The sequence below is a fragment of the Cibotium barometz genome, chromosome 43 (assembly GCF_041138505.1).
Source record: "Cibotium barometz isolate CiBa-2024 chromosome 43, ASM4113850v1, whole genome shotgun sequence".
NCBI lineage: Eukaryota > Viridiplantae > Streptophyta > Polypodiopsida > Cyatheales > Cibotiaceae > Cibotium > Cibotium barometz.
This window is the reverse complement of record NC_141088.1, coordinates 5,439,688-5,511,776: the sequence shown is the minus strand read 5'-3', so window position 1 is coordinate 5,511,776 and position 72,089 is coordinate 5,439,688. Positions and strand designations below refer to the sequence as shown.

The 72,089-nt window shown below is 39.0% G+C and overlaps 1 protein-coding gene across 1 annotated transcript; it reads left to right on the top strand.

Annotated features, from left to right (window-relative positions):
- The first annotated feature begins 39,909 nt into the window (after positions 1-39,909).
- Positions 39,910-49,171, top strand: LOC147613456 (octanoyltransferase). The gene is made up of 8 exons (XM_086781397.1): positions 39,910-40,065; positions 40,275-40,337; positions 40,475-40,553; positions 48,154-48,194; positions 48,306-48,365; positions 48,480-48,563; positions 48,699-48,746; positions 48,860-49,171. The coding sequence occupies exons 1-6, from the start codon at positions 40,000-40,002 to the stop codon at positions 48,549-48,551; spliced, it is 381 nt and encodes a 126-aa protein (XP_086637523.1). The 5' UTR covers positions 39,910-39,999; the 3' UTR covers positions 48,552-48,563; positions 48,699-48,746; positions 48,860-49,171.
- The last annotated feature ends 22,918 nt before the right edge of the window (positions 49,172-72,089 follow it).

Sequence of the window (72,089 nt, the reverse complement as noted above, 5' to 3'; positions counted from 1 at the left end):
ACTATTTTACTGAATTTCATTCATTGAATATTAATACACTTAACTGATTTCTAAATTAATCATAAATTCCGATGAGGAATAAATTAATCATTTATCTAAAATTTTGACTTCGATAGAATTTCTAAATTTTCTCTTTACGATCCGAGTGAATATGAAACGATAGAAATTTTCCTCTCAGAGTATTTACTTATTCATTTATCAAATATTCATGGAAATTAAACATAAAATTAAAGAGAATCTAATTTTGATATAAAAATTTCTTTATGCATCTATTTATGCAGAAAATCCAACTCCAATGGAAATAACACTTTTATATAAAAGAAAATCCTTTTATGCATCTATTTATGCATAAAATCAATTTAATAGGAATAACACTTTTAAAATAAAAAGAATTTTACTATGCATAAAAATTAAATTCAATGAAAATAACACTTTTATAATTAAAAAAAATCCAATATGCATCTTCTATGCATAGAAATTAAATTCAATGAAAATAACACTTTTATAATTAAAAAAATTCCATTATGCATCTTTCCATGTATAGAAATTAAATTCAATGAAAATAACACTTTTATAATTAAAAAAAATTCATTATGCATCTTTTCATGTATAGAAATTAAATTCAATGAAAATAACACTTTTATAATGAAAAATTTCTATTATGCATCTTTCCATACATAGAAATTGAATTCAATGAAAATAACACTTTTATAATAAAAAAATTCTATTATGCATCTTTCCATGCATAGAAATCGAATTCAATGAAAATAACACTTTTATAATTTAAAAAATTCTATTATGCATCTTTCCATGCATAGAAGTTAAATTCAATGAAAACAACACTTTTATAATAAAAAGACTTCCAATATGCATCTTTCTATGCATAGAAAATAAATTTCAATAATTAATATCAATGATATCCATGCATATTCATAGGTGAATATGTACATGGAGTAAATAAAAATATTTCTTTTAGAATGCACAAACGTGGAGATTACTCTTTTAGAATAACATAAGAATAAACTTTATTTTCCACAAAATTCAAGAAAATTTTGCCATAACCTCCTTTGTATGGCTAACCATTTCTCAATTTTTACATTCTAATATCACTTTAAAATTAATCCCAATTTGAAGTAAAGTACTCTAATCTACTCAATTTTCACTTTCTAGTTGAGTAAACAATAAGAAAAGGTTAATCAATTTATTTATTACTCATTCTAGGATAAAGAAAGGATAAAGAAACACTGAATTCTTAAGGAAAAGAAGGGGGTAGCCTTTTCATCAAGGCATAACATCAAGATTCACTTTAATCAACAAAAGAAAAAAGCAAAGAAATCAGAAAACCATAGATTTGAAATTAACAAGTAGAATTTTTAGCTTACATGGAGTTTTGTGAGCTTTCCTTTGGATTTAGGGATTGAGGGTTCTACTCTTGTTTGGATCAAGAGTGGCCACTAATTCTTTTGGAGAGGATTTAGTCAAAAACATTTGAATTATAAAGTGAATTCAATGTATTTGGCTCTAGGAAGGAGTAGAGTAATAGTGCATAAACACTATTAAGCTTTTACAAAGGGGGAGGCTTCTATTTATAGGAAAAAGTGAGTCTCAAACCAAGCAAACTGATTCTATAATTTTCTAGATCAGTTTGATCAATTTTTGACCATTTTTTGGTCAGTTCAGCTTACTTTTTGGAACTAGACTTGAAATAGGAGAGAGAAGAGATGAAATATCTCATTTTATTGATTTAAAATGGAGAGCAATGATGAGAAAAAAGGTGCCTCCTTCATGAGGGGGAATCCCCACTCTGAGGTGTCAAAAATTCATTTTTTTAATGTTTTCTTTGGTCCTTAGTCCACTCTTCATCTTATGTGAGTATTTACTCATTTTTTGAGGTTTTTCTTTATTTCTTCAATTTATCTCCTCCTCCCTACATTTGGATTAATCTTATTGGTCCCTCATAACCTTAATCCAAAATTTTTAGAAAATCTGGACCCTTACGCTAAGGTCTTTTGAGCAGATTATAATTTATTTCTAATGCACCTTAGAAAATTCTTTTTAAACTTCTGTTTCGAGGGAATTTACTTTTATAAGAAAGGATATTTTCCCATCCAAAGATATCTAAAATTTGAGTTATCTCTCTCTAGAATATTTTCTCTCTCTAGGACAAAATGGGTAGAAACAAGATCTTTTATTATTATGAAAAGGGGATTGATTACAGGGGAAGAAAAGGGGATTGATTACAGGGGAAGAAACAAACTGGGAGAAACCTAATCTTTAAAAAAGTAGATTTAATCATTAAAATGGCTTATGGAATATCTTCAAGACCCATTGGGCTCTTGAAAAATGTTAAATTCGGACTTTTTATGTTTCGCTATCATCATACATGTGTGGTCATGGACTTCCTGCAGCCAACCTGATACATATGACATAATATTGGGGAGACCCTTCATGAGGGAGTCCAAATTGGTGCATGATTGGGCCTTGGATCACGTGCATGTACGTAGGGATTTGCAAATCTTGAAGATTGATCTGAGAGCATGGAAAGCACACCCCATGGAAGGGTAGTTGTTTGGTAACGATTCGATCACAACGGAATGAACCACATCCATACAAATATGCCAACCCGCAGAGGGGGAATCCAAGGATGAGGAGGAAATGAAAATGTATGCGTCACTACCTCCCTAGAACTTCAGTGAAAACTGGATGCATGTGTTGCTACCATTGATGTAATATAGCCCAGGGGAACCCAGTATTTGGAATCAAGTTCCGTCCCTACGACCTCTATCTGCATGGTTAATTGGCAGACCATGGATGAGGAATCAGGAGGGGAAACATCAAGTACAGAAGATACTATGGCACGAAGCCGTACTAGTGCTCAACGCCTCAAACGATGGCGGTGAAATGATATATAGCCCGACGAAGTGCCCTGTTATTTTTACGAAGAACACCCACAGACACCCAGTGGCTAAGATACCTTGAGTCTACTAAGGTACACGATGAATTCTCAAAGGATTGGGGCGAGGAGTTGAGTAAGATATCGTTGGAGGGGAGGCATAAAGAGAAAGTCATCCTTCAAGTGCCATACGCACCCAAGCTTGCAAAAGCAGGATGTTGAAAACACAATAAAGACCTAGCAGAGGCAGAACATGAGGCAAAAAAGATCATGGGGTTAAAGCCAAAAGTGACAATGAGGACAAGCTAGACTTGCTTTCTGTACACCCAACCATTTTAAGAACTACACTATTGTGATGAACGGGGTCCGACAGCTACTACTACTACTAGGGTGAAAAAGGATGGGCTATCTACATCATACGATGGCCCGGTAGAAGTCGAGGAGGTGGATATTGCGGGACCGGGGGAAGAAGCTCGGCTTGTATACATTGCTAAAGATTTGACTTCGGTTAAAGAGGAAGAGCTCATTGCTCTCCTTAAGGAATTTAAAGATTGTTTCACCTGGAATTACAATGAGATGAAGGCATACCTCCTGAGGTGGTACATCATATGATTCCAATCATGGAAGGTTCAAGACCAACCACGAAGAAACCATACCAAATGAATCCTAAGTATGCGGCAATTGCAAAGGAGGAACTTGATAAGCTTATTACTACGGATTTCATCTTTGAAATCGAACATACGGATTGGTTGTCACCAATCGTAATAGTGCCTAGAAAGAATGGAAAACTTAGGGTATATGTTGATCTTACAAAGGTTAATGCAGCCACTAGGAAGGACCATTACCTGTTACCTTATACAGAACACATTTTGGAAAGAGTGGCCCGGGAGAGAAGCATACAACTTCTTGGATGCTTTCTCCAGCTACAATCAGGTGTCCATAGCACCAGAGGACCAACACAATGTGGGGGACATATACATATAAGGTTATGCCGTTTGGTCTCACAAATGCCCCAGCAACCTTTTCAACAGCTGATGTGCACAGCTTTCAACAAGGACTACTTACAAAAGTGGTTGGAAGTATTCATTGATGATCTATGTGCACACTCTCGATGGGTAGACCATCTGACTTGCTTAAGGAAAGTGTTCGAGCGATGTCAATTATATCGTATTTCACTGAACCCCTTGAAGTGTCAATTTTGGGTCAAGCATGGTGTGATATTGGGACACATTGTCTCAAAGAATGGTATATCCACTGATGATAGTAAGGTCAAACTAATATTGGAGCTACCTTCACCTACCAATTACAAAGGAGTGCAAAGGTTTATGGGTCGTGTGGGGTATTATCGACACTTCATAATTTTTATGCTGAGATAGCCAGACCTTTATACAAGCTTCTCATTGTCTTTGAGTGGACTGAGGAGTGTCAGGAAGCATATGATCATCTAAAGCAAGCATTGGCAACAAGTGCACCAATACTACAACCCCCCAATTGGGATCTCATATTTCACGTGCACATTGATGCATCAAATTTTACTATTGGTTACATGCTGGCTCAGCTTGGTGAGTTTAAATTGGACTATCTAGTTTGCTTCGCTTGTCGTCGCTCATCAGTTAAATGATGTAAAGGTGAATTACACCACCACACAGAGAGAGAGAGAGAAGGATTGGCCATGGTTTATGTCATCAAGAAATACCGACATTACCTCTTGGCCAACAAATTTATATTTTTTGTGGACCATCAAGCCTTACTATACCTGGTAAATAAACCTTACACCATGGGGAGAATCACGCGTTGGTTACTATTATTGTTGGAATTCGACTTTACAGTCATGGCGGTGAGGAAAGAAACACAGCATGTGTTGGCCGACCACTTGTCTAGAATTCCAAATGGGGAACTAGCAACTAGTGTTGATGATGACCTTCCTGATGTTTGTTTATTTAAATTGGACATGGTACCCAAATGGAGCGCAGAAATCTCGGAGTATCTAGCTTATGGGTTTTCACAGGAAATACATTTGAACAAAGACAAAATGTGGTGGCTTATCAAGCTTGCTGCACCTTATACTGATTGTTGCAGGAGAGCTATATAAGCTAGGAAAAGATAATGTACTCAGAAGATGCGTTAGAGAGGATGAGTTCGTCACACCATATTGGAAGAAGCTCATTCAAGGATAGCTGGCGGGCATTTTGCTAGAGAAATCACAGCTCAAGTTCTTCAAGCAGGACTATGGTGGCCTACATTATTCAAAGATGTCATAGAATTTGTCAAAAGATGCGAAGAATGTCAACGCTTTGCTATCCCACAACAAAGGGACAAGATGCCGCTAACCCCCATCATTGTAAGACAATGATGCCGCTAACCCTCATCATTGTAAGACAACCATTCGAGAAATGGGGGATAGATTTTGTGGGACCTATTAGTCCAGTGGCACATCCATCCCAAGCCCAATATGTGATCGTACCACCACTGACTATTTCACAAAATGGGTAGAAGCCAAAGCCTCAAAGAGAGCTAATACACGAACAACAACAAGATTTATATACGAGCAAATCATATCAAGGTTCGGATGTCCGTTAGAATTAGTCAGTGAGATCACGGCTCATATTTTATCAATGAGGTGATTGATCATTTACTTTTGCAAGGTTCCTAGTAATCCATCGAAAATCATCACCTTATTACCCACAGGCCAATGGTCAAGCAGAGAGTACAAACAAGATTTTGTGTACTATCTTGACAAAAACATTGGAAGCAAATCAAACAGACTGGGAGCATAAATTGACAGCAGCCCTCTAGGCCTATCGCACATCATATAAGGTAGCGAGACGGGATATACTCCCTTTCATCTAGCTTATGGGATTGAAGCAATTATGCCCATGGAATACCTAGTCCCAAGCTTAAGGATTTCCATACAAGAGCATCTAACGGAGAATGCATTAGCTGAAAGACTAATTGACTTGGAAACACTGGATGAGACCAGGTTGATGGCATCACATGGGCTCATGGTTGAAAAACTATGTAAGAAACATTGGTTCGACAAAAACCTTAAGCAAAAAGAACTAGAAACAAGGGACCTTGTCCTCATGTATGGTGTCGATAGCACCAAGAAAAAGAAACTTAAATATCGAGGCCTGGGATTGTTTTGTGTAGAAATCACACCTCAAGGGTCTTTCTGAATTGAAACAATTGATGGCATCCAAATGGAGGGTTATGTCAGTGGAAGTAAAGTAAAAAACATTTTGGACCACTGACCTAAGAGATGCTCTTAAAATAACAAAAACAGCTTGCAAAATAAAAAAATCCAGTAGCGCAAGAAGAGGCTAAGGCTAGGGAGGCCAAGGCCAAACAATTAACGCACAGAAGACTAATACATGTCAACATGGCATCTGTGACCCTTTTGGATGAAGGGGAACTGAATATTGAGCCAGCGCGTGACTCAAGGTGGGACTGACTGTAGCTAAGAGCCATGCAACAAGTATTATAGTAATCGATACCGGGTCAAGTCATAAATTGATTTCCTATGAGACTTGGGTAGCATTAGATAAACCACATCTTGAACCCACTACCCACTGATGCACAAGTTCGTAGCATTCATTTGATAACCACAAAAGCCGAGGGGTATTTAAATGTTAATATTTCCATCAGAAATAATTCCTTGGTCGAAAAGGTGTTTGTCATGCCTTCAGGTTCCATGGAAGAAGTGATTATTCTAGGACGATCTTGGATCTATTCCAATAAATGCAATATCCAATGGGAAGAGAGAACACCATTGCTAAGCACAAGCGAGAAGGTCATGTCCATACCCTTATGGAACTCGACAAACAAAGGGAAACACATCATATCTGATAAATGAACAACGAGTAGAGAGGTAACACCTCAGAAAATAGCACCAGTACCTGTTCCGAGAAGCTCGCCCACACAATACCCAACATCTAAGGATATGTAGAAGTGGGTGCCTAAGAACCTACTTAGGGATCAGCCAGTCAAGAAGGATAAGGATATGTAGAAGTGGGTGCCTAAGAACCTACTTAGGGATCAGCCAGTCAAGAGAAGGATACCATGAATAGTATAAAAACCCAAAGAAGAACCTGCACACAATTCAAAAGTCTGACCTTGCGACATGACCCAAGTGGAAGAACTCCAAGCATCTGAAGATAATCCAAGGATTCCATATAAGCAATGGGTCCGGAAGGACTTATTGTGCGAGCACAAGGCTACTATCGAGGCAATGCAGCAATATGGGTAGCTCCAAGCTAGCACCACGCCAACTCTTGTGTGAAGGAAGAAGAAAGATCAGCCAATTAGGATGAGGAGGGCCAAATCAACAGAAGAACCCACCCTAGCTACAAAGCCAAACAAGGAATCCAAAGATAAAGGCAAGGAAGTTCAGGGGAGATGCAGATAGAAGCCCAGAAGTTTAGCAGGGAGATGCAAACAGAAGCCCTCCATAACTAGAAACAGTGAGACAACATTGTTCAATTGGGTGGAAGGAACAATAAAAAACTCCCACATGGAACTAAAACGACTACATCAACAAATTCCCAAAAGAGCCCAAGTGACCCCTTGGTTCTCATGGCAAAAACAAACAGGTATCAATGATTGCACAAATGGGTATGAGGTAAGCTATGTATCATTCACTCATCATGTGCAAGATTCATTTCTTGAGCATAACAAAAAAATGAGAAAATTTCGATCTTATGCACTTCCATGAACGTGAAATTGCAAAAAATGGTTTCACGCCGTGAAAAAGTCTGAAATAATTTACGCCATGAAACGATAATTTTCACAAAGCCACTCATGCGGCGCCATGTGGCTTTCTTTCATTAAGGTAGCCGCCTTGTCTAACGGCTATGTGCAATTAGCACTACTACTACAGGACGAGCCCCCCAAGTAACAACTGGAACTGAAGAAGAAGGGCAAGCCATCTTGATGGAGACACGGGACATCATCAAGCAGATCAAGAAATACCACAAAAAGAAAACAGATAAAAAGATGTGGGGGGTACTCACTGATGTTGCAGCAGAGTCACAAAGACTAGAGGAGGAAGTAGCCACCAAGATCTGGACTTACCATGAGGCACTGAAGGAAAATCTCTTCACTCAGATAACATAGGAACCCTAGCAACAGCTTACTCCCCCAGCAAGCCCTGCCCAACTTATATTTACTGCCTTATTTTCTCTCAAGGATTCAACACTGGCAGACACACCAATTGAAACAGCTTTAGGACCAGCAACACTCATACAAGCTGAAGCAACAAGAATTGAAGAGGCAGCCATATCCCAAGCACCGAAATCTGAGGTACCCATGGAAGCAAGCAAACGACAAAGAACTCCAGAGCCATCAAGTCTAAGAAAGAGGAGACGATTTGAAGAGGAGGACGGGCTACCATAGCTTGCCTCCTTGCACAACATCGATTACCAACAATTCTTGCAAGAGACTGTCGAGGGACTCGACGAGCTACTCAATCAACCACTAACTGGGCTAGAGACAGAATCAAGAATCGATACACTAAGGGAGTAGGAGCAGAAATTTTGGCGATGCCATCTCCTAACAACCCATATGCTCCATGATCGCAAACAATGCACTTTGGAAGCAAGTCAAAGATACATCAACACAAGTGCAAAAGTTAAAGGCAAACCTAGAAGCAACAGATCAACACACAAGGAAGTCATGAAGATTTTGAATGCTACCGAAAAGCAGGAAAAAAGGTACAACTCCCTAGAGAATAATAACCTTGTGTTAAGCCAGACAATAGTCCAAAAGATCAAAGAGAATGTTGATCTCAACGCCAAGCTAGAACAAGGAAAGGAACAACTCCAGAAAGAAATAAACTACACAAAAGAAATCACAACACTACATGAGCAACAAACAGAGGTCTTCCAGGACAATGCCAGGGCCAAAGAAGAAGTGCTACAAAACCAAATCATGCAATTAACAGCACAGCTTTCAAAGCATAGGAGGAGAGGGCAAATCATCTACAACAAGAAAGGGAATAAACCGATAAGGCTCATGCAGAGAAGATTCAAGCCCTTAATGAAACCATAAGTGCAAGCCAGGCAGAAGCACACACAAAAGAGTTGGCACACCAAGAGACACTGACGCTGCTCACTCAACAACTCCAAGACACTCAGAGGTTGGTAGCCCAAAGACTCCAAGAGATTACCGAAGCTCATGAAAGGGAAGCAACCACCCGGCGGGCCCAGGAAGCTACCACAAAATGATTCGAAGACTTAGATGCTACAAGGATGGTCAGAGAAACGGCCATTTCAAACCTTCTTAGCAACACGTACTCCCGCTTGCAAGAGCTTGAGCGCCGGCTAGCAATCCAAGAAAGAAGTCAAAGGCTGGAGCCGAGTGATGATCTTCGTCTCCTCCTTGAGCGTGCCTTCAAGTTGGGTTAGCTGCTCTGCCAGTAACTCCTCAGGCCCCTCCTTAGACTCTTTCTTTGTTTTTGTCTACACTAACCCTCTCTTTGCTTCAATATGATATAAATCTCACTGAAGATATAGGCCTGGGTGAACTAACATTAATCAAACAAAATACTGAAAGGGATGCTAACCCCATCGTAATCATGGGAGTTTTGCGAGGTGACTTAGTATTGACTAACCCTCAAGATATCTTTTTTTATCCCCTCCACCCTATCGTCTTATTGAACCTTCGTAGTTGGTGTTGTGTGCTCCAAAACTCGAAAATTCTAGATAGCAGTGTCAAAAAATTAGACCTATTTGTCCTAGATGACATCCCAGAGACGCCCGCCAACTACGAAGTCGTAACATAAAGTTACCAGTGGGCCATAAGTCACGATTGGTTAGAGGTCTGTAATACTCACTAGCATCTAAACCTCTGTGAGTCCGCTCTATATCACCCTTATGGCATTCTAAAACTCTACAGTAATATTTACAAACATTTAGAAGCCATGATGACAACTGTACAGTACCATTTTGATGATACCCATGTAGAGTATCCAACTATAAACGAAGAGGAAATTCCAGACTTAAGGGAATTTATTAAGTCTCATAAGCCTAGTCACCCACCACCTAGCACAGAATAGGGTGGGTCAAAAAGAAACCTCTTCATTCTTGAAACCCACTTACCCTGTCTACACTAATGCCGCTAGTAAACTACTTAACCCCTATCCTACCTCGTAACCTACTAATACCTCTAAGGTAGAATGCATCTTCTCATCTTTTTATCCTCCTGAGATTGATTTTCCCACTAACACTCTCGCCCCCGAGGAGGTACGGGCAACTACCCCATCTCCAACATGGCAAGCTCAAGAGGTAAGACAAACTACACCACAAGATAATCTTCAGCCATTTATTGATGAAACAATCTTGGATGATGCTGTAGAATACAAGGGACTTATAAGAGCACGCAATCCGATTTTAAAGCCCAAACTGGTGTTCAAAGCACTAATGCAAATTATTCCCTTTGAGCCTACTCGACGGATCATGCTAGAAGCAATCAGCAGTCACTCAACAAAGCAACATAATGTACCATACCCTCTCCGTGCACCACAACCTGATCTCAACGGGAGAGGGTAATTTATGGGTAAATGTGGCCAAGCACACAAAGCTCACCAACCCACACTTAGCTGACTTAATGATGAGATTTTAGGCGCCTCCTTCATGAGCTCTTGGGGTGTCAAAATTCTATTTTTTTACTAATAAATCCTCATTTTTTACTATTAAGTACCTTTACTAGTCAACTCTTCATCTTATGTGAGAATTTACTCTTTTTTGGGAGATTTTCTTTTATTCTTGCATTTTTCTCATCCCAACACTTGGATTAACCCCATTGGCCCTTTAGAACACTCTTTGGACCTTAATCAATAATTTTTTGAAAATGTGGACCCTTAGGCTAAGGTGTCTAATGCAAATATTCATTTAATTTCTAATGCATATTAGAAAACTCTTTTTGAACTTCTATTTCAGGGGAATTCATTTTTTTTTTAAGGGATAACTTTATATCCAAAAATATCTCAAAACTATATTATCTCTCTCTAAAATGTTTTCTCTCTCTAGACCAAAAACAAAGGAAAACAATGTTTTCTTGCATTCTAAAATAGGGGATGATTATAAGGGACTGAGAGGAGAACTTATACATTTTTTAGGGGCTGAGGAGGAACCTTACATCCTCTCCCACTTGAAAAATGTGAGATGTCCTCATCTCACAAAGTGAGGGTAATCCTTCACCAGTTCTTCTTCTTTCTCCCAAGTGGCGTCCTCTAAAGTATAAAACTTCCACTTGACCAAAAACTCTCTAAGGACTCTGTTCTTGAGAGTCTTCTCCCAAACATCTAGGATTTCTTCGAGGTGGAGTTCGATCTGGCCTCCTTGGGTCCGGAGAAGTCAATTGTTCATCATCCAGCACATGACTCTGGCTGGGTACATACTTTTTAAGTAAACTCACATGGAACACATTATGTGCCTTGAGATGGGGAGGTAGAAGAAGTTCATAAGCTAGATCTCCTACTTTCTTTGGAATGGCGTACGGCCCACGGTATCTTGGAGACAGCTTTTTGTACTTCCCTAGAGATAAAGAACTTCTCTTAGGTTGTACACGAATGAAGACCATATCTGATTCTTCAAACACTCTCTCCGTTCTTTTTTTGTCAAAGCATACTGCTTTTGTCTGTCCTAGGAAACCTTAATATCTTTGCAGATTGCCTGCATTTGCTACTTCATATCATCAAGCATCTATCTGGACATCTCGACCCAAATCAATGGGTGTGACCAAGTTAATGGTGTGAGGCAATCTTGTTCGTACAGAGCTTTGAATGGGGACTTATCCTAATACTTCGGTGATAAGAGGTGTTATAAGCAAACTCAACTAGATATAAGTAGCTTAACCACTTTTTCTGGGTTCTCTGCCATACAGCATAATCGAAGAATATCTTCAATTACTTGGTTACTCTTTCAGTCTGGCCATCTGTTTCTGGATGATAAGTTGTACTGAGATCTAAAGAAGTTCCCACTACTTCGAAGAACACAGTCGAGAACCTTTATGTGAACTTAGAATCTCTGTCGCTCACTATTCTTCTGGGGGTAAGCCATGCAGCCTGAAAATCTCCTTGAGGAAGACTCTGGCAACATCCACTACAGTGTAGGTTTCTTTTACTGGAATTAGATGGGCAACCTTGGTTAATCTATCAACTACCACAAAAATGGAGTTGTAACCTGATTGCACTGATGATAATCCAGTAACAAAATCCATACTGATACATTCCCACTTCATCTATGGAATGTCTAAGGGATGCAGCTTTCCTAGCATCTTAACCCTTTCTGCCTAGACTCTTTGGCATATTAAGCACTGACGCACATGATTGAGTACATCCCTCTTGAGTCCTGACCAAAAGAAGCTCTTCTTTACAGACATGTAGGTCTTTATGAACCCTGGATGTCTACCTATCGGGCTATCATGGGCTTGTATCATAATTTTTCCCTTTGTTTCCTCATCATTAGGAATGCATAGCCGATTGTTGTAATACATGCATCCTTCGTCCAATTTGTACCCAAGAACTCGACTCATTTCCTGAGGAGTCTTGCTTTCCTGCATCAGTAGGGTAGCAATAGGGGCAAAGAATCTATCCTGCATGATCTTCTCTCTTGCTTCACTGATCAATGGATTTGAAACCAATGTTATTGCAAGCAAGGAGGCTTTCCTACTGAGCACATCAGCTACCACATTTTCTTTCCCTGGCTGGTACTTTATCTCAAAATCAAATTCTTGCATGGTCTACATCCACCTTCTTTGACGCATGTTGAGATCCCTTTGGGTGAAGATCCACTTCAAACTTTGATGATCTATCATCAAGGTGAATCTGTGTCCCAAGAGATAATGTCTCCACAACTTTAGAGCATAAACTACTGAAAGTAGTCATGGATGGCATAATTTCTCTTATACATTCTGAGTTTTTTGGATTCATAGGCTACTGCATGACCCTCTTGCATGACCTTCTTGCATAAGCGCACCTCCTAGGGCAAAACCATTGGCATATATCACTACCTTAAAGGGTATGGAAAAATCTAGTAATTTTAGAACAGGGTTGGTTACTAAGGCTATCTTTAGCTTATCAAAATAATTCTAACACACAGCGGTCCAATGAAATAGGGTACTCTTTTTGAGAAGGTTAGTCAAAGGAGATGCTATTTGAGCATACCTGGGTAAAAAGATTCTATACCACCCAGTTAATCCTAGGAATCCTCTGACTTCTTTCAATGTTTCTAGTCTGGCAGTTTTTCCGAAATTGGGACCAGAAAAACTTTCCTCACCGCCCAGAAAGCACGGGTGATTCCTCCAAGAAAATCTTCTAACAGAAATTTATCTAACATGGTCAAGAGCCTTAGCTATCCTATCTATTCCGACCTAGCCCGTAGATTACATGGCCGAATCAAGGAGGGAACTTGTACTTGGTTTATAGAGATCATTGCCTTTTTCCCCTCAAAAACGAGGCACGGCCATTGATTCTTTCCCATAGAACAAGAATCTCCCTCACTTACTTTAACTATCGTAACTTAAACCTAGCTGAATTTTGTTATAGGAATCCACCAATCCAGCCTAACTGGCCCATGGGTTAGCCAACCGCCAACCATTGTGTTAGTGGGATCCCTTTTAATAGAAATTAGGTTATGTTTGTCCGAGGTACCAGGGAAAAGAGTTCCCATGCCCCCTAGCCGGCACTCAAGCAAATTTATTAAACAGACACACCACTTACACACCAATATGAAATTGTCTTTTTCTCATATTCAAGTATCTTCAAGACAGAATTAGAATAAAACCATACTGTTTCCATCATAATCCTCAATATTCAAGTTCCATTGTTTTACAAACTCATCCGGACTCTCCGTTGAAGACCAGCTAGTCAACCAATGAGATCCAATTTCATAGTTTTACAGTTCACTTAAATAATTATCTTGTCAATCCATGAATATCTTCCTCAGCATACGCATGGGTGTCCTAGCAGCCCGCGAGTCCGTGCATCACCTGGTCAGAACCCTCTAGGATCCTCCTTAGGTGTCCTAGAACTTCACTCAGGGACCGCTTCGTCGGCCCTCGCCCATCGTACCGAAAGCGCACCATTTTGAACCGTACCGAGGCTAGTCAAGACCTTGGCAGGCTTTGCCGAGAGACGTCCTTCGATGACTCCCCACCAACTGTTGTTGCAACGTTAACTCTCCTTAGTTTAACAATAAATGTTTCCTCTAGCATTCTCGCGTAAGACAGTCCTTTACAAAAATAGAGTTTCTATGCAAGTAAGAATTCCCCATTGAGTTGATTTCATGAGACCCCTTTTTTCCAATCCCAGACTTTCTTAATGAAAATCACGAATCTCGTATCTTGGTGATCCATCTATCAATTACAATGAATTTTTAACTTATTTCTAAACGATTTCGAGTTTAGGACAAACTTCTCTAAATTAGCTAGTTATCCATTCTTCATACTGAAGAAATGGGAATAGTCACAAGATTTGGCTTAATTTCTAATTCAAGAGATGGACAGGCATCTTACTGACACACCTTCTTGCATGATTATGGTCTAGCACCGAATTACTCAATTGTATTCCTAAAAATACTTAATCTCCATCTCTAGCTTATTAGGCCTAGAGTTTTGGTTAAGAAAATGAGATTAGGACTAAGATCTATCCTTCCAAGAAGGATTAATCCATAAGGTGAGTATTGTTACAAAAAGAGAGATTTACAAATCAAAAACATTACATTTAAGCATAAAAGAATAACATTAAACCATTTAAACAATATAAATCAATAAAATCATGTTTTAAGAAGAAATCATGGATTAAAATGATTACAAATCAAAAACATTACATTTAAGCATAAAAGAATAACATTAAACCATTTAAACAATATAAATCAATAAAATCATGTTTTAAGAAGAAATCATGGATTAAAATGCTTCCCAAGCATTAGAGAGGTTGGGAAGAAGATTACCATTCAAAAAGAGAGAAAAACACCATTGTTTTAGGCTTACCCTTGGTTTTTGGCTTAATTCTTTAGAGAGAAGTGAATCCCACAAGAGGAAGCTTGGCCACCAAGAAGAAGAGGGTAATCTACAAGAGAAGATGAGGATTAGTGAAGCTCCAAAGCTTCACAAAGGAGAGGCAAGGAGAGGCAAGGTAGAGAGATAATGGCAATACACTAATACTGAAAATTACACTAGCATAGAGTTACTCCAATATGAAAATACAAAGGAATGGGGCTCTATTTATAGGAGAGGGAGGCCACTAACCAAGTCCAACTGGGATCTAGAGGCTTCCAGCTTCAGTTTGATCCAATTTGGACAAGTTTTGGACCAGTTTGGCTCACTTTTTTGATCCAGTTGAAAGAGGAGAGAGGAGAGATGAAATATCTCATTTTTTTATTAAAAAATTGGGGATAGTGATGAGATGCTAGGCACCTCCTTCATGAGCTCCTGAGGTGTCAAAATTTTAATTTTTTAGTAATAAATCCTTATTTTTTAACAATTAAGTACATGTACTAGTCAACTCTTCATCTTATGTGAGAATTTACTCCTTTTTGGGGGATTTTCTTTTATTCTTACATTTTTCTCATGCCAACACTTGGATTAACCCCATTGGCCCTTTGGAACACTCTTTGGACCTTAATCCATAATTTTTTGAAAATGTGGACCCTTAGGCGGCTAAGGTGGACCCTTAGGCGGCTAAGGTGTCTAATGCACATATTCATTTAATTTCTAATGCATATTAGAAAACTCTTTTTGAACCTTTGTTTTAGGGGAATTCATCCTAAATAAAAGGGATAACTTTATATCCAAAAATATCCCAAAATTATATTATATCTCTCTAGAATATTTTCTCTCTCTAGACCAAAAACAAAGAAAAACAATGTTTTCTTGCATTCTGAAATAGGGGATGATTACAGGGGATTGAGAGGAGAACTTATACATCTTTTAGGGGCTGAGGAGGAACCTTACAAATCAAGAGAAGATGGACTCCATTGGAGTTTCATGAAGCTAAAAGACGTGACTCTCATGTGTGCTACAATTTCCCAATCTTTGTACCAGCAACTTTTGGCCACATACAAGAACAAAGACAACAATTATTGACATGGATCCGGGCATGGTGCAATATTCCTGACCCCACCATTGTAGCTAGTGTCAGATTTTTGAAGCTAGTGGTGGTCCTTAGACCCAACCAAAGGGACATTATGATGGTCATGAAGCGGACAACTTGAGATTCGAAATGAACCAAGGCCCATCAGAGGGATCGTGCTTTATTACCATCATCTTCGTTGTCCATGCTACATGCACATCACGTTTGAAGATATGGTGGATACTGGTTTTTAGAGATTCCATTTAGCTTTCAGACGAACACTTAAAAAGCTCCAATCCAGAAGAATTTTTTACCGACATGAGTTCAGTGACCAGGTCTTCTGACCTAGGTAACAGGTTCTGAGGACAAAACCTACATGAGGAAGGAGGGGATGTTAGTCCCATTTTGGATTAACAAACATGATCCTCAATTGAGGACATTAATAAGTGTCATGAAACGGCATTATAAAAGTTGTACATTATGAAATATTGGCCACCCAAGGCCTCATAAGTAAGTTTTGGGCGCCCAAGTGTCAATAAGGGCCAATTGTATATATGGCATTTTCTGATAACGAAGAGACACAATCCCCTTTGTGCTATTGAGAGTTCTCCCTTTGTGTCTTGAGAGAGATTGAAGGAGTGAGAGCATTCTAGCACTGTGCCTCTTTTATGCTTGTGTGATTCATGCTTGTGTGAGAGAGTGAGAGAGAGAGTGATTGTCCTATGCAAGGGTGTGAGCGACTCCATGGTGATAACGTGGAGGTGGAGCTTGGAGCTTGGAGTTTGGAGCGAGTGAGCTTGGAGGCCTCAAGGGACTCAAGATCAAAGCATTGGTAAGTACCCTACGACAGTTGTGATCTATTGCTCACCCATTAGGTGAATGTGTAGAGTTCCCTCTTGGAGGTGTGGTAGCCCATAATAACAGACCTTTGCAAATTGTCTCATTATGGTCATCCACTCTAAATGAAATTAATGATTTCCATTTTCACTCATTGTAGTCCCTTATTTATTCACTCTTTTTATTCTGGGCATCAATTATTAACCCCCATTCAATCCCCCACTAACACATCTAATACCCGTTGTCACATGAGAGAAGGAACTCCAAGAGAGAAATAGTTCCCTCCTCTTTGAGGATAGAGACTGAAGCTAGCATCTATAGCCCCACACCTACTCCTTGGACGAGAGAGAGAGAGAGAGAGAGAGAGAGAGAGAGACTACATATGTATGATCACTGATGACCACCACGACAGAGAGAAGAGAAGAACAAAACCCCCCTTCCCTCCATGTTGCACTCATTGTAGCGAAAATGATTATTCATGTAGAGTTTTTACTTTAAAAAAAGTAATTTTCAAACCAAACAAATTTCTCAACCTTTTAAAACTAAGACAAAACCTCTCACAACCAAAGTGCAAACCTTCAACGTGGGGTTGACCATGCAAAGTGTCACAAAATCATTTACTCAAGATGCAGTGATGTGAAAAATCTTAAAATATATAGTAAGAGAAGAATCTTTGGTCTATTTTGTTGCAAAGAGGTGAAAATTCTTATAATTTATAAAAAGAGAATGTCTCAACTACAAGATACCAAAACCCCATTAGCATGATTAAGTGGCATAAAAGAGAATGTCTCAACTACAAGATACCAAAACCCCATTAGCATGATTAAGTGGCATAAAACCAAGTATGCTACTTTTCCTTTTCTTTCATGTTTTATGAATTAAGCTACATGTAATTGACTTTTTGATAAAATAATTATAAATGGCATCGAAATGTGAACAAAAAATAGTTCATTAGCAAGATGGAAGCCTATTTAATTTGTATGCATCTTTCTAAATGAAGGCTTGAAACCTACCCATTGAGTTATTTTTGAAGATGCATCTTTCTAAATGAAGGCTTGAAACCTACCCATTGAGTTATTTTTGAAGATGCATTGTAGTGTCCTTTATATTCTAGTTTTTTAGATACATTAGCCTCATTAAAAGGAGGGAAATCGTTATTCTAGGATAAATTCTAAGAATCCTAAAACAACACATAATGTTCCTTAGCAACTAATCCATTATTGTAATGAAGTGGGTTTAAATACTTGGTCATGCAATCATGCCATATACATTATAGGTTGTTTATAATTACTCAATTATGACTAATCATTTTTACTAATTATAGGTTGTTTATAATTACTTAATTATGAAGTGGGTTTAAATACTTGGCCATGCAATCAGGCCATATACATTATAGGTTGTTTATAATTACTCAATTATGACTAATCATTTTTACTAATTATAGGTTGTTTGTAATTAATTAATTATGACTAATCATTTTTACTAATCATTTATTGTGTGCAAGCAAGCTTCCATGGTAGCCTTCTCCCTCATGAGATGATGCTTGTGTGTACTCCAACCAATGAGTGCACCCCTCATTCTCTCTTCTTCCATTTATCTTCCTTTTATAGGCTTTTTTACAATTAATCAATTATGACTAATCATTTATCTTGCTCAAGCAAGCTTCCATGGTGGTGACCTTCCCCTTGATGAGATGGCATGTGTGTATTCCAGCCAATGAGTGCACCTCTGATTCTCTCTTCCTTCATTTTCCTTCCTTTTAGTGGTATCAGATCTTAGCTCTTGATCCTCTTTCTTGTACAACACATTCCAATAAACTCATTTTTTTCAAGGATCTTCTTGATGTCTCCCTCCTAAACCCTAGAATTGCAAGTTTTGCCATTTGTTTTTGCCTCTGTCTAGGACTTGACCTATGTTGTAAGGTTCTCAAGAATCTCCTTGTTTTCCTTCTGGTCGTCTTTGTGAGCTTATTAGCACACAAGTGCAGCAACAACAAGAAGACCTTTGATGATGTTAGAAAGCTCAAGGAGGCCAAGATCTTCTCCAGGCAATGGCGATTGCATTTCCGTTCTCAAGAGACACATGAGATCCAGGAGATGGCATTCCAGTTCACAAGCAACACATTATGCAATCCATAGATGATGATGACCTTTTAGATGATGGTCTTTTAGATAATGGCATTTTAGTTCTAAAGCAATGTTTTGCTGCTATAGATGATGATGTTTCTATTTCTCAAGTGTTGATGGTCATTGTCTTCTGTTTCATGATTCTTAGTGCTCTCTTCCATGATGTGCCTCCTCAGACTTCTCCTTAAGCTCAAGGGTCCCTTCAGAAGCTAGAAGTCACTTGCACCTCTTCTTTGCCTCCAAAACTATGTTTCTGAAGTTCTCAAATACTACTAGATATGGTGGGACTACAAGGGTGCATATATTGAACCAAGAGGTCACACAAGAGGTCCTAGAGATCCTGTTAGACTTGGTGTTAATGAAGTTTTTCCTTATGTTGAGTTAAAGAATGGTTTATATAGCAATTCTGGATGGATACTGTTAAAGCATTTTCCTAGAAGAGACTTTGGGGATGGGAAGATTATGGATGCCAATAGAGAGATGTGCTTGATTCCTAGCTTCCTTGCATCTTTACAAGCAATGATCACATGGATCTATTACCTGATTCTTAGCTTTCCTTGAATTTTTACAAAAGTAATGAGAACATGGATATACTACTTCAAGGCTTGCCTAAGCATTGTTAAGTGACTTGGATCCATTTGAAGTATTTTTGGTGATTTTCTTGAAGTTTCTCTCTACTTCTTGCAAACCCTAGCCAATGGGAGCCTCTCTTGTAAGTTAGGGATATGCAGCCATGTGATTCTTAAAAGACTTGGCCTCATGAGGATTGGTTTCGATGCTATGTGATGAATTCTTAAAAACTTTCCAAAAGAAATCCATAGCATTAACATGTTTGGGTGAGCATTGATGGGTTTGACAAGTAACTAGTAGCATTGGGAGTGTGATGATGCTTGGTATGTTCCCTCTTGCCATAATACAGGCAAGATTGAATGAAATTTGGATGCATTTGACATGTGTATGCAATGGTGGTCATTAAAATGGAGAAAGCCATATGGAGGACCGTTGAACCAAGCCAACTTAATCATCACCACCATTAACTCTTGTATTGGAATGGAATGTATTGGCATGCAATTATAAGTGATGGGATTGTAAGTGGTTTAATTCTCATCCCATTCTTACAATCAACTATTTCTTGTACAAGTGTTGAAGCTACATACGAATCAAGCCATATGGAGGACCATTGAACCAAGTTAACTTCATCATCACCATTAACTCTTATATTGGAATGGAATATACTGGCATGCAATTATAAGTGTTGGGATTTTAAGTGGTTTAACTCTCATCTCATTCTTACAATCATCTATTTCTTATACAAGTATTAAAGCTAGATATGTGATGAGGGTACCTCGGTAATAAGGAGAAGAGGCTAAGGAGGATATTTTTATTGAATCCATCTATCTATGAGTGTACCTTGGCAATAAGGAGAAGAGGCCAAGGCGAGTGTTTGTGTAAATCCATCTATCCCCGTGAGTGCCTTGAGAAAGTGGATAGATGGAGTATTAGGTTCTTGGAAGTGAAGAATTGGCCCCAACCTTTGCCCAGATTTCAAACTTGGTAAAGGGGTGGGAAGACTTTCTTATGCAATCAATGGGCAGCAATTTGGTGAATTCAAGTGGCAATGATGGGATAGACGCATGATGAATACATTGATTTTAATGCTTATGCTTGAGCATTTTGTAATGTCTATGGACACTTGTGAATTCCTATTAGATGTCAGAATAAGCACTTCACATTAAGATTTGACTTTGGCATCAAATTTGGGGGAAACTATAGTGAAATTTTGACAGTTTTAATGTTCACAAAGCTGAACTACAAATGCTTGGTTCAATCAAAAACCGGTTGGACTGAAGTGAAATTTAACACATAGGCTTGTTCCTTGTCTCAATAGCTTCCCAAAAAGCTAAAGCACACTTTGTTTAGTGTTTCGAGCAAAGAGATATGGTCGATTTTTGGTACGGGTACCTTTTGTACCACAGATTCTACAGCAAATTCAAAATCTAACTTCACCATTGTGTTCCTCATCATCTAAATAGCATGTGTTCTTACACAAGCTTTGGCACATTCAATTGTTTTGATTCCCACATTGTGTTTTGTCCAAAATAGACTCACCAAGTTTCACATAATTTGGAGTACATCGGTGTGTCCTTGATGGTCAAAACATGATTTTTGGTGTAGATGTGGATCTTGGATAACATGTCGAAATTGATGACGAGAATGATGGCACTCATGCTAAGTTTGCAAAATTGCATACTAATATGGAAAATTTAAGGCATTCAAATGCTGGGAATGCTACCAATGATATGGAAATGGTCGTGCTAATGATGAGATCCATGATGGATAATTTTAATTAACAATAATCCCAATTTTATACTCAGCCTCTCAAGGGCTTCAAGAGTGAGATGTCAACTTTGAGAAGTGAATTTAAGAATGGAGGTATGTAATCAAGTCAAGATGCTAGATTACCAACATGCCAAGGTGCTACTTCTTTGCAAAGCTCATATAAGGAGAGAGTTTCTCATGAATTTGGGATACAGCAACCCAAGCAAGACTCATATAAGGAGAGAAGTTCTCATGAATTTGGGATTCACCAACCTAAGAAAAACATGGGAGATTATGCAAGGCCATCAAAAAGCTTAGTGTTTGGAGACATGGATGAGGTTGTTTATGGAAATAAGAAAAATCAACCACATGTCATCATCCATGGGAAATTTGCATCACCAAATGCATCCTTCATCTCTAGGCTATGCTAAGGGCAAAGACTATTCTTCTCGCCTATAATGGCAATCGAAATCACAAAGGGCATTTCTCAAGGTTGCATGGGGATGGTGGACTTAATGATAGATCTCATGAGGACAATGCACATGATAGGACATATGAGTTCAAAGGAGCATAAGGGCAAGTTAGTGTGTGATTGGGATGACTTGGAACAAGGGCAAAATAGTGTCAAGGTTGCATGGGGATGGTGGACTTAATGATAGATCTCATGAGGACAATGCACATGATAGGACATATGAGTTCAAAGGAGCATAAGGGCAAGTTAGTGTGTGATTGGGATGACTTGGAACAAGGGCAAAATAGTGTCAAGGACTACACACACAAATTTTTAAAACTCATTTTACATGATGATTTAGTGATAATTTCAAGATTTTTAAATACATAAAAGGGCTGAGATTGACCATTGGGGCTAATGTGATAGCACAAAGGCCAACTACTCTCAAAGAGGCCATGTTATTGGTAGAAATCTATGAGGAAAACTATGCACACACGTTGTAAGATTCCTCCCCAGCCTCTCAAGAAGTCCAGTATCTTCCTTTGTAATCAAATCCCTCTTCAGAAGTATAAAAGATCTTGTTTCTACCTGTTTTGGCCTAGAGAGAGAAAATCTTCTAGAGAGAGGTGATTCAATTTTTAAATATTTTTGGATGGAAAAATATCTCATCTTATTAAAATAGATTCCCTCGAAATAGAAGTTCAAAAAGAATTTCAGAAGGTGCATTAGAAATAAATTATAATCTATTCAAAAGGCCTTATCCTATTCCAAATTTTTTGAATATTTTCAATTAAGGTTCCTATGGTTCAATAAGATTAATAGGGAGGAGGTAAATTGAATAAATAAATAAAATCCCCCCAAAAATGAGTAAATACTCACATAAGATGAAGAGTGGACTAAGGACCAAAGGAAATACTAAAAAAATAAATTTTTGACACCTCAGAGTGGGGATTCCCCCTCATGAAGTAGGCACCTTTGTCCCATCATTGTTTTTGAATTTTAAATCAATAAAATTAGATATTTCATCTCTCCTCTCTCCTAATTCAAAACTGGATCCAAAAAGTGAACTAAACTGACCCAAAAATGGTCAAAAATTGACCAAACTGATTTGGAAAATTCTAGAATCAGTTTGCTTAGTTAGAAGCTCACTTTTTCCTATAAATAGAAGCCTCCCCCTTTGTAGAAGCTTAATAGTGTTTTATGCACTGTTACTCAACTCCTCCCCAGAGCCAAAAACAGTGAATTTATTGATAATTCATTAGTTTTTGACCATTTCCTCTTCAAAAGAATTGGTGGCCACTCTTGTTGCAAAACAAGAGTAGATCTCTTGAGCCATAAAGCCAAAGGAAAGCTCACAAAAATTCATGTAAGCTAGAAATCCTACTTTTTTTTTATTCCATTTAATGGTTTTCTCATTTTTATTTTCTTTAAAATAAAAAATGATGTTATGCCTTGTTGGAAAGGCTTTCCCCCTCTCTTCATTCTTGAATTCAGCCCTTCTTTATTCTAGATATGTAATCAAATTGTTAGAATTAAACTTTTCATATTGTTTCTCTTTAAAAAGTAGAATTTGATTAGTTTAGAATGCTTTAAACCATTTGGGATAATTTCTAAGTAACTTGAGAATGAAAAAAATTTAAAAAATGGTCAGCCATACAAAGGAGGTTATGTTAAAATTTTCTTAACTTTTGTGAAATAAGTTGTATCTTTTATTATTCAAAAAAGAGTAATCCACCGTTTGTGTATTCTAAAAGTGTTATTTTCATTCTAGGCATAGAAAAATGCATATTAGAAATATTTTTATTATAAAAGTGTTATTTCCATTAGAATTAATTTCTATGCATAGAAAGATGCATATTGGAGAATTTTTTTTATTCTAAAAGTGTTACTTTCATCAAAATTGATTTTTATACATAAATAGATGCATAAAAGAATTTTTATTATTATAAAAGCGTTACTTTCATCAAAATTGATTTTTATGCATAAATAGATGCATAAAAGTTTTTTTTTTATTATAAAAGTGTTACTTTCATCAAAATTGATTTTTATGCATAAATAGATGCATAAAAGAATTTTTTTTAATTATAAAAGTGTTACTTTCATCAAAATTGATTTTTATGCATAAATAGATGCATAAAAGATTTTTTTTTAATTATAAAAGTGTTACTTTTATCAAAATTGATTTTTATGCATAAATAGATGCATAAAAGAATTTTTTATTATAAAAGTGTTACTTTCATCAAAATTGATTTTTATGCATAAATAGATGCATAAAAGATTTTTTAATTCTAAAAGTGTTACTTTCATCAAAATTGATTTTTATGCATAAATAGATGCATAAAAGAATTTTTTTTCATTATAAAAGTGTTACTTTCATCAAAATTGATTTTTATGCATAAATAGATGCATAAAAGGATTTTCTTTTATATAAAAGTGTTATTTTCATAGAAGTTGGATTTTATGCATAAATAGATGCATACATAATTTTTATATCAAAATAAGAGTTCTCTTTAATCCTATGTTTAAATCCCATGAATATTGGTAAATGAATAAGTAAATACTCTGTGAGAAGAGGTATGCATAAAAGTTGATTATTTTATTATAAAAGTGTTACTTTTATCATAATTGAATTTCATGCATAGAGGTATGCATAAAAGTTGATTATTTTATTGTAAAAGTGTTACTTTTATCATATTGGATTTCATGCATAGAGGTATGTATAAAAGATATTCTTTTTATACTAAAAGTGTGATTTTCATCATAAATGGATTTTATGCATAACTTAGATGCATAAGAGAAATTCTTTTAACTTTGTGCCAGATTGGGTGGGTGTGTGTCAGATGCGCGGCAGGGGTGAGTGTGCTTGTCTGGGGGCAGATGGGCATTTGCAGTACCGTATTTTTCAACTAATCAAAATAAAGATAACTCTTAAATTATATACAAGTGTCTATTGTTCACACTTGGCCAACCATAACTTAATAAATAGTCCATCACACTCAATTATTGGCCCAAGCACTCAGTTACTAGCCTAAGTTATCTGAGACTTCCCCCATTGGGTGAGTAAGGCTAACTATATATGTTCTAACGACGTCTTACAAAAGGTGTATTTTCATCATAGAAAGGTAAGATGGCAAAGCACCATACAAAAGTAGGACATGCGAAATCATGTTATAACCAGAGTGGTTAACCGCTTGTATAGCCTACCAAAGGTGTACTTCCATCATAGAAAGGTAAGATGGCAAAGCACCATACAAAAGTAGGATGGACGAGATCTTGGTATAACCAGAGTGGTTAACCGCTTGTATACCTTACAAGTTAAAATTGTCAATGATGGAGATCTAGAGTTCAATGGACATCTTTACTATGAGGTGTTCAAAAAATTTAGACACTAAACTAAGTATGAGCCCATCTGATCATCTCGAGGTCTAATGATTTGATGGGGTAAATAGAATGTATAAATTAGGCAATAAAGGACATGTTGTGTGCATATGTTTCTGTAAGACATCTCTGTAAGAAGACAGATTGACTAGGAAGAGTATCTTTTGTTAATAGAGTTGCTTACAATAGTGCTAAGCATTCTCCTACTAAGATGAGCCCTATTATGTTGATGTATAGCTATCAGCCCAAAGACCCATGGATGATTGACTTAGAGAAATTTAGAGTTGGTGTTGTGGTTGACTTCTTGAAATAACAGCAAGAGATGCACTGTAGTTTGCGAGACAAGAGAGAACATATGGAGTGTGTAGGATAGAGCCTAATTCATATAGAGTGTGTAGGATAGAGCACAATTCTATGTTAATCAAATGCATTAGCTAGAGTCCTAGAAGAAGGTCAATGGATTAACTTCAGAACTCCTGTAAAAGTCTATAAGTTATTTGTAAGGAATTCTTGATCTTAACTGATCTTAAAAAAGATTAATGATGCAGCTTATAGGTTACATCACCTCGATGGAGTACACATGCATCTTATATTTCATGTTAATAGATTAAAATAAGTGTTGGGTGTAGGAGATAGCATGGTATCTATCTATAGGCTTGCAAGACTTTGAGGATCTATCCATTTATATTTCCCATGACCTGATTGTGGCTGTTGATTGTAGGGAACAAACCCTTAGAAATAGGTCACAATGGGGGATGACGACAACACTTGAGAGAATTTTGCTTCACCCTTACACCAATATCTAATTTTTTTATCTTCTACTCTTCTTCTCGTTAAGACAGGGAGAATGTCATGTTCTACGTTTGGACATAATGAGGCCAAAAATTTTATAAACCTCGAGTGATGATAAGGCCACTCATTTTTCCTAACTAAGTGGAACTACCCGGACCTACCTATATAGTTATTGTTGTGAAGTCATTACGTGCCTAAGCTTTATATGTAGGCCTTCAATGTGTTAAAATGCCCTATTATCAAGGCTTATACTTACTAGATCTACCTGCACACAAGGAACATGACCATCTTGAAGAGTATTATCCTACCTTTGTAAGAGAATAATACGTGAGAACATTCACAAGAAGTAGGATCTTTCATGACACAAAACATTAAAAACTCAAATTGCATAATAACAGAGATAGAGAAGAATACTCCATTGCTGTGAAGAAGTGATACAATAGATAACAAATCCCCACACCCATGTGCTCCTATGAAAAGGGAGCTTAGATGGCTGATTTAGAATTGCTAAGATGGAGCATGTATGATAGTAGAATCTAGGGAGTAAACTCACAATAATGACTGATGAACTGTGTGCAAAAGGGGCTAGCCATGTATCTATATAGCTTGTATACACATGGGGGGCGGCCTTGACATAATTGCATAGGTCCATGGTCATAGAGTTGGTGATGCCATCTGTGTGTGTAGACTTGGCATATAAAGATGTACTAGTATTGTGTAGTAGGTGCCCTACATCCCACATCCATATGTTCAAGCCTTGCAATGTCAGGACGACAAGATCAGATATTTCTTGGACATTGAGGTGATTAGGTCACCACATGGTATTGGATTACTGCAGAGACAATATGGCTTGAAGATGTTGTCCAAGTATGATATGATAGGCTGTAAGCCTATCTTAGTGCCATTGGATCAGAATGGATGACCATATACTTCTGGCACTTACAAAAGACATACAAATTTACATTTGAAGGGCTAAGTAAGTAAGAGATATACAAATCTACATTTGAAGGGCTATGTAAGAGACTAATACTCACAAAGGAAGCACCAATCCTTTTGGTACCATGCTCATGGGGCATGTTCTAGCCCATAGACTACCTTCCATAACTTGCAAACTTTGCTTATAGATTTAAGAACCACGAACCTAGGTGGTTGTTCCATGTATACCTTCTCCTTGAGGCTCCCATTGAAGAAAGTAGATTTTACATCCATTTGGAGAACATGCCCATCCCCCTTGTACTCACAACAATGTAAGAACAACGTAGATTGTGGTTAAATTGTTGTAGGAGCAAAAGTTTCCTGAAAGTCAAAACCTTATGACAAGCCATGCCTTGTACTTTTCCAAAGTACCATCAGATATGCATTTTGCTTTGTAAACCCACTTAGTGCCAATTACCTTATGCCTTCAAGGACGATCTACAAGGTCCTAAGTGTGGTTTTTCAGGATGGAGTCATTTTCTACTTGTATGGCTGCCATCTGCATCGAATCCCCTCGTGCTTCAATAAAGGTTGTTGAGTACCTCTATCATAAGTGTGAAATTCATAAGATTCTCCCAGAGCCTTGTTTTGCTCCTCGATATGTGAACATCTTGAGCCTCATGCTTGATGTTTTGAGACTCTACTTCATCTAAAAGTTGCATGTACCATGTAGGGAATAGCTTACCTTTTTGTGGCACATCATGCTCTTGTTCTTCATCTTCAAGCTCATGTCCATAGGAAATGGACATGAGCTTGAAGATGTAGGGAATAGCTTACCTTTTTGTGGCACATCATGCTCTTGTTCTTCATCTTCAAGCTCACGTCCATAGGAAATGGGGCAAAGTGCCCTCCATCAAAATGAGAGGAAGCCCGTGCGGCGCATGTGGAGGTTATGTTGCTTTGGTAATTTCCTTTTTACATGATAAATAAGAAGGAAGCTCCTCCTCTATCCAATGTTGGTTATTCTTGGAATACTACATCATGACTCACTATGTTCTTCTTTGCTTAAGGGTCATAGAGCTGATATCCCTTCGACTCCATGATGTAACCCTAGAAGATGCATTTATGGCTTTTGGAATCCAATTTGGTTCTCTAAGGAATATTAGATAACATTCACACCCAAAAACTTTCAAGCATATAGCCCGAGTAGGCCTATAAACAGAGTCATCCCTTTAATGGCCTTTGTTGCACTCCTGTTAAGAATGTACACATCCTAACTGTCTCAGCCCAAAAGGATTTAGGTAGATTCTTGCCATCAAGCATGCTCCTTGTCATCTCAACAATAGCATGATTATTGTGCTCCTGTAAGCATTTTGTTGCAGGAGATTTAGGTAGATTCTTGCCATCAAGCATGCTTCTTGTCATCTCAACAATAGCATGATTATTGTGCTCCTGTAAACAGCATTTTGTTGTGCAAAGTGTGAGCGGTAGTTGTCGCTTTACGCCTCTTTCTTTGTAGAAACCCAAGAATTCATCAGACACCATGAATTCTTCTCCTTAGTCTATTCTCTAAACTGCTTTAATTTTATTCATGTCTCAATTTTAACCAATGTAAGATATTCCTTAAACTTTTCAAAAGCTTGAGACTTTCCTTAAGAAAATATACCTAAATCTTCCAACTATAATCATCTATCAATGTGAAAAAATAGGAAGAACCTCCAAGTGCAATTATACTTATCTTTCCACAAAGATCAGTGTGTTCAAGCTAAAGAGGAGCCTTGGTCCTAAAAATGGCCTCTTGTGGAAAGGGTTTCTGGTGCTACTTACCCATCATGCAAGCTTTACATACATTCAAACTGTCAGAATTTGGTGGCAAATGCTCAGCTAGCTTACCTCTCTACATCTCTACAAGAGTCTACCCATATCTCCCATGCCAAAGTTTGTTGGTACTTGAAGGAATGAGCCAAACTCCTTAATTATGAGAGGAGTAGGCCTGACAACAACATTCAATATGAGAGGAGTAGGCCTGATACCGACATTCAAAGATGTAACAAAACTATCATACTTAGGCAACAATACCCTTAGACAACGATGAGAGTGAGATGATCTAGGGAGATCACACTCATGCCGATTGTTGTAGCCATATGGTCAAAGAGATCTTTGATTTTGGTAAGAAACACCTCCACAATTTCACCTTCATCCAGCTTCTCTTGTTGAAGCTGATTTTTAAGATTTTGAATCCTTAAGGGATTTGTGGTCTCATACTAGCTCTACAATAAGGTCCATGCTTCTACAGAGCCGTGAAGACATGCTGAACCATGGTTATCACACTATATTCCACGCTTGTGAGGATGGCACAGAGATCGCTTGAATCCCTTCATCTCTAAGCTTGGACAAGGTTGACAGTAGTAGGTGGTACATGGTTCTACATCCCTTGTTTGTGGGGAGGTGAACATCAATACCAATGACGGTGTCCCAAAGCTCATAAGAGGAAAGAATAGCCCTAAGCTTGAACTTCCAAAGAGTATATTTTAAGCTTTCCATCATAGGAGGAAAGAATAGCCCTAAGCTTGAACTTTCGAAGAGTATATTTGGTGCCGTTAAGCTTTCCATCATTACCAAATGATAGTGTGGCAAGGTCTTGTGGAAGATGCTATTTCTGTAAGGGACTATTAGATAGCAATTAGAAAAGAAGTTTTTATATCGAGCCGGACCTCTGATTTCATGTAAGAGAATACAATGTACAGTGTATATAAGAGAACACTCACGAGAAGTAGAATTATTCATAGCACAAAACTTTAAAAACTAAAATCGCATAATAATAGAGATAGAGAAGAATATTATATTATTGAAGCAATACAATAGATGAAAAATCCCCACACCCATGTGCTCCTGTGAAGGGAGCTACAACAACTGATCTAGAACTGTTAAGATGGAGGCTATATACTAGTAGAAGCTAGGGGGTAAACTTAGTGATGTGACTGATGAACCGTGTGCAGAAGGGGCTGGCCGTGTATCTATATAGGCCTATATATGCGGGGCGGCCTTGACATGACGGCATAGGTCCACGATCATACATGGTGCCACCATCCCACGGTGTAGACTCGGCCCATAAAGATGTACTAGAGAGTGCAAAGTAGAGTCCCCGCCTCCCACGGCCATCCGAGCTCATCTTGGGCCCCATTCGAGCTCCTCAATGTCAGGACAGGGTGTGCAAGAGTAAAGTCCACCTACTCCTTGTGTGGATTGTTATGAGATAACGATCCAGTGTAGCATGTAGCCTATTTGGCAATTTGCCGAATCTAATCCGAGCCATCTCTAAACCTTTTGGCCTCATAAGCCACCTTCCCGTGTGAACACAGAGAGATGTTGGGTGCTCGTGCTGCTAAACCATGGCTACTTCATAACGGGGCAAGAGCTAGTCGGGCCTGGACAATACAATATGAGGGTGGAGCATTGATATCCAACAACTTCACTTGTATATAACATGAGCACCTTTCGTAAGAGAGTGTGAAATAACTTAGATTATTCATACCATTATTAATTCATAGTTCACAACTAACCCTACACTTAGCTTTAATCTATACATTATCTACACTCTGACTTGTACCTTCCCAAAATACGATCATAGCCCATTTTTAGAGCACTAAATCTCCCATAGTATGGTAAATATAAGCATTCCCAAGATGGTGTTACTTTCCATTATCGGTCCCATAACTTTATCTAATAGCTAGTGAGACCATGTGATGCTAGCCCCCCATAAATATAGTCACAAAAAAATTGTAGAAATTGAAGTATAGAATTGATAATGTACCCCTAGAATCACAATTGCATAAAAATTACAAAAAATAAAATACAGAATTTATAGGTGCCCATTCACCCAGGATCAAAATTGCACAAAAATTTCAGACATTGAAATGTAGAATTGACAATGTACCCATGATAACAATTCCATAAAAATTATAGAAATTAAAATACAATTAAATTTCTATAACTTTTATGTGATTATGATCTTGGGTACATTGTCAATTCTATATTATATTTAATTTCTCTAAACATTGTCAATTCTATATTTAATTTCTCTAATGCTTATGCAATTCTAATGTTGGGTGAATGGGCACCTTACCCATAGATCTAGTTTCAGGCTTCAGTAAGGGGGTTAATCATAGCCAAGATCCCTCTTTAGGCTGGACACAAGGTCCTTCACTGAAGTATTGTTGCACTTGAGTCATAATGATGGCTAAGAACTCCTTGTCAACTCATTTAGAGATAACTAAGCTAAATCTCTTGAACCCAATGTGTAAGATTCCTCCCTCCAGTTTTTGAGGGGGAAAGGTGTAAGAACCTCCCCTTCTGTTCTTGTAATTATTCCCCTCTCTGAAATAGAAGAAAGATTTTGTTTTACCCTGTTTTGGCCTAGAGAGAGAAAAAGTCTAGAGAGAGATAATCCTAAATTAAGACATCTTTGGATATAAAAATCCTCCTAGTGTCTAAGGATAGAATTCTATCATAATTGTATTACAAAGTCTTATTCTTTCTAGAAATATTAAAAATTATCAGTAATAGCAACGAAGCTATGGCAAAATTTTTAGAAATTAATACATAACTCATTTTTATGCATAATGTGAAAAGAGGACTTCCTACCATATTCTAGGATTGGACATCCTATGCTAAAAGAATGAATTTCATCAAATTCATGGAAAACTAACTTTTAGTATTTATGCATAAATAATTAATTAAAGAAAAGATAAATTTTTGGTATTTTTATTTTTATGCAAAAAGAGGAATTCCCATGATAATGGAGATCCATGTAATTAAATGAAAAAAGAGAAATTTTGGTATATTAAAATAATGAATATTTAATTTAAAGAGAAATTTTAGATAAATTTATTTTATGCATGAGAAAATTTAAATGATAAAAGAGGAATTACCATGACAATTGGAATTCAATCATTTAAATGGTAAAAGTGGAATTCTTGGCATAGTTGAAATAATAAATATTTTTATTAAAGAAAAGAGGAATTTTAGATAAATTTATTTTATAATAAAAGAGGAATTCCCATGACATTTGGAATTCAATCATTTAAATGCAAAAAGAGGAATTCCCATGATATTTGAGATCCAAGAAATTAAATGGAAAAAGAGGAATTTTTAGCATAATTCAAATTATGAGTATTTATCAAAAGTGGGATTTTGAGCATTATTGGGAAATATGGGTAGAATTGATTTTTGTAAATTCCATGAATCTTTTACTCAAAAGAAGAATATTGAATATATTTCACTTGAGAAATTTGAGAAAGAATATGAAAATATCCAAACCTTTAACTAGACCAAGCAATTAGCAAAAATTTAGAAAAAGTCCCATCAGTATCGAAAGTAGAAAATGTTACTAAATGTGAATAGATGTTACTAAATGTGAATAGATGTGAATGCAATGTGATAGGATATGAATGCAATGTGAATAGATGTGAATAGATGTGAATGCAATGTGATAGGATGTGAGTGGATGTGATAAGATGTGAGTGGATGTAATAAGATGTGAATGTGATATAAATGGATGTGGATGTGAAGAGATGTGGATGGGATGTGATGTGATGTAAATGGATGTGGATGTGAATAGATGTGGATAGGATGTGATGTGATGTAAATGGATGTGGATGGGATGTGATGTGATGTAAATGGATGTGGATGTGGATGGGATGTAAATGGATGTGGATGTTAATGTGATGAGATGAGATTGAGATGTGATGATATGTGAAAGGAAGTGATGTGATGTAAATGGATGAGAATGAGACGTGGACGTGATGTAATGTGGATGGGATGTATGTGATGTGATGTGGATGTAATGAATGAAATGAATGTGAATGGATACGATGAGATGTGAATGGATGACATGTGATGTGATATAAATAGATGTGAATGGATGTGAATGTGATGTGATATAAATAGATGTGAATGGATGAGATGTGATGTGAATGGATGTGATGTGATGTGAAATAGATGTGGATGTGATGTGAATCGGGATAGATGTGAATGGATGAGATGCAATGTGAATGGATGTGATGTGATGTGATGTGATATGGATATGGATAGATGTGAATGGATGAGATGTGATATGAATGGATGTGATGTGATGTGAAATAGATGTGATGTGAATCGTGATAGATGTGAATGAATGAGATGTGATGTGATGTGAATCCAGATAGATGTGAATGGATGAGATGTGATGTGAAATGGATGTGATGTGAATCTGGATAGATGTGAATGGATGAGATGCAATGTGAATGGATGTGATGTGATGTGATATGGATATGGGTAGATGTGAATGGATGAGGATAGATGTGATGAGATGTAATATGATGTGACTAGATGAGAATGGATGAGATATAATATGATGTGACTAGATGTGATATGGATATGGGTAGATGTGAATGGATGAGGATAGATGTGATGAGATGTAATATGATGTGACTAGATGAGAATGGATGAAGGACGATGGGAATACATATGATTAGATGTGGATTAAGCAATGTGAATTGATGTAGAAGAATGTGGAATAACGAGAAATGATGTGGAGCAATGTGGAAAGATGAGAGTTCGTTAGAAACCATATTTATGACCTGTTTTTAAATGACTTTTATGTCAAGAATGCTGGGGAAGCATTTTGACCGTCTTGTGAATGAGGTCGTGGAGACCTAGGTGATAAAGTTGCAACTGACGGAGAGTCAATGGAGGACGTCTCGTGTAGCAAGGTCGACCGAGGTCTTGACCAGCCTCGGTTCGATTTAAATGGTGAGCTTTCGATACGGTGGATGAGGGACCAAGGAAGCGGCCTATGAGTGAAGCGCTAGGTGACCTGCGAAGGAGCCTAGAGGGTGCTGACCATACGGTGCTCAAGCTCTGGGTCACCGAAGATACCCACACGTGCGTCAAGGAAGAAAATGGAGCAAGGAGTTAGAGTTGTTTTCTGAACTCGGGCATGGATCTGGTTGATTGTCCTTGCTGGTCCTCAAACGGATGAGTCCATGGCCCTTTTATATGGATCTATTGGTTGATCTTACTGATCTTCAACAAAGAGTCCATCTGGATTTTTATAAGTGAATATATTTCCAGGTACTATGAGCTAGGAACTATTGAAAAGGCCCCTGAGTGAATAGGTGGTGAGCGTTCTGGTTACCAATGATGCCATAGGTACATCGATGAAAGAATGATTGGAAATTAGAATTCAACCTGGACATTTTGGAGGATTATGATCAATGATACTATGGTTTCATTAAAAGATTGTTTTAAAGACAACTTAATCTGTGAAAGGCAATTTCATATTGGGTGCGTAAGTGGTATGTCTGAAATGTATTTTGCATGAATCCGACAAGGGGACCTGGGAACTCTTTTCCCTGGTACCCGGGACAAAACATAACCAAATTTCTAAATGGATCCTATCAATACAGTGGTTGCGCGGTTGGCTAACCCATGGGATTAGATGGGGTTAGACTGGACTGATGGATCCCTAAAATGAGACTCAATTCTGTTACGTTATGATAGATGAAATAAATCCCGGATAGTCCTTGTTCTATGGAAAAGAATCAACAGTTGTGCCTCTTGATGAGGAAAAAAGCGTTGGTCTCTATGATCCAAGTGCAAGTCACTTCCGGGTTCGGTTTTGGAATAAACCAAGGGATTAGTCTCTTGTCTGGATATTCGTGGGCAAGGCCCTAGGTGAGAGGCTCTGCCTTGCATGCAAGAAGTGCTACTTCCGCTGCTAGCACCCCCGAATTCGTTGCGCGGAGGGGGCAGGGATCTTTCATAATGGAGGCCCATTCCATAAGTCAAGTAAATGAAATTAACCCTTTGTTATTTAACCTCTTGGTAGCCTCAGGATCTAGATTAGCAAGGAGAGGATTAAATAAATGAGACAACCAAATGTAATTAGACAATAGAGAATTCCTTATGACCCTCAACCATTCCATTCTGGTGTGCCCATGATAGATTTCTAGCCAACCACAAGAAAGGATACAAAGGGGGTTACTTTATATTTTAAAGGAGTTAAGGAGGTGAGTTTATCCATAGAGGATAACCCTTTCTAGTTCCCATAACAACACATACAAGCATTGTACACCTAGTGCTCTAAAAGGTATCCAGCTTATTCCTCAACTCATTGGCATTTCACGTATTTCATACTTAGTCCTTACAACATGTTTTAACTCTTTGGCATTTCACTTATTTCTTACTTAGCCCTTCTAGCATGTTCTCCATTTCATTGGCTTATAAAATCAATGACATTATCTAATGCCTCTACTCTTTGAAAAAAAATCATATCTCTCAATTTGGAAAGTCCCATAAAAAATAAAGCCATACATATATTTTATTTGTGATGACAAAATTCATATGGATTCAAAATTGAGAGAAACATATTTAAAAGAGTCATTTATTGCACTAGGTTGCATCCCAGCAAACATGCAAGTATCCTAAATTTGTATAGAAAGGAGTAGGCACTCATCAGAGGTTTTCATTAGCTACACAAAATAAAGCTGATGGTGATGCCCACACTATATGCAACAAGACTATGCTTAAAACACAACCATAAAGTCTTATTCCTCAATCACAAGCCCCTTGGCCTACAAGTTATTTTACCATTAGCCTCTTTGTCAATTATGGGGAACTGCCTCTTGCTCGAACTCTCAGTACACACACCATAGCCTCCAATTGTATAATTGTTTGCAGGGTCGGTGTAAAATTTTTGGACCCCTTTGATAACTCTATTATATGAGATCTTACAAAGAGAAGGTGGAAGCAAGCCCCTATGGAAGACCAGACAAAGGTATGCACCAAATATATGAGATCTCGCAAAGACAAAGTTGAAGAGATGAAGTATGCATGCTATTTGTACCTTTAGAAACCAAGTCTATAGTGGACAATAGAGAGGCAACGACCTTGTGCTATGAGAGAAAAAACAATGCAACGAGTCAAGAGGAGTTGGGAGAAGATCCAACTGTTTCGAAGCAACTTAATCTTTTATTAGGTAAACAAAAATTATTTCACTATTATAGGTTTCTGGAATGAATTTGAATATACTGATTTTATATTTTTCACTCTTTATGGGGCCCTATTCGTAACTTTTTGGTGTGTGGAATTGGTTGGAATTAGAAAGTACAACACAACAAACACACCCATGCATGCCACTGTAAACCCATGCGTGCCACTGCTTACACAATGAGGGCTTGAACCCATGACATTGGGACTCTTAAGCAACACCTTTTATCCATTGCACTAACTCGCGGGGTCGATAACTTTCATGCATTTCTAACAATCAATGACACTAACCTATTTGCAACATTTTTTAAAGGTGCATATTGACAACTTTTTTTAGGTGTATATTCACAACTTTTTTGTAGGTGTATCACAAATTTTTTTGCAGGTGTATTAATTAAATGCCAGTGATGCGGCATTTAATTAATACAACCTTAGAACATGAGTTCTCGTCCCTCCCTCTTCTCCTTCTCTCTCTCTACCTCCTTCTACTCATTGAATGAGCCCTTTGAGGCTTTTTATAGAGAATTGTGAGACCTTAAATAGAAAGGATATGGGTGAATGCATGCAAATAAAAAGGATATGGGTGAATGCATACAAATAAAAAGCATATGGGTGAATGCATGCAAATAGAAAGGATATGGGGGTCACCATTTTATTGCCTTAAATAGAGAGGATATGAAGGGTCATCATTTCATTGACTTTTTCAAGCATTAATCATTACATACTAAAATGAAACCTTAGAAAAAACACTCTTATTCTTGAAAATCTCACGTAGTATATTTAATGGAAATGCAAAAAACATTTTGGTGCCAATAAGACACCAAAACGTTTTCTATGAGTGCCTTAAATTAATTAGTGTGTGGTGCAAGAAAAAGGTGAAAATCTCTAAGGTTTCTTTAAGGTCGAGACGTCTTGAAGTCACATGTGTGGACACGTGTTCTTTGGCATGAGTCAAGACGTCTTCAAGTCGCATGTGTGGACACGTGTTCTTTGGCATGAGTCAAGACGTCTTCAAGCCGCATGCGTGGACACGTGGTCGACCAGATGTCCTTTTTTTTGGGTGATGCGTGCATGGCTCCTCGCGTGGTCAACCCATCATTTGTTTTTTACATGTGATGCTTGCATGGCTCCTCGCGTGGTCTACCCATCATTTGTTTTTCTACCTGCTACCGTCATCTACATGTGTCTTGTATAGTTGTCCGTCTTCCTGGAAATGGTGTGTTTTTGCACCGGTTTCGGCCTTGTCATCTTCATCAGAGCTGTTTGTGCATGCTCATGTAGCTACCCATTCTTGTGGAGACATCTTGTTTCTCCATATTCTCTGTCGCTTGTGATTTCGGATGGCACCTTCTACATCGCTGTGCATGTCGTTATGTGATTGGCTTTTGTGCATGCTTGCCAAATGACCGTGCTTCTAGATTTGTTATGGAGAACCTTTGCGTGACGTCCTTCTGCAGGTGGCCGTCTTTATGGACACGTCCTTCTCAACATTTTTCCATGCTCGTGCTTCTGGTCATGTTGTTGTCCTTTGTTTGGTTCTTCGACATTCATTTTTCCATGCTCGTGCTTCTGGTCGTGTTGTTGTCCTTTGTTTGGTTCTTCAACATTCATTTGCTAGGTTCTACATCAGTTTGCATGTCGTTTTATCATTGGTTTCTATTCATCTTTGCCATATTGTTGTGTGTCATTCTTTTTTGGACTCTCTGTTACTTGTTTAACGACGATTAGTGCTCCTTCTGTGTCGCTTATTTAATGACGGTCACACTGCTCCTTATCATGCCTCCTAAAAGGAAAGTACTTTATGACATTAGCAATGTCATGAAAGTTGATTGTCATCCTTGTTCTTCCTCTTTGCTCTGTCATGAAGGGGAACCGTCGACATCCACTGTACCAAGGGCTCAAGTTGATCGACCATCCTCCTGAGTTGTCATGCATCTGAAAGGCCCATCCAATGTTCACAACCTTCATGTGCGGTCAAACAGAAAGCATGCTCGTTTGGTGCATATCTCTTCCTTTGAACTTGTTTATTTCATGCTTCTTGTTATACGCTTTTTTGTACTTGCTTTTCAACCGTATGTTTGCTTATTTTGTTTCTCGCCTTCTTCATATGCAGGGTCATTAGAACCTACAAACAAAGGTAAACGACCAGCATCATACCCATCTGTGCAGCCTCTGAGAAATGATGAACATACCAACTCAGAGTCGTATGTCCACAAGATACCTTAGTTTCCAGCATAGAAGAAGACCAAACTATTTGAAGGTCGGTGACTATTGCCATTGGAAATGTAGACATTAATGTCTCCTATTGGGAACCACTCGAAGAGTTCGTCAAAATGGAGTGCTTAAAGGGGTTGTTTGCACTGCAAAAAGGAGACATTCTGAATAATTTACACTTTTAGATGGTAGTCCCTCTCATGGTTCCGTTATTTTGATAAGCATTGGTAAGGTCATCAAACGATACATGGGTTGGGACTTCTTTAAACCAGAGGGTGGTATAGTCATGTGCAGAGGTTTATGACAAATAAGAATGCATACATTTGAAGGCATCTTGGCTATTGCATGAAAGACTTGCACAAGCCATACTTCAAGTTTTTATTGCATAAAATATTCACTGAGGAGATAACAAGAGGGTGGCAGCTTTACGCTATGTATGGATGGGCTGATTTAAGAACAAAGTCTACTTATCACCACTCGTTAATCTTTTTGAATGGGCTTATGTGTTCATGGATAACTACATTGCTAACAAGCTTGGCGCCTCGCTGCAGAGCATGCTTCTGAGAATGGTCCGTACCGGCCGGTAAATATTATCTAGCGACATTGTGGATAATTTCAAAGATAGGAAATAGCATGAGTAGAAGAAGGTCTTCTGCGATTTGGAAAGTGATGAAGCTCCCTCACATGATGCAATGCATATACATAGATGAAATCTTCTTCATGGATACTCCTAATGCAAGCTACCTCAACCCGCTATATGGCCAATCCACCATGGGTGAAGATGGTAATGATACAAATGAAGATGCCAATGTAGTATACAGTCGTGGCAATGTAGATGCATGTTCGAATGACTTGGATGAGCATGATGCACAGTCGTGTAGTCGTAGCAACCCTTTCATCATTGATGATGATGAGAACGGTCATGCCCAACAAGACTACATTGCATCATACGTTTCTATCTGGGAGAAAACTGCAAAGTTTAAAAAAGCCATTATCAATGGTGATGACCACGTTGCGCTGTCACTGAGTGTCTGTAAATATGTTGGTCTTAACAAGGAAGAAGCATGCTTTCTGTAGCCTTTTTACAGTTCTCTGTTCAAAATAAGTATGTGTTTTGGTGGGACTTTGTAAGTGTCTCCTCTATGGCTTTCACAAACGACAGCTGTTGTCGTCCGAGTTGTTATGTTGCCCTTTGTAAAAAATCATAGCATGATGCATGTTCGAATGACTTGGATGGGCATAATGCATAGTCGTGCAGTTGTAACCCTATCATCATTGACGAACGATGATGAGAACGGTCATGCCCAACAAGACTATAGTGCATCATATCTTTCTATCTGGGGAAAAACTGCAAACTTTAAAAAATCCATCGTCAATGGTGATGACTACGTCGCACTGTCACTGAGTGCCTGTAAATTTGTTGGGCTTAACGAGAGGAAGAAGCCTGCTTCCTGTAGCCTTCTTACAGTTCTCTGTTCAAAATAAGTCTGTGTTTTGGTGGGACTTTGTCCTATGTGGCTTTCACAACGACAACTGTTTGTCGTCCGAGTCGTTACGTTGCCCTTTGTAAAAATCCATTGTAATAAACTTGGTTTGTTGTTTGTGTCTTCTATTTTTGACTTATGAAATTTTGTCTCACCTTATAGTTTTTTTTTTGTATTGCGAGGGATATTTTTTTTATTTTTAGTATGAGAATCGACAGACCACATACCATTTAGGCATGCAAGAAGAGGGGGCAGGTATTGAACCCAAGCTGTTGCGGTGTAGGGCAAGAGCCCTTAGTGCTCGACTATCTCCTCCACCTCCTACTCACCTTATAATTAATGCACACTAGACAAAAAGCTCAACATTTTGGTGCCATATAATATTGCAATTTCAGCTTTTCCAACCTATTTATTTGTAGATATATACACACACATTATGAAAATAAAACCTAGGACGCAAAGAAAATCGAAGAAGGCGAACATCGAGACGGATGGACGAAGAACAGTTTTTCCGCTTGCTCGACCTCTTCCCACGCGTTCGTTCTGCCTTTTACAACGTAAGTCAAGCAATTCCTTCTCTTTATGCGCAGTCTAGGGTTTGCAGAAACTCATTTATATCCCAGGTCGAGGGTTTGCAGAAAGAAACGTTTCTGTTACCGCATGCTTTGTTGATTTCCTCAGTGATTTCTTAAAGCTGGCTGCACAGATCTTTGAAAGCTATACGGCCTTCTGCAATGTTGCTTTAAATTGTGAGATCTGGCTGCAGGAAGATGAAGATGGTCATATCAAGGAGGACGAGAAATTAGCAGCAGAAGTGTCTTCATCAAGAGTAATGATATCTTTGCTGCCATTCATTATAGGGATATTGTGGACATTCTACTTGTGCATTAGAAGGCTCTCTCATAATCATTTTACTTTGATCGAACCTTTCCATGTGTCTTAATTGGTACTCATATACCATTTCAGCATTTGAAGGATGTGCAAGGCTGCCAGTCCCAGGACTCACTGCCTCTCAACGGAGAGCAAAGTTTTCATCACAGTGAAGGTAGATCATTTTTCCCATATGTTCTGTATTTCTCTCACAACCCACTTTACAGTCAACCTTGGCATCTCTTTAATCAATATTTTGAAAACCTAAGGAATTATGATTTGTTTGTTACTGGACAGTTTCTAAACTCTAGCCTTGCCCTCTTTATCCTTTATTGAGTTGATGAACTTGGGATCAAGGATCCTTTCCCCTCGCTTCCCCTTTTTCTCATTGACCCGCTGGGATGCGGGAGAGTATTCCAAGGAGTAGCCACCATTTCTTCAAGTCGAAGGTGGTAATTGGAGAATTGCTCTCTCTCTCTCTCTCTCTCTCTCCTATTTTTTGCCTCTTTCTTGCACGGTATGGTTAAGCCTATCCCAACAGTGGTATTAGAGCCTAAGGCTGAGCTTGTCCAAAATTTCCATACATGTACACCCGTGCAGTGCCCATGCCTATCCGTACATCCTTGCGTGTTGTTCGTTTCTGCTTGTGCACCATCACGTGGCGATCATACCCGTTGCATGTATCGTGTATATTGCCACGCCAAAACTTGTAGAATTGCATGCGTCTGTAACAACAAAATTTGTACTAGTTGTACCTAGTGAACTTGCATATTTTTTACAAATTTGGGCCTTTTTACAATTTCAACACAAATTGGGATATTCAATCCTTGAGGTAACAAAATTACTTATGAGTTTTTCTTTAAATTGTAGAGAGGAGAAGAGTAGGGGAGCTCACAAGTATTCTATTGCAAGGGAATAATTGTGTATTGGATCCATAGTGTCAAAAATGACTTTTATATAAGTTTACAATTTTTCACACTAGGCCTAAGTTAGTGGCGAAGTTGTTGCCGAGGCGGAACGGTGTGAATGGTCCAGGATATGCCATGAAGTTGGTGTGGGAGGTTAAGTGGTACGGTGTGGGACCAATTCGTAGTTGGATGCAGGGCATGTTGGCTATAAGCATTGGGAAGCCCTGGTGGTAGGCATGAAAGGTATAGGTGATGTAGAAGTTCTTCATGCCAGGCCTTCTTCTGTTGCGGAAATGGCGGAAACCCTTCAAAATTAGGTAGTTAGTAGAAGTTGTCAACTTTGACATGGTATCAGAGCCAAGGCACGTCAACTCCTAGGGGACCGGAGCACGAGGAGAAGGCAGATCTCGGTTGCGTTTTTCAGCCGGTGGGAGAGCGATTGATTTGCTGCGTTTTCATCGCGAGAAGCACCCTTGGACCAGCGTTTTTGCTATAAGAGGGGGGCTGATCGGATCTAGCAGTGTTTTCATCGTGGAGAACCCCTTCAAATCTGCGTTTTTTCAGCCTGTAATCGACGGAGGAGTGTTGCTGATTTTCAGCGTGAAGTTGGACGAGATTTGGGCTACGTTTTTTGGAGAGGTGGATCGGATTGACGAAGGAGATGGGTCTCCCGTGTTCGAGCAAGGACGACAAACTGAATGGCGACAATTATGCGCATTGGAACTTGATCATGAGGCTATGGTTTAGCAGAAAAGGCTTATGGGACATTGTTGATGGCTGGGAGGAACGTCCCCGAAGGGATAGCAATCGGTTCACACGTCTTCAAGAGGAGGAGTTTCTCAAATCTCTTGTGGATTGGGATGCTCACAATGCGAAGGCAATGGCGATTGCAGAATCTCTCACCAAGGAAATTTCCCCTGCCATACAGACTTTGAAGACTGCCAAGGAAATGTGGTCAAAGTTTGCAGGAATGTTTGATCGAGACTCAACAATGCGAGCAGTAACCCTTCTCGGCCAGTTGTTTTCCATCAAGTTTGAAGCCAGGACCTCTATGCCTTCATTTCTAATGAAGGCAAAGGTTATCCATGATCAGTTATCGGCTATGAATAGTGCGTTAACTAGTACCCAATTAGCTGCCTTGGTTCTTACGAAGTTGCCTTAGGAGTACGAGATGGTCTCGAGGGCATTACGCTTACAAGTCACGAAGAAAAAGCTGGAATTTGATGATCTCAGCTCTTTTCTCATTGAGGAGGAAGTAGTGCTCATTTCCCAAGGCAAGATTCGAGTTCTGAAGGATGTAGAATCGGCACATGCTGCATCGGAATTCAATAAGAAGTCTAGGAGCTGTTGTTATAAGTGCGAAAAGCGAGGGCATTTGGCTCGAGATTGCTTATCCAAAGCTAAAGCTCAAGGCTCGACGAATGACAAAGGCAAAGGCAAAGCTGACGAGGATGACAGTGACAGTGATACTACCAGGGATGATACGGCTTTTGCCGGTGTGGCGAGGACTACACTGGCACATGCTCCAGCATTCTAGCTTGGTGGATGGATGCTACCACGTGCTTTAGCCAGAGAGAGGCATGTGAGTGACAGAGAGGGGCAGTCTGTGCTCCCGTTTTGACGACTTGGACCCGTGTGTCGGAGTTCAATTTCTGGGTGTTTGGATCCGTGTGTCGGAATTCAAAGCACTAGGCATCTGGCAAGGAATCAACATGGCGTATAAAACACTATGGATGTGCTGTAGTCATTCATTGTTGTTTTTGGGATTATGGACAGGGTGTGTACCAAAGTTCATTATCTTGTGGAGTTTTTTTTGGACATGATGTGTTCACAGTTCATGAATGGGGATTCTTGGATGTAGTGTGGTCTACAGTTCAATGTTCTTTGAGGCAGTTGGTGCTCAGGATGGCATTTTTTGGTGGTGACAAGCTGGTGGTTGCAAATCCGAGGTGTACCTAGTGGTTGGCCACTGCTGAGGTGTCCATGGTAGCTTCTTCATCGACTTGGTATTCCTACTTATGTCCACTATGAGCTGCAGAGAGGGTGTTAAAATTGTTTTTTTGCATGCATCTCAAGTGAGGTCGGCCAAGTCTATTTGTGGATATATAAGCACCCTAGCTCCATTGTAAAAATTTATCTAATTCATTGCTGTTGTGTTGGTTCGAATACTTTCTCTCTCTCTACCTCTCTCTAGCGTTTGTGCACCCTCTCTCTCTCTTTCTCTGCCAGCGTTTTCTCTCATCCTCTCTCCCTTAGCGTTTTCTCACTAACGCAATATTGCTTCCGCGTTGTCAACTTTGACAAACGCTAGGGTCCGTTCATTTATCTTCCTCAACTGCACACCGCAAGTAATCAATCATGTAAAACATATGACGTTGGCCAGAGGCATATGGCAGCACTTGGCTTCTCTTTATAACAGGGTATCGCCTATGAAGAGGATTTCCTTGGAAGTACAGATGCGGGTTATGAACCCTGCAAAGTCGTCGACGATGCGGGAGCATATTAACAAGCTGCAAGCCCTTCAGCAGGAAGTCCTCTAGGCTGGGAAGGAGATATCATCAGAAGATATGGCCATTACTTTGCTGTCCCACTTGCCTTCTCAGTATTCCGCTTTCTATTCCTCTTTGATTACTAGTGGTAGGCTCAGCACCATTACATGGGAGGAGCTTGTGCCCATGGTCTTGGACCAAGTGGAACGATTCACAAACCCTCCTCACAGCGGAGGTTTGGAGGCCTTAACTGGCCAATGGTCGAAAGGCCGGAATAACAACAAGGGCAAAGGAAAGGCTTCACTGGAGAAGTCTTCTGAGAAGAAGCCTGACACAGATCGAGAGAAACTGAAGGCCGAGAGGTCCTGCAATGATTGTGGTGAGAAAGGCCACTATTGGCGGAAGTGTCCTAAGCGGACTGGGAAGAGTGCTGATTCTTCAGCCTCAGTTGCAAAGACTCCAACATTTGTGCACTTAGAGATGATGGACTCAGATGTTTCATCGTCTTCGAGCGAGGAGGCTTTTGGCTTCATCGCAAAGGATACCCGGGAGTGGATTCTTGACAGTGGTGCTTCCAGGCACGTGACTCCTTCCCGAGACTTCTTTTTGGATCTGAAACGGCAGTTAGGTCGCATCTTCATTGGCGAGAACTCCACCATTCCGATACACGGTGAGGGCCGGATGGAGATCATTCCCGACGGCAAGGGGGGTAAGCATTCCTTCCGTGTTCTTTACGTCCCTGCTCTTGGTTTTCATCTTTTGTCAGTGCATGAAGAATGCAAGACTGGCTTTCGGGTGGAATTTGAGGAGCATTCAGTCACTCTACGGGACCGTGAGACTGGCCAGGTTGTTTGAGAAGGCGGTGTGGAGAATGGTATCTACAAGCTCTCTGCACTCTCCTCATTGACAGGTTCTGAGGTCGGAGATTTGTGGCACTTTCGGTTTGGCCACTTAAATGTGGATGCACTGCGGCGAGCTTTCCGGGACCAGATGGTGGTTGGCTTGCCAGATGTTGGCAGTAGGCAAGGACGTTGCAGTTCTTGCATATGTGGTAAGCAGCATAGGGAATCCTTTCCAAAGCAGGCTTCCAGGCAGGCTTCAAAATCATTGGAGTTAATTCACATTGACTTGTGTGGACCTCAGCAGACACCATCATTGGGAGATCTCTCTATTTCATGCCGCTTGTTGATGACTGTACCAGATTCACGTGGGTCTACTTTCTTTCGAAGAAGGACCAAGCTTTTGCACGGTTCAAGGATTGGCACGTGATGATGGAGAAAGAGTCTGGATTGCAGGTAAAGACTCTCAGGGCTGACAAAGGGGGTGAATTCTCTTCGAATGCTTTCGTCAGATTTTGTGCAGATCATGGCATCAAGAGGAAACTGGCCAATACAGGATCGCCTTCAGGGAATGGAGTTGTAGAACGCAAAAACAGGACTGTGGTGGAGATGGCGAGAACCATGCTGGAGCATCGTGATCTTCCTCGTCCACTTTGGGGAGAGGCTGTGGCAACGGTTATCCATACCCTCAACCGGTCTCCAACGACTTCAGTACCTAATATGACTCCGTTTGAGGCATACTTTGGCAGGAAACGTGATGTCTCCCACTTCCGTGTTTTTGGGAGCGATGCGTATGTACATATTCCGAAGAAGCAGAGGGGGAAGCTTGACTCCGAATCCCGTAAGCTTATATTTGTGGGATATAATTCTCTTTCCAAGGGATACAGATTGTATGATAGAGGAATGAGATTGTTGTCAGCCGGGATGTGGTCTTTGATGAGCATGTTCCAGTATCCACTGTCGAGGAGCCGCCACTTCTTGGAGATCCAGAGGAGTCTGATGATAATTCCCAGTCCATTGTTCCAGTTGGTCAACCACAGTCAATACAGGAGGTTGAGCCCGCAGTTGGAGTAGAGTCTCCGCAGCAGCAAGAGGCTCCACGATCTGTTCGAGTACCCAGGTGGTTGCTTGACACCCTTCGGGAGTCAGGTGTCACGGAGCTACCCTTCGAATGGACCACAGAGGACGGCCCTTGAAGATCGCACAGAGTCCGCGACAAAAGCAATACAGCAGAGCTTCTTTAGGTAAACTATGCTTTGATATCTTGTATCATGCGGGACAAGGAGCCCACTTCCGTTCAGGAAGCCCTTTCACACAGGATACTTGGAGGAAAGCCATGCAGTGGAACTTGATGCCATCGAGAAGAAGAACACATGGGAGTTGGTACCGAGGCCGTTGAAACGGTCAGTCATTGGTGTCAAATGGGTCTTTAAGACCAAGTATGCGTTAGATGGGTCGGTGGACAAACACAAAGCCAGACTTGTGGCTAAAGGTTATGCTCAGCGGCCAGGCATTGACTACGAGGATACCTTTGCACCTACAGCAAGGATGACCACGGTTCGGACCGTTCTTGCCCTTGCTTATTCTCAGAGGTGGCCTGTGTCTCAAATGGATGTAAAATCTGCGTTCCTTAATGGTGACCTGCAGGAGGAGGTGTATATTGAGCAGCCTAGCCTCCAGGCTTTGTTGTTCGAGGATTAGAAGGGATGGTTTACAGGTTACGAAAGGCCTTGTATGGTCTTAAACAGGCTCCTAGGGCTTGGAATCAGAAGATTGATTCCTTCTTTGTTCGGACTGGTTTTAAGAGATCGGTTGCAGATCCCTACTTATATCTCTTTCGGGAACGCGACATAGTTACGATTATCATCCTTTATGTGGATGATCTCATTCTCACCGGCGGTCATGTGGAGTACATTGGTGTGACGAAGGCTGCCTTGTCAAAGGAGTTTGAGATGACCGACCTAGGCTTACTCCACTTCTTTTTGGGATTGGAGATCTGGTAGACCCAAAGGGGGTTTTTCGTCTCTCAGCACCGGTATGTTCATGAGTTGCTTGAGGTCTTTGGGATGGAGAACTGCAAGCCTATTAGTTCGCTGATGGACCCAAATACAAAGTTAACTGTTAATGATCCTTGTGAGCTAGTTGATGTCTCGCAGTATCGGAAGTTGGTTGGTTCATTGATCTGGTTGCTGAACACCACATTGGACTTGAGCTTCTCCGTGGGGTTGTTGAGCTCTTTTATGCAAGACGCCATTGAAGACTCATTGGAACGCAGGATTGCGGATCTTGCGGTATCTGCAGAGTACGAAGGATCTAGGACTCTTCTACACAGGAGGGGATGGAGTCAGACTCCAAGGTTGGAGTGACTCAGATTGGGGAGGAGATCCAGACACGAGGAGATCTACTTCAGGTTACAGTTTTACCCTCGGCTCAGGAGCAGTTTCTTGGAGCAGTAAGAGGCAGCCAACTATTGCCCTATCTTCGACAGAGGCAGAGTATCGGGCTGCTTGTGGTGCTGCTTGCGAGGTTGTGTGGCTGCGCAGGCTGCTAGGCGAGATTGGGTTTCCACAGAAGGAGCCCACAGCCATCCAGTGTGATAACCAGAGTTGTATAGCTATTGCTCAGAACTCGGTCTTCCATGCCGGACCAAGCACATAGAGATACAGTATCACTTTGTACGTGAGAAGATCTTGGCTGGTGACATCTTGCTACTTTATTGTTCGACGGAGGACAATGCGGCGGACCTCTTCACGAAGTCTCTACCTCAGGCTATGCTCAAGTGGCACTCCAGCTCCCTAGGGTTGGTTTCACAGCCAGGGAGAGCACTGATAACAAGTTGGTTAGATCCACACTTATCTACTGATGTCGTGTGTTGTCCCACAATTAATTTACAGGCATTATATCTATGCAGTGTCATGTCCAAAAACAAGTCACATGACATAGTGAAGAGCTCATTTATTAGATAATAATAATATTCCATCTTACCAACCATTGATAAATCCTTTTCCAACTTACCAACAGCCTCTTGTACTTCAACTTGGGAATAGGCCTCTCTTATGCCAACTTAGAAATCAGCGTTTCTCACATATGCAAGATTTTTAGATACAGTATCTTTTTGTTTGATGTGCTACAAACATTTGGTTCTTTTGAGACGCACACTTTCATGTAAGGTTGACACATGCTAGAATGTGAGGCGCTTTCACAACTTGGCCAATGAGATGTCACCCGTCTACATGTGTTACAAGCTAGCGTTGTTTACTGAAGTAAATATAGCTCGATTTCAGCACACACAAACGTAGTAGGCTTGTATTTGTAGCACAAGAGGTGTGTGTTTCCATGTGAGCATATGCTCTCATTCTCCCTGCATGCACATGAGTGTCCATAAGAAGGGCTACTAAGTGATGCATTCATTTATCTTGTGGGGCTGCATATGCACAGTTGTTGGTCATGTCTGCTCTCAAAGATTCGATACACTATTTGTTTTGTTTGCGTGTGCTAACTCAGGTCATTGATTTGGTGTGTTTTTGATTGATTATCAGATGTTTTTTGGTCTCGCCTTCAAGCGGCAGTTGAGCAGAAGGTACATCGCTATCCTTTTACACACCCAACATTCTTTCATACCAGTAGGTGTCGTATTTGTATACTTTCTGGATAAGGAATTTTAGCAAATTGTGGTGGTGGTCTCTTGCAGCTAAGTCCAGCAGATGCCGCACGCTTTTGTGATGCCTTCAAACGAGCTCATGAGAGCCTTGTAAGGCAGTGTTTTTCTACAAGTCACAAGTGCCAAAAAGTGTTAGTCACATGGTAGTGTAGTTATTTTTCATATGGGTTTTCATGAAGTGATTAAGCTTTCTCTGTTGCGTAGGTCCATGAAGCTCTTTCATCAGAAACCATTGACAAGGCTTTGAAAACTTGGGAGCAGAGAGTGAAGCAATGACTGGCATTCAAGGTTTTTCATTTCCCATTTTCTTCTTAAAGAACAGAAAGCTCAGGCTGGGCTATGCAAAGGCTAAGGTGCTGTATTGGCGAATGTACTAGCCTCCCTTAGTTTGGCTAAATATTGATGTCTCCTGTTTTGTTTAAGGTGCTCCTAAGGATTATCTTGGAGTGATCTCTCGCCCCTATTAAACAGGTTAGTGTTTGAACCTTAGTATTCACTCTCTTGCTTTTGTATCTGCCCTTAGAACCTCTACTTTCACTCTTGCTATTGTGTTTACCCTTTTGATTTTGGTTTCCTCCTCCCAGGTTCTAAAGATGCCACTCCAGCTCCAATCAAGAGGTTTTTATTTAACCTCCCTCAAAACCTCCCCTAAAGTGCAACTGTCAATGTTGGAGGACTAGCTGATAGCATGATTGTAATGTGTACACAAGTGGGCAAGTATCGTGGTCCAAATTTTACCTGGTACATGTGAAACATTAAGTGCTCTAGGTAGTGTATATCATTCGTCCTAGATCCAAAGTACATATTTTGGAGGATGCTTTGTTGATTGATTTTAGGGAATGTTCTATTTTTGTGTGAAGCACAAACCTGCAAGCAAATTCATACATCTCATGAAACTCCATTGCTTTGTGGTGTGTGTTGGCAGTAACCCATCGGTATTTAAGCGGTGGCTTTATAGCTGCTAGAGATTTCATGTCATAAGTACATAGTTGTTTCGTACAATATGATTCGGTTCATGCGATATTATTCCGTATGGGAAAATATGGTATGATAATATTTTTTTTTTCTTATCGTATGATGGAATATGGTCTTTTAAAAAAATACTTACAAACTTAAGTATTTCGATTTCAAAGGGAAGACGACAAGTTGTCACAAACCAAAATTCCATTAAAACCAAGTTGAAAACATACATAGGCGTAGGTAGTACAAGAAGAGCTTGAAGGCTTGAGCCTTATATAGCATGTGCCATAAGGGCAAGCCTCAAGGGGATAGGGGATATGTGTGTGTGTGTGTGTGTGTGTGAGAGAGAGAGAGAGAGAGAGAGAGAGAGCATATGCCAAAACATTTAAAACTCTAAAAAATCACCACCAAAAACGTTCACAAAACGGTTATAAATGACCACTTCTCAAAATTGAGGACAAGCCCCAACGATCATAAGTAGGACCATACGGTATTTTGTACGACATGCCCTCGTACGATGTACGGAAACAACTATGCATCATTCCAAACTAGTGATATGCATTAAATGGCTCAAATTACGTCTTGTTGTAATGAATAAATTTTAGTAAGGCACATGGTCTATGTTCTTGAATATTTCTTTTAATCATTTTACATGTATTAAACATTACTTTCTTGGAGCTTAATGTCCAAGTTGTCATGGTGGCTATTGCCATCAGCTACAAAGAATCATTCTTATATGAGGAAGATTGCCAAGAAAGGTTGGACAAAGGCACTGAGCAACAAAATACTTGGATCTTGAAATTGCTTAAAGAAACATTCAAAATCTTGTGAAGAATCAGTGCACATTGGATATTTCCTATGTAGATTGGTAAATAAGTGTATAGAGTTTAGATCTTGTTGCATAAATGCTAGTGCGAAGTGTAGATTAGTGAAATATTGGTGTATATTTTTAAAGTCTACAAAGGAAAGTGTGTATAGAATGGTGTTGTAAGATTCATCATAGATTTCTTCCCTACATCTATCATTTAATTTGGGTGATTGGAGAGCCAGAGTTTTCATGGCTCAGATTTCCCTTTGATCATCCAGATGAGAGCATGGTTAGCTTCATCATCAATGCCAGTCCATTATCCTTTCCATTTTGATCGTGGCCATCATGTGTCTTTGGTGTGATTCATATTTTGGCATTTGGTCTTCTTTTTGCCTTCGGCATCGATACCTAGTTATGGGTCATCTTCTTTTGTATATAGCCTCTTGCATATGTTTGTTTGTGCACGACCACCCTTTGATTTCAAGGATGAAATCATTACAGGAGGAGATGGTTTGTAATGAAGGAATTATCAAGTCTTGACCATACAACAATATTTTTGGGCGATCCTGCTGAGGAACTGGCGGCATGCTAGGAAGGGGAGTAGGAACGTAAGGGGTTAGTTCTACATAGGAAGCTTGAATTGTGTTGTACATGACATGTATGTTCTCTTGTAACACTTTTGACATAGAGGAGCTAGTTGGGGTAGATCATGAGAGGAAGTGCACATGTCATGGTGTCAGCTTTGTTCATGAGTGAGTCATAGTAGTGCAATGGATGGTGCATGGAGAATGAAGGAAGTTTAAGTAGAGCAATGTGGTACCGCCGTCGTAGGAGGCTTCAAGAAATGAAGGCCAGTTGCACCGTGTAGGAAGATTTTCGGAAGGGGCTTTGCACCACCAAAGAGCAAGAACAATAGAATCAAGAACCTCTAGAGGAAGAACACCAGGAGCTCCGAAACAGGACGCAAGAACACCAGGAAGATTTTCGGAAGGGGCTTTGCACCACCAAAGAGCAAGAACAATAGAATCAAGAACCTCTAGAGGAAGAGGAAGAACACCAGGAGCTCCGAAACAGGACGCAAGAAAATCAAGAAGGAGAGGAACAAGTATCTTGGGAAGGATGTCTTTGAAATAACCAAAGTTCAAGGGCAAAAGTGAGGAGGATCTAGATGCTCATGTCTTTGCCTTTGAGACCACCTTCTTGGCCCACAAGAGTCCCATGGCCATAAAAGATAGAGTATTTTGCAACAACTCTAGGTGGGAAGGCCACCAGCTATACGCCCAATATGGTCTGGACTACTTCCAGATGTTTGAGGAACTGAAGAGAGCTTTCCTGAAGAGATTCCGGAGAGACATGACCACCACTGAGGTACTAGAAAAGATGCAAAGGCTGGCTTAGAAGAAGAGGCCAATGGAAGATTATGCAATAGAATTCAGAGCATTATTAATGCGTTTGGACCAGCCCAACAAACCTGCAGCATCCACACCGAGTCAGTGGTTTGTGAGAGGATTGTGGGAGAAACTCCGACGGTAGTAGCCTCTTATGATTTTTGGAGACACTCACATTTGAACAAGTGGTAGTAGGAGCAACTAGAGCTGAAGGAATCTTAAGGCAGATAAACGTAGACCCCAAGAAGAAAAAGAAAGGGACTGACAAAAAGAAAAATAAGGAAGAAGAAACTTTGAGAGTCGGATTCCAGTGAAGACACCTCGGAATCAAACTTCAGTCAAGATTTGGATGCCGAAGAAGCCCGGAAGAAGAAAGGCACAGGAAGCAGGCAGTGGATGTTCAAAAAGTACCGAAGGTCGCCCTAGTCAAGCTTGCCGAAGGACATGCAGGATCCGGATTAAGATCAGACATATGGTGCACCAAGTGTAATAACTAGAGTCACATGAAAGAAGAATGTCATATGAAACCACCCAACAACCATGTGGTATTTGTAATGAGATTAACCACACCAGTGATACATGCTTTTACAACACTTGGAACAGGAACTCGAGAGTAGTAGAAAGACGTCGTCGTTAGCAACAACAAATTCTAGCCGTCAATCCACTCTCCATTGGGCCTCAAAACAACAGACCTTATGGAAGAGAAGGAGGTGGACAACGTCATCAGTAGGAACTGCAAGAAGCAAGGCCACAAAGGGAGGCAAACCCAATAGAAGCTCATGCAGCAGCAGTAAACATGGTGAAAGTGGATGAATGGGCAGTAAAGCATCAAGAGAAGCCACCAATAGTAATGATAGTAACAAGGCTGTAAGGACCTATCAAGACAATGATGACAGACAGAAATGCTGATCCGAAAGAAAAGAAGAAGACAGAACCGCGGGTAGTGCAGTAGAGGATCCGAGAACAAATCAGTAAACTTGTGCAGAGTGCACAAGGAATGGTAGAGATGATGTAGGAAAGCCCGCTCCTGAATGAGCATGCTGACACTAATCCGGACAAGACAATCATGGTGAGGAAGAGACAAGACATTGCAGCAGGAAAAAACCCACTAGACATTGTGAAGATGACTCAAGAAGGGATGCAGGAGTGCCAACTGGAGCCTACAACAAACCAAAATAGTAAAAGCATCTTGCAAAAGGAAATGGAAAGAATTTGAAGGCAAGTATGGATAAAAGAATTGACAGGGAAAGATTAGGAGAAGGATAAAAAAGCCAAGAAGGAAGAAGGAGAGATCAACAGAAGCCAAATTATGCTAAGTCAGGAAGTGAGGAGTAGCAACCCTGAAGAGGAATATGACCTATGGGAGGATCTCAGTAAATGAAGTTGAATATAACACTAGATCAAATGCTAAATCTAGTGCCCAACTATAGGCAAAAGTTTCTCCAGGCCATAGTGCCAACTGAAAAGTTGGTGCAAGTGCCCACTTAAAAAATGGAGAATTTGGCTGCAGAGTGTAGAAATGTGGAAACAATCTAGGACTGTGACACGACTATCTTTGAAGTGACCATAAAAGTAAGTAAGAGGGCAGACGGTGTCACAAGTCATCCTGGATAGAGGATCTAGAGTCAACATAATATTAGAAAGCCTGGTGAAGAAGGTAGGAATCACAGAAATGCAGCCTGCTCCATTCCACATCAGGATGTCTGATCAAAGGAGGGTTTGGCCAGTCGAAATTATTAGAGAAGAGCAGAGTGAAGTGGCAGTATGTATGTTCACTACTGTATTCATAGTTTTGAAGATGAATGAGATCAAAGAAGTATATCCCATGTTGTTGGGAAGACCATGGCTCAGGAGTGGAAAAATTAAACACAATTGGGAAACTGACAGGATTACAATCCAGAAAGGGAAGAAGAAGGTATGCATCTCAGTTTTGTAGGAAAGGACAAGATAAGTCTGGCCAACTGAGCATTGCATGGAGAAGGACTAAACTATTTGGAAGGGGTAGAAGATGATGAAGAAGGGCATACCCACTCTAGTTAACATCATTTTTCTAGCGTGGTTATGCTTCTTGTAATCTACCATTTTAAAACCGCGCTAAGAGCTTATTGATAAAAAGATATATGGGATGACCGAGCTTACGACTTGTATAATCCCAGTCATTAGTGAGCTAGATGTACATAGAGCTAGGAAGCCAATTTTGGGCCCCCAACTGTATATGGGTGGCCGACCATTGTTAAAAGTGACCTCATGTATATAAATGATTTTATGGAATATGAAAAGGGACAATCCCATTTTTCTCAATTGAGTCTTGCTCTCTCTCTCTCTCTCTCTCTCTCTCTCTCTCTCTCTCTCTCTCTTATGGTGGCATGCTTGTTTTTGTGAATACTTGCTTGCTTGATTTTGTTGTGTATGCATGGAGTGGATAGTGTTAGTATAGCTTCTCTTCTCCTCTCCCTTCTCTTGTCTTTCTCTCAAGATTCCTCTTGCATGCACATTGGCATTGAGTGGAGGTAGAGCTCTCCATATCTCCCTTATTCTTTGCTCATTACCTAGCTTGTGGATCTCTACTTGGGTGACACAAGTGGTGGTGGAGTGAGCCCCTAGCGGCCTCACATAGGGGAGTTAAACCTCATTAGGGTTGGCTAAATGCAAGTCTCGAAATCGACCCTTGCATGGCTTCATTCTCTTCTTCTCTCCCTCTCTTGTGTAAGGTAGTATGTCCTGGTTAATATCTTAGGCGCCTCTATCGGGGGGATAGGCATTTAGCTTAGGGTCCTCCATACGTTTCACTTGCTAGAGCCTTCACATTGTCCAGTTAGAGTGCATATCCACCGGTTGTTGCATGTTGCATGTGTTTGTTTGCTTGTTTGTTGATTTCGTTTACTCTTACCATGGAGAAATGGAGATCTATGAAGCATTGGAGCGTCAAAGTCTTCATCGGATGGGAGACACAAGTAGGTGTTTGATCTTTGATCTTCAGATTCATGCAAATTTTGATTTTGTTTAACATTTGTTAAGTTTTGCACAATTAGCTTAATATTCTAATTAATCTCAATTAATTAGGCTTTCTTAAGCATTCTAAGCATCATTAGGTAGCTATAGCCTCCTACAAAAACAAAAACTCAAAAAACATCTAGAAAGTACCTGAATCGTCAGAAATTGAAGGATGAGAGGAGGTAAAATTTTCACTTCTGAGAAGCGTACGGTTGTGTCCTTCTTAGTGCCATGGCTATGGCAACTTTGCCATGCTCGTTCCTTTCTCTAGAGCAAATCTTTTGATATCTCCAACATTAAGTTGGGCAGAGAGCATTTAAAAAGGAATAATTTACATTAATTAAGCATAAATCTCTTTGAATTGGAAGTGTACGGCTGTACCATTTAAAGCGTATGCTCGTACCATTTGGAGCGTACGACCATTTCTTCCTTGAAGCCACGCCTATGGCAACTTTGCCATGCCCGTTCCTTCATCCCCATAGCAAATGTATGCTCGTGTCAACTTTGCCACACACGTTTCTTCTGCCTTGCCACGCCCGTACCATTTAAATCATACACTCATACCATTTGGAGCGTACGCGTACCATTTAAAGCGTATGCTCGTACCATCTAGAGCGTACACCGTTTCATTTAAATCATACACTCATACCATTTGGAGCGTACGCGTACCATTTAAATCATACACTCATACCATTTGGAGCGTACGTGTACCATTTAAAGCGTATGCTCGTACCATCTAGAGCGTACACCGTTCCTTCATTTTTCACAAGCGCACGTCCATTCTTTCTTGTAGCCATGCCTGTGTCTTTCGAGAAACATACGCTCGTGTCATCTCTACCACTCCCATTCCTTCTGAGCGTACGCCTATGTCCTCATCAAAGTGTATGCTTGTGTCCTCATCAAAAAGTATGCTCATACCATCTTGAAAGCATACGGCTGTACCATTCCCAAAAAAACACATAAAAATAGACTGTTCATAGGGGGTTTAGCACTGCTATTCCACACATTCATGCACCTACGCTCGAGAAAATTGGTGCGAAACAACCCTCTCTTTGATATAAACTCTCATGACGCTCATAAGATCAGATCCATTGATCAACACAACTTGGAGCCAAACGATGCTAGTCTTTTTGACAGCACCAGCGAGAGTGAAGCCCAGCACAGGATGAGTTACTCCTAACCTAGAGACAGGAGGACTAGAGGCTCAGTGCATAGACAAACCACCTGTCATGGAGCAAGACCCAACATCTCCTACCCATTCACAAAGAAGCTTTACTTCGAGGCTCCAGAGTTTTATCTTGGGAAACACACAGTCAAATGAGCCACATCTTAGGGGTAGTGGTATGGAAAACCAACTATATTGAGCCCACGTTGCCTGTAGATCCCAGAACGGAGATAGGGAAAAGTGAAAGTAACCAAACCTAGACTCATCCACTAGTTTAGAGGGCCATGTCTGTCTCATGGATGGCCGATTCATACCAAGAGCCTAGAGACCCATGCTAAATCGAGGACAAGAACCAGATCTCCAAGGGCTCGAGATGTCCTATTCGAGAGAAAGGGCCTACCCGACCCCATCATATCAGCTTGGGGCACCAATGTACCAACAATACCCACTTCGGGGAACATATCCAAGGTACCATATGGGGCCATATGAAGCATAGCCCAATCCTCCCATGAGACAAGGACCCATATTCTCCCCCCTTATATCCCGGAAGGCCTGCTAATACTGTACCAGAGGTGCTTTGAGGTGTTGGACGTTATGGCCGCAAACTGTCATCTGCTAGGTTGGTGATGCACACGTGGCCTTCCCACTCGAATTCACCACCACTGATGAAGCTGTTTGCTGCGGTCACCTTCTTGAAAAGATGCAGGGGGGAAGAGAGCTTGAGCTCTTGCAATCACACACACACTCACAAAACCCTAATAGAGAACACACAAGGTGAGAGGCTGAAAATCTTCTTCTTCTTCACTCAACACACCATATACAAAGATAAGAGTACACACAATATGAAAGGTACTCAACCAATACATACAAGGGTTCTCTATAGTATGAACCCAACTAAATGAGCTGACGCTATAACTATGCCAGTCTCTAGAATGGTTGTCACACAGCCTGTCATCCCACTGGCCGCATATCACCATGATCTCACTAGCCATGCCAGTGGTGTAAGTGTGGAGTAATAATGATTATGGCATAGTTTTAAAATGAATACTTTTTTGAGGTTAGATTGAATAACATACCTTATGGTCGTTGCACTTGAACACATAATCATCAGGCACTTATAGGTCATCCTCATTTGCCAAGTCTATTCTCACTTGACGTAGTGAGATGTTTGACCTTATATTGAGTATTGTCAAGAGCTCATGTTCAAACCATACCTCTAATAACATCAATGGATTTTCAGTGTCATCCTCCAAGTTCTGATCAATTGCTACAAGTTTTCCATTGACATAATGCCATCTCATATAATGAAAGGCCAAAATAAAATTTTGGGAGCCAATCATATATTTACAAACAATAGATTTCCTATGGATTTTGCAAGTAACCCCATTCAATTCTTTCACATCCCAATTTTGACCTAAGTCCAAACATTTGTTAAGAATTGATATCCATTACCTCGAGTAGATAACTTGCTAGAAAAACTTAAAGAAGCCCAAGTCTTTGAAAAGATGTAGGGGAGAAGAGAACTTGAGCTCTTGCAAGCACACACACACACACACACACACACACACACACACACACACACACAGACTCACACAAACCCTAGAAGAGAGCACATAAGGTGAGAGGCTAAAAATTCTTCTTCTTCTTCACACAACAAAAGAAGTCTACAAAAAAGATAAAGTGACTAACACACATAATAGAGTATATACAAGCGGTCCATAATGTGAACACGCTAAGAGGAGTGGGTAGATGTGGACTAGTTAGTGTAGCTGTAGAATCTCTGGTGAAGATATGTCGGTGCTAGCTACTACCAAACCCGCTATAAATGTCAAACAGTTGTGCAGGTGCCTCGTGTGTCAGCTCATGTTGAGCTTGACATCTCAACACTCCCCCTTAAGCTCAACTACTCCAGCTCATGAACTCCAAGCATATCTCAAAATCTGTGAGGCTTCTCAACTCCCAAGGCCTTCGTGAAGATGTCAACAACCTGATCCTGTGTGCTGACATAGGCCAAGTCGATGTTGCCTGCCAGACTCTCTCTCTCTGATGAAGTGGTAATGCACCCCAATGTGTTGTCTGTGCATGAAAAAACTGGGTCCTTGGCCAACTGTATGTTTCTAAGATTGTCACAATATATGACAATCTCTCTAAGCCAACAATGTAGCTCAAATATGGCCCATTGATATCGTGACATAGATCAAACTCCCCACAATCTTCCTGTACATAGTGGGATCCTCCAACACATAACCTGCATCTGCACTAAGCTTGCCATTTTGATCTAATGGCATTGAGATTGGCTCACAGTCAGCCATCCCATACTTGAACAACATGTCCAATGCATATTGTCTCTGTGACTCTGTGACAACTAAATACCCTCAGGTGTGCGAATGACCTTAATTCCTAAAAAATAGTACAGATCTCCCAAATCCTTCATCTCAAGCTTCCTTTTGAGAGAAGACTTTTCACATGCTCAATCTCTTCCAAGTTGTCACCCCTAATAATAAGATCATATACATATATAGTGATGATCACAATACCCTTATCACTCTTGCGCATGCATACAAAGAGTGATCTGCATTTGCCATATGAAAACCAATAGTGAGTCAACAATCTTGTCATGCCATGCTCGTGGAGCTTGCTTCAGCCCATACAAGGCCTTATGAAGCTTATATACATACTCTGGGTTACATGTATCCTCAAAACCTGATCCATATACACCTCTTCTTGTAAGTCACCATGCAAGAACACATTTTTTACATCCATCTGATGTAAAAACTAGCCTTTAGTTGCAGCCACCGCAATCACAACTCTCACAGTTGCCATCTTTGCAACTGGGAAAAATGTCTCCTCACAATCAATCTCATGTGTACACATATCCTTTGGCTACCAATCTAGCCTTGTACCTACTTATGCTACCATCACTGTTATGTTTCACCTTATACATCCACTTACAGCCAATAACTTTCTTGCCTTCAGGAAATGGCACCAAATCCCAAGTCTCATTTCCATACAATGCATCCATCTCCTCATCCATAGCTTTCTCCTCCCAACACACATTTCCGATAGCCTCATCAAAACATGTGGGTTCTACAACCTACATAACTTTTGCAATATACGCATAGTGATGTGCCACATAACTATCATAAGTCAACCTCTGCACATGATTTTTGACTCTTCGAGATCTTCGTAACTTTGCATTCATGGCTTCCATAGCCTTCTTCACACCAGGTGTCCTAATTGCTGGAATCCCAAGCTCCTCATCAAGGCTGATCTCCAAGCCACTAGAATCTCCATCAACAAGAGAATGCCTTGCATAAATGCCAGGCATGCCAAGGGGCTCAACCACTTTCTCTTTGCCTTTATGTGATGTACCAACTACATTTTCAGGAGGACTGGTATTATGACGTAGCCTGCCACTCCATGGTCTATCAACAGAACCGTTGGATGAGGACTCTCCTGGTCCACTCACAATGACTATGATTGCTGACTTACATTTTATGCACCCACACTTCCACTTACATCAGCCCCAACAACATCCTTGTGTCAGCAGCATACCAGCAACTCATCTCATCAAATACAACATCCTTGCTTACTCTCAATTCACGTGTAGAAGGATTATAACATATATATCCCTTTTGCTTAAGGGAATACCCACTAAACACACATTTTTTTGCTTTTGGATATCCAGCTTGGTACGTAACTCATCTGGCACATGCACACATGCAATACATCCAAAAACTTTCAAGTGAGACAAATCAGGTTTCTTGCCAATAAACTTCTTCTCTGGTGTTACATCATGTATGGTTGCAGTAAGAGTCCTGTTCATGATATAAATTGCTGTAGACACAGCTTCAACCCAACAGCTATGTGGCATATTCTTCTCAGCCATCAATGCTCATGCTATCTCTGCAATGTGCCTATTTTTCTACTCAGCAACTCCATTTTGTTTGCGGAGTGTATCTACATGTAAATTGTCTCTGAATGCCATTCTCTTGCAAGAATTCAGAGAACTCATTGGAGAAGTATTCTCCCCCTCCATCTGACCTTAGGCACTTCACATGCTTTCTTGTCTGTTTTTCAGCCACCATAACTCTGAAATTCTGAAAATGAGTGAACACTTCACTCTTCTCTTTCATGAAGTACACCCACACTTTTCTCGTGTGGTCTCATCAATGAATGTTTCATAGTACCTGTAGCCACCCATAGACATAATCTTCGCAGGACCCCATACATCTGAATGCATAACATCTAGTATATTCCTGCTCACATTTTTGTCATGTGGAAATACATGTTTTGTTTACTTTCCAAATTGACATGCATCACAAACTTTATGCATACCTTCAACTTTAAACTTAGGCAGCCCTGTTACAATTTGTTTAGTCTTCATAGACTTCATTCTTTGCACATTGACATGCCCAATTCTCTTATGCCAAATGTCTGTATCTACAACAATTCTTGAACCGTTTGCAAACATTGCAGCACTCACTTCAGGCATATTCACATTCAATGTAAACATTCTGCCCACTCTATTACCTTTTACAACCAACCTGCACTTATCTTTAAAGTCTTCTACATAATAGCCATTAGGGTTAAACTGAACCTACAAACCGTGCTCAATCATTTGGCCAACAGAAACCTGATTCTTTGTAATGTTCGGAACATGAACTACTACATCTACAAAGGTACTTTACTTTACCATCCTGCATAGACAATGGCACATCTCCAACATGGGCAATCGGATGAGCAATGTCATCCCCTGTTTCAACAAACCTGGTCTTTCAAGACTCTTCATTTCCTTGAACCACTCACCATGACTTGTCATGTGGTTCGAAGTACTTGAATCAACATACCATACATCATCCTTACACGCTGCTACATCATTTACAGACACATCATTAACCACATGTTGTAGAATAAACAACCTCTCATTATCCTCATTATTTCTGCTAGAGGATGCATAGTTGTTTTGCTACACTTTTCCATTTTGCATGTCACTCTGTTTCTTATAACAATCTGCCTGCACATGTCTAGGCTTACCATAGTAAAAATAGCCTCGTGTATCATTATACTACTTTTGCCAATTACCACGACCTCGTTGACTCCCCCTGCCTCTAAACTAGCCTCTTCCACTTGTATGTTATTGTTGTGAATCTTGGGATTGTTGTTGCTGCTGACCATAATTTTGATTACCTGTTCGGCCACCACCTTGGCCACGTCCACGACCTCTACCTTGTCCTCTACCTGTACTTGTGTAAAAGGCATGCTGCTCTGAACTGTTTCTGTTTTGTGAAGACTGTTGATCTTCACCCAAGTTCTTCTCTTCAATGATCAACATTGACACCAAATATGTGAAGTTGGGAATGTTCTCTTGAGTCTGAATAGATGTCTTGAATGCTGTAAGATTTCTCCCTCCAGCTTTTGAGATATAAAGGTGTAAGAATCTCCCCTTCAGTCTATGTAGTCATCCCCTATTTTAGAATGCAAGAAAACACTATTTTCCTTTGTTTTTGGCCTAGAGAGAGGTAATACAATTTTGAGATATTTTTGGATATAAAGTTATCCCTTTTATTTAAAATAAATTTTTCTAAAATAGAAGTTCAAAAAGAGTTTTCTAATATGCATTAGAAATTAATTGAATATGTGCATTAGACACCTTAGAGCCTAAGGGTCCACATTTTTAGAAAATTATGGATTAAGGTCCAAAGAGTATTCTAAAGGGCCAATAGGGTTAATCCAAGTGTTGGAATGAGAAAAATGCAAGAATAAAAGAAAATCCTCCAAAAAGGAGTAAATTCTCACATAAGATGAAGAGTTGACTAGTACAAGTACTTAATAGTAAAAAATGAGAATTTATTAAAAAAATAGAATTTTGACACCTCAAGAGCTCATGAAGGAGATGCCTAGAATCACCATCATTATCCCAAATTTTTAATTTAAAAAAATGATATATTTTATCTCTCCTTTCACCTCTTTCAAACTAGATCAGAAAAGTGGTCCTAAGTTGTCCAAAACTTGTCCAAATTAGATCGAATTGGAGCTGAAAGCCTCTAGATCCCAGGTGGACTTGGTTGGTGGCCTCCCTCACTTATAAATATACCCCCATTCCTTTGTATTTTCATCTTAGTGTATTTACATGCTAGTGTAATTTTTAATTTAGTGTATTTCCATTATCTCTCTACCTTGCCTCTCCATTGTGAAGCCTTGGAGCTTCACTAATCCTCTTATTCTCTTGGAGATTACCCTCTTCTACTTGGTGGCCAAGCTTCTTCTTTGAGGGCTTCACATCTCCCTAAAGAATCAAGCCAAAAACCAAGGGTAAGCCTAAAACAATGGTGTTTTTCTCTCTTTTTGAATGGTAATCTTCTTCCCAACCTCTCTAATGCTTGGGAAGCATTTTAATCTATGGTTTCTTCTTAAAATCATGCTTTTATTGATTTATGTTGTTTAAATGTATTAATGTTAATCTCTTATGCTTAAAAGTAATATTTTTGAATTGTTAATCTCTCTTTTTGAAAGAATACTCACCTATATGGCTAAATCCTTCTTGGAAGGATAGATCTTAGTCCTAATCTTATTTTTAAACCCAAAACTCTAGGCCTAACAAGCTAAAGATGGAGATTAAGTATTTTTATATTTTTTAATCTAATTCAAATGAGGATGAATTCATTTAAGCTTGTTTTATGTTAAGAACATTCATATTTATTAATTTTAAGTTGAAATAAGCTTTATTAATTTCTTGGAAGGATAGATCTTAGTCCTAATCTTATTTTTAAACCCAAAACTCTAGGCCTAACAAGCTAAAGATGAAGATTAAGCATTTTTATATTCTTTAATCTAATTCAAATGAGGATGAATTCATTTAAGCTTGTTTTATGTTAAGAACATTCATATTTATTAATTTTAAGTTGAAATAAGGTTTATGTATAATAAATTTTATTAAAAAAGTTTAATTTTAACCATTCTCATTTCATAGAAAATGCGAGAAAACTATGGTGAAATTTTATCATTAGAAAATGAAGGTTTATTTATAAATTAAATTTTATGCTAAAAAAGAAACTTTGAGTATTCTCATTTTATAGAAAATGAGAAAAAACTATGGCAGAATTTTTATCATTAGAAAATGAAGTTTATGCATAGATTAATTTTTATGTTAAAAGTGAAATTTTAAGCATTCTCATTTCATAGAAATGTGGGGAAGTTATGGTAAAATCTTTTAGAAAATGAATTTATGTATAAATAATTTTTATATTAAAAGTGGAATTTTGATCATTATCATTTCATAGAAAATATGGAAAAGCTATGGAAAATTTTATATCATTAGAGAATGAATTTATGCATAATAGATTTGATGCTAAAAGTGGAGTTTTGAGCATTATTCATTTACTAGAAAAATAAAGAAGGTTATGCATAAATTTTCTAGATTCATTTAATTTATGAGAATTATGAAAATGAGTATGAATATAATTCATTTAGATAAAAATGAATTAGTAGGTGTGCATAAATATTTTATAAGAGGGGTTTTTTATGATATTTCATTTAGGAAAAATAGAGAAAAGAATGTGAAAATATTCATAGGGGTGCATCGAGAAAACATAGATAAATATTTAATAAAAAAGAGGAATTATATCCATAATATATCATAATATATATTGTAAATCCCTTGAGGTTGTATGCATAAATCTTTTATTAAAAAAGAAGAATATTGAGCATATTTTATTTTGGGAGAATTGAGAAAAGAATGTGAAAATATTCATAGGAATGCATTGAGAAAACATGGATAAATTTTAATCAGAAAGAGAAATCATAAACATATTTAACTTTTGAAATTATGAAGTATACGTCTAGATTCTTGAGAAATAGAATCTTAAGTACACTCTGAACAGGAAAAGGATTTCCTAAAAAAAGACCAGAAACACGCTTAGTTGGATGAACGTGAATACTTGTGACTGACTTATTCCTAGATTCCCTGAGAAAGGAATCCGGTATACTTGAAAGGATCGAGGGTCCAAAAGAGAACAAAAGTTTAGACTTAATTGAATTGAGTCTAGAAAAAAATCTTTAACTAAGACAAGTAATGGCCGAAACTTAGAAAGTTCTGTGAGTAGAGTAACTGTACTCTTAACCTGGGTGATTGTGAAATAAAAATTCTAATAACTACATCAAGGAAAGTTGATAATCAAAACTAATTTGCTTAAATCGAAAAGAGACCACCTTGTTTGTGGAAATTGGATTGAGGTGAGGAAATGATATGGGGTGATGTGGGTGATGTGTGGAGTGATGTGTAGAAGGATGTGGAATGTGTGGAATGATGTGGAGTGATGTGTGGAAGGATGTGGAATGTGTGGAATGATGTGGAGTGATGTGGAGTGAAGTGTGGAAGGATGTGGAATGTGTGGATTGATGTGGCTGAAGTGGATTGATGAGGTTTGATGTGATTGATATGGATTAATGTGTGGAATGATGTGGATTGATGTGTGGAGTGATGTGGATAGATGTGAATGATATGGATTGATGTGGATTAATGTGGTTGATATGGATTGATGTGAATGTATGTGGAAATGATGTGAATTGATGTGAAAAAATGTAGAATAATGAGAAATGACGTGAAATGATGTGGAATGATATGGAATGATGAGAAATGACGTGGAATGATGTGAAATGATGAGGAATGATGTGGAAAGATGGGAATTTTGTTTGAAAAGTGTATTTGTATGTGAAACTTGTTTTTTAAAGATTGTTTTAAGTCAAGAATGCTGGGAAAGCATTTTGACTATCTTATGGAATGAGGTCGTGGAGACCTAAGTGGAAAATGTTGCAATAGTTGACGGAGAGTCAAAGAAGGACGTCTCGCGTGGCAAGATCATCGGCCGAGGTCTTCACCAACCTCGGTTTAGTTAAAATGGTGAGCTTTTGGTACGGTGGATGAGGGTCCAAGGAAGCGGTTATGAGTGAAGCGCTAGGTCACCTAGAGCCTAGAGGGTGTTGACCATACGGTGTATGTGAAGAATGGATGTGAATGTGTATGAAAAGAATGGATGTGAATGAGTATGTGGAAGAATGGATGAAGATCTCTCTAGATAATTGTTATGCATAAACATGCATAAATCATGCATAAACTCATCCACCCGACCACCCCCAAGCCCAAGGGATGCACACAGGAATTATAATGAAGTACATCATACCTTTACCTTGATATCCCATACCATCAAGAGGTATAACTCCAATCCAGCAGCATGTAGCTATAGAGTGAAATGGTAGGTGAGTAGATATAATCCTCTATACAAGAGAACATCATATCATAACCTAGCCCAGCCTCCCTTGAGCGTGTCCCATGTCCTTATTATATAGGAGGGTCCTCAAGTGACTCTTGACTCTCCATTTCCCATGTGTGACCCTTGGATGCCTGACCCTAACCTTAACCCTTAAGGTTAGTCCTAACCCATGCTCCACTACAGCTTGTTCCCATGCTCCCATGCTCACAAGCCTAATGTGGGTTAGCCTCCTAGTATATGCACACATAATGTGTATATAACATACTTCCTCTCTCTCAAAACATTGCACTCTTGCAATGAAAAGAAAGAAATATGCGTTGAACATTCTTAATCGACTCCCAAGTTGAATCCTCTATTTCCCAATCTTTTCACCTAAATTTAACGACAGGGATTAGTCAATTATAAAGTTTCCTTTCCCTAAATTCAAGTACCTTATCAGGTTCATGTGGAACATATGATAAATCTTTGACTTCAACGAGTTCTTGAGGAGTAATTGTGTTATCCTCACCTCCTAGTTTCCCTTTCAATCTATTGATATAAAAGACTGGATGAACTCTAACATGTGGAGGTAGTTTTAGTTTATACGCAACTGTGCCAATCTTATGTATAACTTGAAATGGATCATAATATCTAGGAGAAAAATTAGAGCATTTTCCTATTAACAAAGTCTGAGAATCTTTAGGAACTTTAAAATAAAACAACACTCGTGGTTCAAAAACTGAGGTGAGCGTCCTCTATCAGTATAAAACCGTACCCTATCCTGAGCACTCCTGATAGAATCCCCAGCATTTCCTACATATCACACAAGAAATCCCTTGATGCATCAAGCTCAATGTCCTTAGACTGACATCAATAGATGCCTTGGGTTAATACCCATACATAAGCATGAATGGACTAAAACCAATAGTCGTATGTGTAAAATTGTTACAGGCAAATTCCATCATCCAAAGATATTTTTCCCAATATGATGATTTTTCATAGACATATGCTCGAAGCATATCATCTACAATCTGATTCATAACACGCTCTGTTTGCCCATCAGACCCTGCGTCGAATGATCAGAGGAATTCATACTCAAAGTAGTTTTCTCGTTATAAATCATTCGGAATAAAGTAGGAAAACATGGCATTATAACAACAGGAACCAGGTATCCATTGGTGACCTGATGTACCCACATCTGCACATGGTATTATTGACGTCTTGAGTTACCCATATCAACATAGAGAGTCATCAACGTCTCGATGAATCACATATGTACATCTGTAAACCATCAGGTGGACTGTATAAATCACCTAAAGGATGGAACTAATGCCATCAAAGGAAGAATTCAAATTTCCTTAATCTGAACACAACAAGATAAACTCGTTAAAATCTAAAGAAAGAAATTTCAACAAGTGAATATGCCGACGAGATTACACTCATCAAAACATATAGGCTATAGATAAAAGAAGTTTATCTAAAGAATGCCTGCAGTACAACTTCAAGTGAAGTAAAAAAATGAGATTGTCTTTGAATGTTGAGGTCAACATGCCAAGTGATGTTAAGAAAGCAACAATCTTGAGCCCAAATTATTCCATAAGATAATATAGGTGAGGGATCGCTAGTGTCCCATACCACCATGATACCACCCATACATACCTTACCAATTTGAAACTCCCTAGTATGTCGTCTATGAAATATGAATAAAGTCTTGTATAAAAGGAATAAGATGGCCTTATCCTAGACTTTCACATACTAAAACTTGTCTCTATATACCTGAGACCACATCAAGGAATAACTCTTTTTGAGTACATCATTAGAAAAGAATTTGAATTATTGGTGCCTTTCTAATGATAACTATCCAATAAATACACTAAAGTTGGAGTTAATAACTCACCTAGATACATAAGCAACTAGGTATCCAAGTTGGAATATGTACAAGAGTACAAGAAATATACTCCAAAATTACGTGCAAAAAACGAAGGCAAATGCTACCTTAAAGATCCTTATAAAACCATGGATAAAAGCATAGAAGCTCCTCGAATCTATGAAAACCATAGTTGATCATAAAAATTAATACATGCCATCTAATGGTCATTAATCATACCAAAAGAAGCATTAAAATTGGTGGCCAGCTTATCAATGCGGACTATATGAACGTAGTGTCATTCAAACAAATCTCCAAAGTAAACAAGTGAAACACATGTGTGTAGCACTCAATAAAAAACCCCTAGACACAAGTGATCTAGGCAGAACCTAATGAGTCCAAATAAAACTTGGAAAACATCCAATAAAATTCACCAAAACAAACAGATCAACTAATCCATGATAGAATTTGTCAGGAACATGTCCAAAAAGAATGGCTAAACAATGGTAAAAAATCATGAAAACATCATTTAGAATTAATCCAAATAGAAATAACTATTAATACGAGGTATAATCGTATTAACAATATGTGAATAACCCGCATCTATCTAATGTCAGTGTACGAGAAAACGTACTTCAACATTAAATAACCCTCGAAAATATTAAATTCTTGAGAAAAAGAATTATCATGATTTTTTTCTAATTTTTTAGGGCCTCAAAATATGATAATTTTGATTTCCACCAAACCTATCTTATGCCATTTCAAACCTATATTTTTCAAGAAAATTTTTAGCAATTTAGATTTGCCAAAATACCATTGATATTTAATAAATATCAATTTCTAGGTTTTCTAAAAATAATTTCTAGAAAATTTTTAATTTTTCTTAAGAATCCCATTGTTCACGAAATTTCCAATTCCGCTCGACAATTCTCAAATCCAATGAAAATTTATAATTTTAATGGATTTTTAAAATTTGGATCAAAAAATATATATTTAAAGGAATTTGAATAGTCACACTGGCGCCCGAATGGACACACCACATGCCAATCACCAACCCCACATTTTCTAGAAATTTAAAATAAACTTTGTCTAATTTTTCACTAATTTTTAAGAATTTTAATTTACCCCGAACGCATTCGAATATGAATGGTCAAAAAATTTCGAAATCCTAATGGTTTTCCCGGAATATGGAAAGCCAACAATTTCCGAAAAATGAAAAGACAAAAAAAATCAGAATGTGAAAGGTCAAAAGTTTTTGGAATTCGAAAGGTCAAAAGATTTTCCGGAATTCAGAAAGCCAATAGGTTTCTCGGGAATGCGGAAAGCCAAGAGATTCTATTTTTTTTTTCAGATAACAACATCTCTTTTTCTCCTTTTTTTTCAAGCTTTTTTGAAAAGCATTGAAAAGCTTTTTTTTTAAAAAAAATCTTTTTTTAAAAATATTTTTTAAAAAGCTAAAATAAAGCTTTCTTAAGCTTTAGCTTCCAAAGCTTTTTAAAAAAACAAATTATGGGGGGTGGCGATTTTTTGCTTAGAGCTACAACCCTGCCCCCCCCTCGCCCGCTCGATTTATGTATGATGGAGAGGGAGGAGACCTCTCCTCCCTCCTCCCTAAAGGATTTGGAGTTATTTTCTGAACACGGACATGGATCTGGTTGATTGATCTTGCTGGTCTTCAACGGATGAGTTCATGGCTCTTTTTACATGGATCTTGTTAGTTGATCTAGCTGATCTTCAATAACGGAGAGTCTATATAGATTTTATATGATTATAATCCTAGGTACTATGGGCTAGGAACTATTGAAAAGGCACTGAGTGAGCAGGTGATAAGCCTTCTGGTTGTTGATGATGCCATAGGTACGCTGAGGAAGAAATGACTGAAAATTGGATTTTATGGTTGGAAAGTGGAAAAGTTAGAAATTGGACCTAAAAATAGAATACTAAGGATTACGATGGAAACACTGTGGTTTTATTATGCAATGCTGTTTATGAAATAGTTGAGTTTAAGAAAAGGCAATTTCATATATTGGGTGTATAAATGGTGTATCTATTTAATTTGTGCATGAGAGCTGGCTAGGGGACCTCGGAACTCTTTTCCCTGGTACCCGAGACAAAACATAACCAAATTTTAATAATGGATCCTATCAATATACATTGGTTGTAACCCATGGGATTGGATGGGGTTAGGCTGGCTCGATGGATTCCTATAATAAAATTCAATTCTGTTCAAGCTATGATAGTTGAAGTAAGTCACATGATAATCCTTGTTCTATGGAAAAGAATCAACGGCTGTGTCTCTTTTGATGAGGAAAAAAGCATTGGTCTCTCTATGAACTGAGTGCAAGTTCCTCCTTTGATTCGCCATGTGACCCACGGGTTCTGTCGGAATATAAAGGATAGTTAAGGCTCTTGACTATGTTAGAAGATTTTCTTGGAGGAATCGCCTATGCTTTTTGGGTGAGGGAAGTTTTTTCCGAGTTTGGTTTTGGAAGAACAGCTGGATTAATCTCTTGTCCGGACATTCGTGGGCGAGGCCCCCAGTGGGAAGCTCTGCCCTGTGCGCAAGGTTGCTACTTCCGCTTCCAACACTCTAGAGAATGATGCGCAGAGGGGGCAGGGATCTCATAGCTGGTAGTATCATAGCTATTTGGTTAAAGTTAACAAACCAAGAAGCGAGAAATGTCAAAAATTTATGAATTACCAGTGAAAGATTGTAATTGTGTGTTGAAACTTGTATAAATTGATATTCAGAATGGAAATTCATAAATTGAAAATTGGATTTTTAGATGGAAGTACCGCAATTGTGTGGAATCCCCGACTTGCTTGAGGCCTAGATATGATGCCATTTACCTTATAACACCAAGGACCGTGACCACCTGTATATACCATGGGTATAACCGTAGCTCTATATTGACAATATATACGAGTGAATCTAAGACCTTGAAGTTATGAGCAAAAATGCTATCCTAGATAATGATTTCGAATGCTGGTTGATATGATTTAGAATTATGGTTGAGAATTAATGAATTGAATTGGATGCTGATTGAAGGATGATGATTTTTGAATTCTTGTTGAAAGTAGATGAGCTGAATAAGTCATGATGATGATGATGAATGGAGAGAAATTCCATTAATGATGTAGTAACTTGGAAGACAATCAAGACTTTCAGCAGATCACTATAAGATTAGTGGATTGTACTGACAGATTGCTCGCAGCTTGACCTTTTGCCCAATGGACCCAATTGTGGAATGACAAATTGAGAACCTGTATAACTGAAATTCCCATAGGAGGGAATGTTCAGATGATAATTGAAAATTACTGGATTGATGGACCATTATTGTGTTAAGGATATAAATGAACTATTTTCTAATAATGAGTTCTGTATGCTTCTTCTTATAGGAGGGATCCTTATTCCAGGATTCTGAGAGGGTTGACCAAACTTTAAGGAACCTCAGAATCAGTTGGATCTAAAGTTTAACTCCTTTTGGATTTGAATTATAAATAAAGTGGTCTTTTCACCTAAGATTCTTGAGTGTCTTGGTTAAGTTGGAAAAAGGGACTTGACAAAGAATTTTTATATTGAAAGAATCATGGATCGAGGTCGTCATGGTAGAAATGTTAACCCCCAACTTGATGAGGAAGAGCTTGACCCAGATGTTCGTAAAGCTCTTCATAGATCTTAGCCCGGGTCTTTCAAAGGTGAAGGGGAGCACTTGGGAGAAACAATAGAGAAGTGGATCGAAGCTATGGAGGAGTACTTCGATGTCACAGGTTAAAACGAAAAAAGTAAGGTGGCTCTTACTAGGCTGAAGATTGTAGCGTGGAGGAACCACTGTGAGACAAATCGCTTGGATCGGAACACCCAGATGTGGGATGATCTCAAAGTATACCTCAGAAAGTGATTCTATCCTCCAAGCTTCTTGGAGACAAAGATGAATGAGTTCCTGTAGCTAACCCAGGGAAGCCGAACTATGGAGGAATATCACCAGGCATTTGCTCTCCTCCTCCAATACACGTCACTGTTGGATGAAGAATAGCTGATGGCTAGGTTCATTCGGGGAATGAACAAACCCTTGGATATCTTGGTGAAAAATGCTAAGCCACTTTTTATGGCTGAAGCAGTGCGGATGAGACAAAGGATTTCGCCAAGGCCTTTATTGTTAAGGTTCCATCAAAGTTAACACCATCCTCTTCCAAAAGATTCCTAGTGCCAAAAAGTGAATCCAACTTGCCACCTCCTAAGAGAGAACAAGGTCCTTGCCAAACTCAGGATACGAGAAGTTTCAGAATGGAAGAAAGGCCTTTTCCTCGGAATACAATCCCTTGGAACTCAACTTCAAAAGTTCCATCCTTGAACAAAGGAATTAGATGCTTTAACTGCCAACAACAAGGATATGATCATTGTAGCATGGAATGCCCAACTCCTTTTGGATCAAGGTTTTTAGGACAAGGAAGTCAAGGACCAAGATCCCAAATTCCAGCTCCTCCCTTCCAGATTAATCAAGGTCCCTCCCATCAGAATCACGGAATCCCCAGAGAGGAAGATTCCCTAAACCAACCCTCAGCTTTGATGCAAAGTAATGCAAGACCTCAGCCTCAGAATAGGGGAAGTCAAAGAGAGAGATTCCCAAACTAGCCATCTACTTCCAAGGTAGTAATGCTGGAAGTAATAGAAGATGAAAGAGATTATCCTCCAGCTATGCAAGATGAGGACATCTCACGTTTTTTAAGTGGGGTATGATGTCAGATTCCTCCCTCCAGATTTTGAGATGTAAAGGTGTAAGAACCTTCCCTTCACTCTCTGTAATCATCCCCTATTACAGAATGCAAGAAAACAATGTTTTCCTTTGTTTTTAGCCTAGAGAGAGAAAATATTCTAGAGAGAGGTAATACAGTTTTGAGGTATTTTTAATATTAAGTTATCCCTTTTATTTAAGATGAATTTCCTTGAAACAAAATTTCAAAAAGAGTTTTCTAATATGCATTAGAAATTAATTGAATATGTATGTTAGACACCTTAGCCTAAGGGTCCACATTTTCAGAAAATTATGGATTAATGTCCAAAGAGTGTTCTAAAGGGCCAATAGGGTAAATCCAAGTATTGGAATGAGAAAAATGCAAGAATAAAAGAAAATCCCCCAAAAAGGAGTAAATTCTCACATAAGATGAAGAGTTGACTAGTACAGCTACTTAATAGTAAAAAAATAAGGATTTATTGGTAAAAATTAGAATTTTGACACCTCACGAGCTCATGAAGGAGGCGCCTAGAATCACCATCATTATCTTAAATTTTTTATTTAAAAAATGAGATATTTCATCTCTCCTCTCACCTCTTTCAAACTAGATCAGAAAGTGGGCTTAACTGGTCCAAAACTTGTCCA

Excerpts from the sequence above, each read along its gene's own strand:
- LOC147613456 (XM_086781397.1), top strand. The coding sequence starts at position 40,000 with ATGGACGAAGAACAGTTTTTCCGCTTGCTCGACCTCTTCCCACGCGTT. Across the intron at positions 40,554-48,153 it reads AAGTTTTCATCACAGTGAAG|ATGTTTTTTGGTCTCGCCTT; the intron begins GTAGATCATTTT and ends ATTGATTATCAG. Across the intron at positions 48,366-48,479 it reads AACGAGCTCATGAGAGCCTT|GTCCATGAAGCTCTTTCATC; the intron begins GTAAGGCAGTGT and ends TCTGTTGCGTAG.